Source organism: Macrotis lagotis, chromosome 2, assembly GCF_037893015.1.
Source record: "Macrotis lagotis isolate mMagLag1 chromosome 2, bilby.v1.9.chrom.fasta, whole genome shotgun sequence".
Classification (NCBI taxonomy): domain Eukaryota; kingdom Metazoa; phylum Chordata; class Mammalia; order Peramelemorphia; family Peramelidae; genus Macrotis; species Macrotis lagotis.
The window spans coordinates 202,643,510-202,715,598 of NC_133659.1; the positions used below are offsets into that span (position 1 = coordinate 202,643,510).

At 39.3% G+C, this 72,089-nt stretch overlaps 1 protein-coding gene and 1 long non-coding RNA gene across 4 annotated transcripts; one reads left to right on the top strand and one right to left on the bottom strand.

Moving 5' to 3' along the window:
• Positions 1-11,664: 11,664 nt before the first annotated feature.
• LOC141514045 (uncharacterized) lies at positions 11,665-51,354 on the bottom strand. 3 transcript variants are annotated; one of them, XR_012475934.1, is made up of 5 exons: positions 51,257-51,354; positions 18,609-18,903; positions 16,318-16,454; positions 15,156-15,221; positions 11,665-12,462 (listed from the first exon to the last, which is right to left on the bottom strand). It is a non-coding gene; the product is annotated as an uncharacterized LOC141514045 (long non-coding RNA). The 3 variants fall into 3 exon arrangements; XR_012475935.1 differs by lacking the exon at positions 51,257-51,354 and adding an exon at positions 27,970-28,149; XR_012475936.1 differs by lacking the exon at positions 51,257-51,354 and adding an exon at positions 19,940-20,204.
• On the top strand, positions 18,519-31,302 carry CYGB (cytoglobin). The gene is made up of 4 exons (XM_074224488.1): positions 18,519-18,839; positions 25,182-25,413; positions 26,377-26,540; positions 29,689-31,302. Exons 1-4 carry the CDS (start codon positions 18,691-18,693, stop codon positions 29,720-29,722), a joined length of 579 nt encoding a protein of 192 aa, XP_074080589.1. The 5' UTR covers positions 18,519-18,690; the 3' UTR covers positions 29,723-31,302.
• Positions 51,355-72,089: the final 20,735 nt, after the last annotated feature.

A 72,089-nucleotide genomic window follows, 5' to 3' on the forward strand; every position in this document is an offset into this window, starting at 1 on the left:
ACTGTGGTATATGTAAGTGATGGAACACTATTGTTCTATTAGAAACCAGGAGGGATGAGAATTCAGGGAAGCCTGGAAGGATTTGCATGAACTGATGCTGAGAGAGATGAACAGAACCAGAAGAACATTGTACACCCTAACAGCAACATAGGGGTGATGGTCAACCTTAATGGACATGCTCATTCCTTCAGTGCAGCAATCAGGGACAATCTGGGGGTATCCAAGATGGAGAATACCATTTGTATCCAGAGAAAGAATCATGGAGTTTGAACAAAGACTAAAGACTATTGCCTTTAATTAAAAAAAAAAACACATTATCTTAGTATGTAATTTTGCTATCTCTTATACGTTATTTTTTTTCCTTAAGGATATGATTTCTGTCTCATCACATTCAACTTAGATCAATGTATACCATGAAAACAATGTAAAGATTAATAGACTGTGGGGGTGGGGGAAGGGAAGCAAGATTAGGGGAAAATTGTAAAATTCAAAATAAATAATTTTTAAAAATGAAATAATAATAGCAACAATAATAGTTATTATTTATATGGCATTTTAAGGTTTACAAAGCACTTTACATTTATTATCTCATGTGATGCTCACAACAACCCAGAAGGGAGATGCTATTATCCCTATTTTACAGATGAGGGAACTGAGACTGAGAGAGGTTCACTTTCACAGGGTCACTCCGCTAGTAAATATCTAAGACAAGAGTTGAATTTAGTTCTTCCTGATCTACTACATCACCTATCAGTCTCAGGTCATTTAATTATTTAAAGTAAGGTTCAAACTGCTATTTGCTATTCAAGGCACTCAACCATTTGGTGCCACAAATTTTCTTACTTCACATTTCTTCCCTTAATGCATTCTATGCAGTCAAATAGAACATTCCCTGCCCCTTGAATTCCTAATGTTACAATTGAAAAATTAAGGTTAAACTGAGAGACAAAGACCCAAGCATGATTAATGTTAGACTGGCAATAACCAATAATTTGGTTCAGTGACTACTCTCAAAGACCAAAAACCCCAAGGTAAGACTTCTAGCCTTCAAATAGTTTTGGGAAATATAAGAGAACAAAGAACAGAACTTAGGTAGTATTGGGAGACAATTTGATTGGTTACATGGCAGACAGCTTTATGGAGGTAGAGACAACCTGATTGGTTACATCAAGGAAAATAGGCTAGTAACCATTTGGTGTTAGTAACCACCCCTCTCTATCATTAAAGAATGTTGATTATTTTATGGGACCTATCTGCATGTTGTAATCTTTGTTAAGTGATCAAAACCACCAGACTAGCTATCTTCTTGAAAGAGATTATAAACTCTCCTAATTGCATGGACAGAAGCTATTTCTTTTGTGGATGGTACCAAGTTAATTTGTGGAATTTAAAGACAATATGTCCTGGAGCTACTAGTAGAAGAGGTAACAATTTTTCTTTTAATTAAAACTTTAAACTAACCCAGAGAGAAAGATAAATTCCTAAGCTCAACTCAACAATATAGAAAGGTGACTTTAGACAGATGCAGACTAAATTATGAAAAATCAATAGAGCATAAAATCAATTTTTTCATTGTAGAATCAACACAGTAGAAACTGAAAATAATATTTTATCTTCTCACTAACTCTTATTTAAAACTCAATTCCTAGTTTGAGAACCTGAATGGAGAAGAACTTGCCTACTACCCCTTTAGCAGAGCAGGGATTAGAAACAATGTCCTATAACTCCAAATCCATCCAGCATTCTTTCCACTGCACCATATTGCTTTTTCTAGGGGTATTATACTGTGGAATTTTAGGAATGAGTTCATCTGGTATAAGAGATATTAAGGTAATGAAAACTTGCAGCATCTGAAATATCAATTAAAATGACTCTGGGTCTTATATATCCTGGACATCCTCCACACTATCTAGCATGGCACTGGGGACAGAAAGATTGTGTGAATTCTATCTAACAGAGTTACAATTCTTGAGAGATATTAGTCTTTCTCCCAAGTAGGGTTATAGCCAGTTTCATCCCATTGGATAGCAGTCTCATGGATAAGTCATGAGTGTCCATCACTTCTGGCTAGGTATATTCTCTCTGTTAAGAGTTACAATTGGGGTGGCTAGGTGGCACAGTGGATAAAGCACCGGCCCTGGAGTCAGGAGTACCTGGGTTCATATCTGGTCTCAGACACTTAATAATTACCTAGCTGTGTGGCCTTGGGCAAGCGACTTAACCCCATTTTCCTTGCAAAAACCTAAAAAAAAAAAAGAGTAACAATTCATGGGGGGAGGGGCAGAGCCAAGATGACAACAAGAACTGATCTTGTCTTAGGCACTCTCTCATAAAACTTATAAGTTAAGGACTCTAAATTTTCGAGAGACAGAACCCACAGAGGGACCCAGTGAGGTAGTTCTCCTACTCAAGGTAACCTGGAAAAGAGCAGAAAGGCTCTTCTGGGGGGGGGGGGGTCAGAGGGGCAGCTTGCCAGAGGGGTGGTCCTCCAGAGTGAAAGAACTTCAGTCTCCTGGAGGTAGTCCAAGGGCACTGGGAGCCCGTGGCTCACAGCAGCAGGGGAGTTTCCTGACCTACACCCCGAGGACCACATGGGCACAAATTGGGAGAACAGCAGAGGACCTCTGCCAGAGCGAGCACGAGCACATGAAGCCAAGCCCTCAGGGCACAGAGCAAGCCAAGGCAGTCCAGATTCAGGAAACAGAAGCAGGCGGAGCAGGTAAGCAGGAGCCCCTAGGGAGCAGAGTGAAGAGAGACTGCCAAGCTCTGTCCTCTGCCCCTGGAACAGGACTCTGGGGTTCTGACCACATTCAGATCCTGATCACAGTCTAGACCCCCCCCTAAGAATAGCAGCCCCCCCCCACCTCAGCCCCATGGCAGAGGGGGGGGGGGCGCATATGGTCATTCACAGACCAGGAGGGAGGACAGAGCCTCACACACCGAGATCCTTGCGGGAGTGTCCCAATAGCTCAGGAAGCACCCCCAAAACAGGCTAAGTCTGGGAAAATGAGCAAGCAGAGAAACAAGAGGAACACCATTGGGAAATATTTTGCCTGTGAGCCCAAGAAGGATCAAAACACTCAGTCTGAAGATGAGGAAGCACAAACTCCTACATCTAAAGACTCCAAATAAAAACAGAAATTGGGCTCAGGCTATGATAGAGCTCAAAAAAGACTTTGAAAATCAAATGAGGGAGTTAGAAGAAAAACTGGTAAAAGAAATAAGAGAGATGGAGGAAAAACATGAAAATGAAGTCAGCAGCTTAGTCAAGGAAATCCAAAAAAATGCTGAAGAAAATAACATGCTAAAAACCCACTTAGGTCAAATGGATAAAACAGTTCAAAAAGTTAATGAGGAGAATGCTTTAAAAAGCAGAATTGGCCAGATGGAAAAAGAGATAAGAAAACTCTCTGAGGAAAACAAATCCTTGAGAAAAAGAATAGAACTCAGGGAGATTGATGAATTTACGAGAAATCAGAACTCAATACTTCAAAACCAAAAGAATGAAAAATTAGAAGAAAATGTGAAACATCTCATTGAAAAAACAACTGCTATGGAAAACAGACTTGGGAAAGATAATTTAAAAATTATTGGAATACCTGAAAGTCATGATCAGGAAAAGAGCCTTGACATCATTTTCAAAGAATTACTACAGGAAAATTGCCCTGATATCCTAGAAGTAGAGGGCAAAATAGAAATAGAATCCACAGATCCCCCCGAGAAAGAGATCCCAAAAAACCAACCCCCAGGAATATTATAGCCAAATTCCAGAACTCCCAAGTCAAAGAGAAAATATTACAAGCAGCCAGAAGGACACAATTCAAATACCATGGAGCTGCAATCAGGATCTCACAGGACTTAGCAGCAACTACATTAAAAGCTTATAGGGCTTGGAATATAATATTCTGGAAGGCAAAAGAGCTTAGAATGCAACCAAGAATCAACTACCCAGCAAAACTGAATGTCGTCTTCCAGGGAAAAATATGGACTTTCAATGAACCAGGGGAATTTCAAATGTTCCTGTTGGAATGGCCAGAGCTCAACAGAAGGTTTGATCTTCAAATACAGGACTCAAGTGAAGCATGGAGATTGGAGGAGAAGGGGAAAATATGAGGAATTTAATGATGATGAACTGCATATATTCCTTTATAGAAAAATGACACCGATAATACTCATATGAACCTTCTCAATTAACAGAGCAGGTAGAAGGAGCTTTTATAGATGAAGCACAGGAGAAAGCTGAATTTGAAGATAAAATGTTGCGTAAAAATTGAGTCAATAGAAAAAAGGGAAATGTAATGGGAGAAAGAAAAAGGAGAGGAGGAATAGACTAAGATTTCATATAATAATATTTTTCTTTATTACAATGATCTATTGCAATGATATGGAAGGGGGGAAGGCAAGGGGGAATGAGGGAATCTTTGCTCTCATCAGAGGTGGCTAGGAGAGGAAACAGCATATATACTCAATGGGGTATAGACATCTGGAGTAAGAAGGAGAGAGGGGGGGACAGGGGAAGGGGTGGGGATGTGAATGAAAGAGGAGAGGATGGACCATAGGCAGAGAGTGGTCAGATATAACACATTTTCTTTTTTACTTCTTGCAAGGGGCTGGGATTGGATGGCCTGTCTGGGACCATAGCCAGGTGGATGCTGGGCCTAAGAGGTGGTATGGGGGCTTGGGGCCTCTTGACCCCAGGGCCAGGGATCTGTCTGCTGTGCCACTCAGATATCCTACAGCAGAGTCAGTGAAAGGAGAAAAAACATATAGTACAGGGTAGTGGAGAAATACAAAAGGAGGGAGTTGCGATCAGCAATGTCAACCATGGAAAAATATGGAAGTAACTTTTGTGATGGACTTATCATAAAGAATGTGATCCACCCACCTCAGAGTTGGTGGTGTTGGAACACAGACTGAAGCACAATTTTTATTATTATTATTTTGGGGGGGTACAGGGCAAATGGGGCTGGGTGGCCTGCCTGGGGCCGCATAGCAGGGTGAACATTGGATGTCTGAGGCCTGATTCGGACCTCGGTGCTCCTGGCTCAAGGGCCAGTGCTCTGTCTGCCACCCAGCCACCCCTACCATTATTACTATTTTATTTTAGGTCTTTTTTTTCTTTTTTTTTGGTTTATGCAGGGCAATGGGGTTGGGGTGGCTTGCATGTCACACAGCTGGGTGATTATTGGGTGTACGGGGCTGGATATGGGCTTGGGTGCTCCTGGCTTCAGGGCCGGTGCTCCGTCCATTGTGCCACCTGACCATATCTATAATTATTACTATTATTATTTTTTAATCTTAATTTGTTTCTCTCCCCTTTTCTTTATCACTCAAGTGAGTCTATATTTTGGGGAGGTATTTTGTTTACTCTTAAACAAGAATATTTTATTAATGTATTAAAAAACATTGTTAGTACAAAATGAGAATAAATAAATATTAAATTAAAAAAGATTATGTGATTAGATAGATAGAGAGAGAGAGATACACATATACATACTATATATGTGTCTATATAATTTAGTATAATTTTATTGAAGTCTTCCCAGAATAGAACCAACAATTTTTTCATTAGTCAGTCAAACAATTCTGGAATGTGAGCATTGAAGGGTAGTACTTTGTATATCATCTCTCCAAACTTCTCATCTCACAAAAAAAAAGGACATTATGGTTCTCATTTCAGAAATCCCACCATATAGGGCATAGTTCTGGGCAGTTGAAATTGTATGTTCTTACATCTAATATTCTCTCATATCTTTGTCCTGTCTCCCCTAATCATCTCTAAACATCACATTCACAAGGATAAGCAGGCACATCCTGCCTAATATCATTAATTGGTTCCCGGAAAACATGACTGTAGGTGAAACAAAATTATAGGGAGCAATCAGTTTCATGAGTTACGAATGAGCATTTAGTCTAGATGTTACAGGAGAGAGTTTGTAATTCATGGTGGAATTTGTCCATCATACTAATTGGATACAGCATTGAGGATATATATATATATATATATATATATATATATGTATATGTATATGTATATGTATATACATACACTGGCAACTCCTCTATAACTTATGCCTTGGAAAATTGCCTGAAGCACTTTGAGTTTGAGACTTGAATCACAGTTTATATCAAAGACAGGGTTTGACTAAATCAAGTCTTCCTGAGTTCAGAGCCAATCTTTTAACCAATCAGCAAGCTAACCTGGATTCAAAGCAGAGAGCCATATTTCCTACAACTGTTCCAATTTCAGATATTCTGTCCTGTTGTCCTAATAAATCATTGAAATGTCCCAGAAACACCAGTTCTTCAGTAATCAGTAACTGAAGAAATCAAGTCAACAAATATTATAAGAGAAGCATACATTCCAGGTTAAAAAAAAAATCAGAATTGCTTACTAAAATATGAATAAGGTTTGTCTATGGTTAGGAATAATATATTATGGATGCATATAGTATTTGGCATGGTGTGGACAACATATTTATAACCATCTGCTCTCCCTTTGCCAAATTTGGCAGCTGGACAAAGTTGATCTGGCTGCCACAGGTGTGCTAAGACAATGAATACTTTCAGGCACTAGTATAGGTAGTTATTTTGCCTGTGGTTCAAAGTTGTGTGTATTTTATTGTCATTTTATTCTAAAATTTAAAAAGTTTTCTTAGAATTACATGAACTAGGGGCGGCTAGGTGGCGTAGTGAGGGGCGGCTAGCTGGCATAGTGGATAAAGCAGTGGCCTTGGAGTCAGGAGTACCTGGATTCAAATCCAGTCTCAGACACTTAATAATTACCTAGCCATGTGGCCTTGGGCAAGTCACTTAACCCCCATTTGCCTTGCAAAAAAAAAAAAAAAGAATTACATGAATTGAGATTGAATGAAGGAAGCAATACCAAGAGAACATTGTACACATTAACAATATTGTGAGTTGATCAACTATGACAGACACAGTTCTTCTCAAAAGTTCAGAGATCAAGGACAAACCTGGGAGATCTGTTATGGACAATGCCATCCACATTCAGAGGAAAAACAAAGCAAAACAACAGAATTTGGATGCATAATATGTTCATCTTTAAAAACTTCTCTTATGTTTTTCTTTCCTATCTCATGGGTTTTCTTTCTTTTCCCTTATTCCTAATTCCTCTTACACAAAATGGCTAATCTGTAAATAGAAATGTGTACATTTTTTTTTGCAAGGCAATAGGATTAAGTGACTTGCTAAGTAATTATTAAATGTCTGAGATTGGGTTTGAACTCAGGATTTCCTGACCCTAGGGCTGGTGCTCTATCCACTGCACCACCTAGCTACTCCTACACATACAACTTTTCCCAGACCTTATGCCACCAAGGGAAAGGGGAAGGGAAGGAAGAGTGGTTGAAAAATATGTAGCTTATAAATTTGCAAATGAATGATTGTAGTAAAAGTCCCAAAGTATGGAACTGGAAAAATAAAATATCAATTTTATAAATAAAAGTTTCCCTAAATAATTTAATTTTGTACTTTGCTAAGACTTGCTATATAAATAAATCCATGAATTAAAGACTTTAGCAAATGAACTTTGTCAAACATCATATTCTAATTTGGGTCTAGGAAAATATGAATCCTTTATGAGTATATGCTGTGGTCTGTATATATGTGTAGCTGAATCTACCAGATTCTAGAATTCTAGGACTATGCCCTCAAACTTGCTTTTCCTTCTTTCCTGCCTTCCTTTCTTCCTCCCTCCTTCCCTCCTTGCTTCTTGTTCCTTCACTCTCTCCCTCCCTTCCCTTCCTTCCATCCTTTCTTTCTTTCATTCTTTCCTCCTTTCTTCTTTTTTCCTTCTTTCCTTTCTCTCTCTCTCCCTTATCTTTCTTTCTCCCTCCTTTTCTTACTCTGTCCTTACACTCCCACTAGAGGGCAGAAGTTTCCCATAGATAGAAGAGCTTAACTCATCACAACCAGTTCCAGTTTCTGTCAATAGGATACTCGGCATCCTTCCTTCTCAGCACTCCCTTCCAGGTTTATCCTCCTATAAACCCACCCTCTCCCTGCCACCTACCATCTAGTAAGACCCTTCTTTCTCTCCTTCACCTTCCTTTCATCTCCAACTGTCTGCCCCCTCCCATGTCCTCTCAGGGTCCCCTATCTGTCTTTTGGGAATAGAGGATACAGGGAAGGCTATCAATGGTTTTTTTGTTTTTACTTTATTTGGTTGGTTTCTTTAATGAGATGTCTACTGCCAGTTCTTGCTGTTTTCCAACTGAGGGAGAATGGCCAGAGATCAGAAGAGACATCTCCCAGATAGAAAGGATTCACATTCCTTCATCTGGCAAGAAGAGAGTGGCACTTTATATTTGGAATCCTCTCCATTCTTGAATAATGAATTCCTGAAAAGCAGGGAGGATAACCTTGGCTGAACACCCCTGGCAACTGGCAGGAGACATAAATCCTTGATTGGGAAGATCTTGCTTATAGAATAATTCTTGTGTTATTGTCACCTTGAAGGGGATTAGTCCAGATCTGAAGTTGCATACATTCCCTAACCCACAGAATAGAGACCCAATTTTATTCCCTGAATTACAGGCCATTAGGAATAAGCAGCTGTTTCCTCCAGACCTTTACTAAGGAAGCAATTTTCCTCATCTTCCTACTGCATCTCTTTTCATTTCAAGTCTCATCAAGAAATATCTTTCCCTCCTCCTCTGGATCTCTCCTTAGGGATTATTTCAGAGTGTCCCAGTGGTACTCCTTGCAGTATCAACATACCATCACTAAAGATCTTTTCCTATACAGATCGCATAGTCTATGAACCTGAGTGCCTACATTCTCCATATATATCATAGATACTGCAATGCCTTTCTCTTATATGTTGAAAAATTCTGTTGCTTACTTCAATGTGTATGCAGGACGGACCAGTCTAATGAATATATAACATTCCCAGCAAGGTTTCTAGGATGGCTTCCAGAGATACACACATATACACATTGATTTCTACTGAGTACCTATCTGTAAGCATGCAGATTTATGACTGCATTTACCTGAGAATGGGAAGTGGTCTCCCCAGTTATGGTATTCAAAGTGAGGCTACTGCTGCTGTGGTACAACACCTCCTGTCATCCCATCTCAGACACACACACACACACACACACACACCATTTAGCTCTCACCTAATGGCAGAAGAAATAGCAAAGCATTGCATCTCAGCAGCAGAAGCAACTGAGAACAGCACCTTCCTTGCTCCCAACTGATGCCCCCTGCTTCCATGTAGCTCAGAGCAGTCTTTTTGCTGTCACTCAGACTCCTACCAGTAGAGAGATTAGTATTCAGATGAAGGATATAAAACATATCAGGTCAGCTACCTCCTGTCTGCTTCCTGAGCTGATATGCAAAAAAAAATTCAGTGATATGAGGACAGGGCACAAAAAGGGAGGGAATTTGACTTCTTGGCTTGCAAAGGAGTAGTGATGCCCTCCTTGCCCAAGGTCCCTGGGAGGATGTGGATTAGTTTACCAGCCATAAGGACAGTGACAAAGAATAGAGTTTGTATCAGCAGAGAAGTTGGGGTGGGGGGAGAGAAGGAGATATTCATCCCAGGAAGCAGCAGATCTCATCTCCTATTTCTTTCCCCATCTTTACTATTTCACCGTCTTTATCCCTATATCTCTGACTTTACCTTCAGACTCAGCTACTTCTTGTCCTTCTGATTTGGAGTTGTAAGTTCAAGTAATTTGGTCATATTTTACATGAAGGGGTTAGGAAATGGAAAGAATCATATCACACAATAGTCAGGGGTACAATCAACCAATAGAACCTAAGAGAGGAGTTAGGGACTCAGGTGGTCCCTCCAGTTATGTCTACCTTACTTTCCTTAGTTCCCATTGAAGGAAGATCTTTTTAAAACCCTCTTCTCATTTAGACCTTTTCTTCTGTTAAGTCAAAACTTGGGCTTCCCCCTCCCGTTCCCAAGCATTTTCTTATGGGTCATATGTATAGAAGAGAGATGGGGTAGCAGATAATAGGAAAGTCAATCTCTCTCTCTCTCTCTCACACACACACACACACACACACACACACACACACACACACACACCGAGAGAGAGAGAGAGAGAGAGAGAGAGAGAGAGAGAGAGAGAGAGAGCAAGAGCTAGCCAAAGCTCTCCCAAAGTGGTTGGGGGTGGGAGTTGGAGTGAAGGAAACCTAGAGGGCCTCAGGCACAGAATTTCTGGAGAAACCCTCCTGGCTAAAGGAGACACAGCTTTCTACAGCAGGAGAGGCAAATGTGCAGATTGTGCCGAGAACCTGAGGTGGGAGAGGCCCCAGGAATAACACGCAAGCGTGGGACTGGTGTAGGGGGAAGGTGTAAACACAATCTGCTCCCCCCACAGCCATCCTGCTTGCTGGGGGAAAGCTCTCATCCTGCCCAGCACACATGTCCTCCCAGCTGCCAGGGCCTAGGCAGTCTCCTAAGCTCAGGCAATCAATCCCATCACCCTCTTCTTCTGCAGATTTCTCAGTGGTGGAGCAGGAAAGACCACTTCCCTAGAACTTGGCCTCAAATTGATGTCCCATAGGAAGCCATCCATAGCTTTGGGTCCTAACCCAGCTACATCCCAGGAGGGAATGACCAGTGGAGACTATAATGAAATGACAGGAACATGGTGAGGAAATCAAGCAAGAGAGATGAGATCACAGGACCCCGAGACCCAGCCAAGGAATGCTGTCCTCCTGCCATAATGCTGTCATTAATGAGGGAGCTGCCACCCAGGAAGATGACAGGCTGACAGACAGAGGCAAGCAGCCTTAAACAAGTCCTGAACTGAAGCTAAAATATGCTATTCTTTTCAGCACCTTCAGAACTGAGCATTTCAAGATGCTATGCTTATTCTCTTTTAGTGTGAGGAGGTTTTCCCTAAGGATCTGCTTCTTTCTACATCTCTCTAAAGCGGACTTCCTCTCCCTCTCTGCTCTGTCCTCCATCTGCTCTCCTTGTTCCTCTTGAGCTAGAAGGTTCTGCCTGGAGGAACTCTTCTGTCACTTTCTCCATTTTTATGAACCATAAGGACAGCTGCAATGGGGAAAAAAAGGTCCAAAAAGCCAAGTGCAAAGATGCAACCCAGGCAGGGGCAGGGGTAGGGGAGGGAGTGACATTGAGGGACAGGAATATATGTCGGCATTCTTTTGAAGATTAATGACCATGAGACAATCAGGAGCAGCTGCCAGGATGGCTCATGTTTGAATCTCTAAACAGAAACAGAAATATGCTTTTACCTCTGCATAGGGTCATGTAGGATTGAGTAGAGAGGAAAAATGGCAAAGCAGCTAGGGGACAGGGAGTGGGGATGGAGGAGATGCAACTGAAGTTACTGAACAGTCAGAAAGTATCCACTCTCCCTTCCCATACTAGCTATTTAATCAAACAGAAGACAGATGTATCAAAAACAAATAAGTGAATAAAACCATGACCATTTTTGTCTTCTCTCCCCAGATACAAACATAATATATATATATATATATATATATATACACAAATGCATACATATATAAATACACACACATATATATAGATCACAGCACACACACACACATAAACAGACACATATACACACACACACACACATAAACAGACACATATACACACACACACACACACACACACACATGGCATTCACACTCCTAAACAGAGTACAGTCAAAAGAGCTATTTGTTAGCTGTCCTCATTCAGTTTCAGGCAGACATGTCAAAGATGCTACTGGCATTTCTTTCTCACAGATCATCTCAACAAAACAACCAGAGTCAAAGTGAGTTATGAGGACTGGAGGGAGGAAGATGCTGTATAGGGACAATCATGTTAAATTGTAATCAACACTACTCAACAGAAAATGAGATTTATTATTGCTCTCAAGCAGACAAATTAATATTCTCAGCCAAACAAATTCCAAGCCCTCCCTCATGCAGTGGACAGTTCTCATGTTGTTCAAGATCCCAAGGATGCTTGGATGCTGTGGTATCTCATTCCCCCACCCCTCCCCACTCCAACCCTGAGTCTGACAACAGTCCAAAGGACTTTGGGTTGCTCCATCTCTAATGGTGCCTTCCCTCCAGGTCTTGTCAAATTGTTGACAGTTTTCAAGAAAAGGGGGTAGGAGAGGCAGCTAGGTGGTGCAGTAGATAGAGCACTGGCCCTGGAGTTAGGAGGACCGGAGTTCAAATTTGGTCTTAGACACTAAATAATTGCCTGGCTGCATGACCATGGGCAAGTGCCTTAAAGAAATAAAATTTAGAAAAAGAAAAGGGGGGTAGGATCTAGAAACTTGAAATTTTTCAGCAGTTCTCTCAATTCCAACATGAGCCCTCATGAAAAGCAGTCCTTCTAAGGGGAAAAACATAACAATACAAAGTATACATCCATTGGTGCTCATTTTTATGACTGATTCTTTTTCCGACATGCAGTAGTTTCCTCAAGAAGAGGGAGGACCAGGGCTTGAGCTGAAATGGAAGATCAAAATGTAAATGTTTCCAAACTTATAGCAGTACTATATTTTTGAATGCATTCCCCAAACCTGACTCTCCTCATTCTAACAAATACCACTCCCTACCCTCTCAAAGCTGTGACCACTTGTCGCAAGATCTAGAGTTATGACTGGATGCATTATTTATATTTCTAAAACAGATTTCCAACTGTCTTATTGCTTAGCCCTAGAGGGCAGAACTAGAATTAATGAGTACGGAGTTGCAGAAGATAATATTTAGGTTTCATATAGGGATAAACTTCCAAAAGTATAGGGAAGTAATAAATTCTCCCTAACTAGAGGTCTTCAAATGAAGTCTAAATGATAATAGTTGAGAATATTGAGGTATAAATTCTTGTTCAATTCTATATTGGACTAAATGGTTTCAGATTCTTTGCAATTCTGAAATTCTGGAACTTAAAAATATTTTCAAATAAACAATTGTCATCTGAAACCAAATCCTTATTCTTTTTTATATATGCTTTCCATGATAAAAACTATTTGCCTTTTTTAACATCAGAATATTTTTTCTGATAGACTTCACTAATGAATTCCATCTAGTAGCAAAGGAAAATTTGAGCAAGACCAAAAAGAAAAAGTTCTAACCATTTCTGATGACATATTAGATATTCCATAGCTATAGTTCCCTACCTCTCATTGAGAGGGGAGAGAAATATTTGCTCCTCTTTTCTCTGGGACTAAGATCAGCCATTGCAAGTGAGCCAAATTTTAGTTGGACAGAGTTTTAGTGTTGTTTTCATTTACTAATTCATTTTTTCATTTGTGTATCCTCCACCCAGCCAGTTTACATAGTTTGTTAAATCAATGAATGGTTTTGTCTTCCTTTGAACTCATAACTTTGAATGACTTTATTTCTTTTTAACCAAAAGACTAAATCATTAGAGAGGAAATGATGAAATGAGAAATAGGGAAACCAGAGGCAAAATCAGATTTCCACAGCTTGTTGTATTCATGTAGTATAATTTAGAACTGAAAGGCACCATAAATTATTGTTGTCTAACTCCTTCATTTGACAGATGAGAAAACTTATTTTCCAGTAGGCACACAGCTAGGAAGTAGCAGAGCCTGTATTGAAACCTAGATTCTCTAATTCCAAGGCAAGAACTCTCTACAGCATTTTCCCTCTTCTATTCATCAGTCTGATTCTGAGAAGAGTCCCCAAACAGGTAAAAGTAATTCTGACCAATTGTTATCTCTTTGTGACTCCATTTGAGTTTTCTTGGCTTTTTCCAAGAAGGATTTTGCCATTTCTCATTTTACAGATGAGGGATTGAGGCAAACAGAGTTAAGTGACTCAACCACAGTGACTACACACAATTAGTTTCTAAGTGTCAGAGACCAGATTTGAACTCAGAATGATGAGTCTGCCTGACTCCAGGTCCAGCACTCTAGGCATCATGGTGCCCCCCAGCAGCCCAATAAAAACAGTAACTACTACCTAAGCCCTGCTCATCATTCCAAAGGGAGAATTCTCAGAGAGGAATAGTGTCCCTAGGGACATTTGTTCCTGGAATATTGTTATGTGTTTAATAATTTCGGGATAACTAACTTTATCATTATGGAAGGGAACAGTAGTGAGCCAAAGCTTTACAAGTTCTCTCTATTGATTTGATATTAAAATCATGATGTTCTAGGCTCTTGGTTCTGCCAATTATGACCTTGGGCAAATTATTTAACCTGTCTGGGTCTGTTTCCTAATCTGCAAAATGACAAAATTGAATTAGATGACCTATAAAGATTCTTTCCAGTTTTAAACCTTTGATCCTATGTTGTGTAGCCCACTTTGGGAAGATCTTACCAATATTTACAATGCAAAGTTTGTAATGAGTGAATTAATGTAAAGGCATTTATTAAGTGCTTATTACATACAAAAGCACTTTGCTTTATGATCAGGCAATATGTATGGATTGATTAATGATATTCATCCATGGGCATAGGAGCATTTTGACAGAGAAACTATTTCATCATGCTTTAGGAGGACAAGAGTCAGATCAGGGATAGAAAGCCACCAAGTTTTCAGAAATAGTCAATCCTCAGTAGGACAAGTGGTCTCAGCCTAAGGAAGAGTTAACATCTAATGGCCACAAGAGGTAGTGTCCTACCCACAGGGGCTGCCCAGCCAATAGGACTAAGAACTGATGATGTCATACTCCTCGAGCTCCTTCTATTGGGGACATGACATCAAATCCTACTGGAGAGTTCAGGCAAGAGAGAGCTACAAGCTGCTCGGATTGGGGTTGGGGGGGGGGGGGAGGCAGGGTGGAGGATGAGGAAAGAAGGGAGCCAAAGCCTTGCTTTCAGCTATTCTACACTATCACAGAGGGCTTTGGACACAAGGGTTACTCCAAAAGGGACAAGTCAGGCATGATGGAAGATCTTTGGACAGTCTTTTTCCAAAACAGGAAGGGAGTGGAGTGAGGAGGGGCAGTAGGACAAAGGGGAAAGAAGGGGGAAAAAAAGAAAAGCTACTAGAATTCAAATCTGAGCAACCAAACAGTCAGGACAGGCATTTGGGTGTATGTGGAAAAAAAAAAAAAAGGAAATATGTAGTCTACCTCCTTTTCCACAGATAGAGAAAATTTCCTTTGCAGCCTACTTCTTGTGGAACCTTACCAAAGCCTTCCCATGTCCTCCCCATTTATATCTCACCTGCCAGAGATCCCTTGTTCCTTGTCTAAACTGCTGGCAGCTGTCTCCTCTGGTCCATCCACCTTTCTGGGGTCAGCAGAAGGAGTGGGACAAAGTCACAAGAGATATTGGGGGCAAACTGGAGGGTGGTTTCTCAAATCCCCTCTCCCACCTCCTTCCTCCCACAAACCCATCCCCAATGTATGAAATGAAATGGGATTGTGCGAACCATGGTCCAAGGCCCTTAAATTCTCCCAAAAGGATTTCTCATCACCCTGACATATGTGTGTGTGTGTGTGTGTGTGTGTGTGTGTGTGTGTGTGTGAGAGAGAGAGAGAGAGAGAGAGAGAGAGAGAGGTGAGTGAGGACCATAGTTCTTACAGGAAATGAGGGAAAAAAGTATTCTCCAAACACCTTCAATCTCCCATGTTTCTAACTAACTCCCACCTGGTTTCAACTTCCATCCCTCTCCAGTCATTAGAAGGTACCCATTGCTTACGGATGGACCTGATTGCTGAAGTGTCTCCGCCAGAGCATGACCAGAGTGCTGAGCAAAAGGAACGTGGTACACATGCCTCCGCTGCCCCCATTCCCAGCCCAGAGCAAGGGTGGGAAGGGGCCCCACAGTGATGGAGCCCGGATAGGCCGTGTTGTCTCCTGCTAGTCCAGTAATGCTCTGTCCTAGAACTACTTTGATTGTTCCCAGGGTTGGATTAGGAGGATAAGGCTGATTAAGTCTGTCAGTAAAGTCGACCTTGGTGCGGTTGATAAATCTGATTGAAGTATTTGGGGGGAGGAGTTTGGAGGAAGGAATGACAGCCCTTCAGGGGAGACAATAAATGTCAGGTTCATTAGCTGGTCTCACTTAATGGACCTAAACCTAAGACTTCCAGAGAGGCAGAAGAAATGAAAAGAGGAGGGGATGAGGAATCAACACAACTAATTTCATCGTTTTTCTTCCCAGGTCCCCTCAACAGAAGGTACTTCCCAGTACTAAAATAGAAGCAGGAGGCAAAGTAGGAGATCTATGCCCTGGACTCTGAGAGAGTAGTAATTAGAGTTCTAAGAAAAGAATCCCCCCCCCCACTTTGGTAGAGAATGGTACTTTGGAGCCCCCCATCTAGTCCAACTTTTCCTTTTTGCAAATGAGGCTCCTAAGGCTAAGGAAGATTATGTGACTTACCTAAAGTAGCGCATCCAGGATCTATACCTAGATCTTCTTGGGTCCAAGTCTGGGGTTTATTTCCACATTTCAAGTTATCTCTGTAGAAGTTCAAGTTCCACTTATTCTGTGACTCAGTTTATCTGTGTTTTCAGTGCCTTTGGGGGGAAGGGAGGAGCTTACTGGAACAAGGAACCTGTAGAAAACTGCAGTTTTCTAATACTTAAGTATTCAGAAAGCTCGTCTGGTTCCCCAGAGGAAGAGGAAGGTCAGTGAAGTAAATAGCAATAGGAAAAACAGTGGCCATGTCTTATTGAGCTTTGCATGCCTAACACAGCATTATTTATGGAGAATACTTAATAAAGGTTAGAGAGAGACAGAGATGGAGATGCAGAAAGACAACTTTTGTAATTGTCTGAAGGATGGAAAGATTTTGAAGAGGATTGGAAATAGCCAGGAAAAAGTGAGAACTTCAGCAGACATTAAATATTATTGCTACTTCTGTTTGAGAGTGATTTGAAGGAAGGTCCTGGGTTTGGAGTTTGGCCTGAGTCTCTGCCAAGTGGAGGCATGACCAGAGTCCAACTCAGGTCCAACACAGGCCCAATTTCTTCCATAACATAAACCCTTCTCCAGACAAGTAAGTTAGCAGCAGAAACAGAGGGGCTTTGCATTCAGTCAGGGAGTGGGAGAGGCTCCAACAGCTGGAAACAGATTGATGTCAGAGTTATACCTCCTCCCTCAAGGATCCTTAGAGAAAGTAGGGAGATATGAATTCTCTCCTAATTCTTATACCAGCTCCATTTGGGTTTCCCTGATCTTCCTAAAATAGACAGTCCCAAAAGTTTCACTTCTCTGCCCTCTCTACTTCTCTTGTATATTTATGGTGTTCAAGTTTAAAATAGTGTTTTTCAGTAGACTGCAAACTCTTTAAGGGCAAGGACTGACTTTTTTGTCTTTTTGTATGGTAGGTGCTTCATAAGGACAGAAACTCTATATCTTCCCCACATACAGTAAGGGTGGCAATTAATAAATACTTGTCGAATTAAATTGAATTGAATTGGGGGAAGCATTAATCTCCTGGAGGCTTCATGGGATTCTAATCTTGATCTTTGATTCACTTAGGACATTTGGCCATCTCCTACTACTCCCCAACCATGAAGACTCCCCCCCCCCCCCCCAATTCTTCTGTTGCTGCCTCTCCCAACTTCCACAGCACTTTCCCTTCCCTCCAGCTCTAGTCCCACAGCTGGGCCTACAGACAGGGCCTCATTCTTGGTGCTTTTCCACGTTTCTGCTTTTTCCTTGTTTCCTCTAAGCCAGCCTCCTAAAAGAACCCAGCAGGAGCTTATCAGAATCTCTCTGTGCATGCGTTGGCTACGGACTGCGGGGAGGTGGGAGGTTGGGGTAGAGAAGGGGAGTCGTCCTCTGCTGCTGGGAGCCGAACCTTCTGTTCGCTCCAGTTTGGTCCTAGCTTCGGCAATCCCAACCCAACTACCCCCAAGGGGCAGTGAAGAAACTGAGAAAAGCCCTGAGTCATAAAAGCTGCTCAGCTGGCCGAGGGGAAGGGGTCGGGGGAGAGGTCTGGTAGCGCGAGGGATCTTCCTGTGGGGAAGAAATTGGGAAGGAAGGAGAGGGTCCAGCCAGCCAGGCGGCCGGTTGCCGGCTCCGATGAGGATGCTGGCGCAAGAGGGGCTTCCAACCCTCCAAACCCTGGGCGGAGGCAGGAGCCGGAAAATGCCAGTGGTGAAGGTTGGACTTTAAGTCAGTTCACTCGTGGGGCGAGGGATGCGCGCACGAACGCGCGAGGGCGTGCGCGCACACGAGTACACACACACACACACACACACACACACACACACACACACACACCCTCACAGACACATATGGACACACCGAGGCACACGCGCGCTTGCACACACACATCACCCCTGACGAGCCACACAGAGTGACACCCATCCTGAGGCGGCCAGACACATCAGCGCACACCTACATAGCACACTCTGGGCAAAGGGGAGTGCTTAGAGGGCGGGAGTCGGATCTCCCACTCCCCAGGTCCAATCCCAGCCCGTTCAGTTCTCTGGTTGGTGGTGCTGGAGATTTTTTTTCTCCTCCGGCAGACCACATCCCCGCCCCCGAGGTCCCCCACCCACCCTAGTCTCTCCCGCCCCCTGCTCCATATACATATATACGCACGCAGAGAGAGGGAGGGAGGAGAGAGAGAGAGAGAGAGAGAGAGAGAGAGAGAGAGAGGAAGGGAGGAGAGGAGAGAGACAGTGACACTGTCCCTGCCACAGCCAGAACGCACGCACCGCATTTCCCGGGTGGCCCGGGGTCTCCACGTCCATCTGGCTCTCTGCAGCGGCGCCGCCGCTTTCCTCAGCCCCGCTGCTCATGGAGAAAGTGCCGGGGGAGATGGAGATTGAGCGGAGGGAGCGGAGCGGGAGCGAGGAGCTGTCCGAGACCGAGAGGAAGGCAGTTCAGGATACGTGGGCCCGGCTATATGCCAACTGCGAGGACGTAGGGGTGGCCATCCTGGTGAGGTGAGTGTCATTCCGGGCCCTTGACTCAACCCTGACAGAGCCCGGCCGCTACCTTGACTCCAACCTGGAACCCCAAGATAAAGCATTTGGTGAGGAGAGAGCAGGGGTCAGCTTCTGGCTCCGAGCAACCCAGCGCAGTTTCGGGGCCTCCGGTGGATTTCTAGGTGGAGAGAGGTGAACCACAGTCTCTAGGGCATGGAATTTCCCTGGAATGGGAGGGGGCAGCAAGGAAAGGTACGAGAATGCTGCGGAACAGCATACTATATCTGCTGTTTTAGGACTCTCTCCACTGTGACCTTAGCAAGTGAACCTCCAACGCAGAGCAGTATCTCCCCTCCCCCACCTTACCTTCTTCTTCCCCTCAACACTACTATCAATATTCGAGCAAGATTTAACAAACCCTAAATTTGCCCTACCCCACATGGGGACAAAACTGTTCCCTTCAATCTGGAAATGGGAAAATTGAAAATCATTGAGAAAGGAACCAAGAAGGAGTTTACATCTCCTACCTGGTCAGAGACCATTTGATTGAAGTGAACAAAGATTAGGAGAACAGGACAGAGGGCATGTCAAGTTCTAATTCCAGCCTAGCATCCCTGCCTAGTGACCCTGATTTTCTTCCTATATTCTCACATGCACTCTGCTCCAAAGTCTTCTCCCCCTCTTCCCCTCCCTCGGGCCTATCAATCTGAGCTCTAACATCCCTATACCAAATGAATAGAACCAAGAACTGAAAAAAATATGACCCTTTTGGGTCTGCTTTTATCCCCAAGATAAGAACCCCCAAACTTATGAAGTCCTTCCCTCCAAGGATACAGTCCCAGGTTTTCCAGAGTAGGGAAGGCACTTCAGAAGGAAATTTCCTATCTTCCGATTCCCTTCTATCCCTTCTATCCTCTTCTTCCAGAAAGAGAGAGAGAGAGAGAGAGAGAGAGAGAGAGAGAGAGAGAGAGAGAGAGAGAGAAGGAAGGAAACTACTGTCCAGAAGGGCTCCACCCTGCACCCTTTGGGATGGGGGTCTCTTATATAGCTATACATCTCACACACCTACCCAAGTGATATAGTGTTACTCTCAGACATAGAAATAGTATTGTTCTTACCTATGTAGGGTCTTCTAGACCTCCACATAAAGTGACAGACACCACCATATGCTAAGATTGCAACCCTTTCTCCAACACATTCAGGCAATTTCCTGGTACAGACTCAGCTACTAAGCAAGATGCCCTGAATACAACTTAGATATCTAGGTAAAAGGGAAAAAGAACTCTCCTGATAAAATTAGAGATCTCTGGAGGAAGGAAAAAAACTGTGGAGGGAACTCTAAACCCAGTCCAGAAACTACAGAGGAACAAATCTGGGCACAATAGACTTATTGACTTTTCCAGAAACAGTTACGCATGTGACTGGAATGATACAAATAGGCTGTCAATCTACTAGACATCATGTGGCCCTAGATTTTACATCAATAACCTTGTTCTTACCTACCTGTGAACATACTTGCACCTGAGCCCACAATTTGGCAACAGATGACTGAGGCAAGATTTTAGGGGATCTGTCCTCTCCTAAATGAAGAGATGAATCACCCCAGGAATAGGAAGAGAGAGAGCAGTGAAGAGGGAAAAGGGATGGAAGCCAAATCCTGAAAGCAGTATCATGTCTAGGCATCTTGAGACTCAAAAAACAAACAAGCTAACAAAAAATCCCAATTCTTTCCCATCTTCTCTTTAGCTCCTGTTGCTTCTGTGGTACTTAATTCCCACTTTAGGGTCAACAGTGACTGTGGTATAGATAATGCAGGCAATAATTGGGCAGGTGGGAAGGATAGTGAACAAGAACTGGGCCTGGAGTCAGGAACCCCAAGTTCAAATTTGACTTTAGATACCTGCTAACTGTGAGAGACTGGACAAGTCATTTAAGCTCTGTTGGCCTCAGTTTCCTCAACTGTAAAATAGGAATAATGAGAGTGCTCATCTCCAAGGTTGTTTTTAATAATCAAAAAAGATACTATTATTTCTAAAATTCCTAGGACAATGTCTGACATAATAATAATAATAATAATAATAATAATAAATGAATAATTCCTTCCTCCTTTCTAAGTGTTTCTTAGATAACTAAATGTGAGAAATCTGGTTGCTCTAACAGATTCAGTTCAATTGAATGGTTCTGCAATACTGGTCTGGGGACATGGGACAATGGCCTGGATTGATGCTCATAGCTCTACGTGAGAGTCCTTGATTTTATTTTGGTGTCAACCAAGTCTTTGATATGGGTCTCCATAAAAGAGATAGGTTTTTGCTCCAAGGAATTGGGGGGGGGGGGATCCAGTATAAAAGGTATCTTAAAAGGTAAGGAATGGTTGATAGTTAACACCTACAAGATGTCTTGTTATCTCATTTGAAACTCATAACCTGTTCAATAGATGCTATCATTATTCCCATTTTAAAAAATAGGGAAACTTAGAACAAGATAGAAATAATTTACTTAGGGTTACACAACTACATATGCTTCCAAGGCAGAATTTGAACTCAGGGCTTCCTGATTCTAAGACCAGAATTCCAGCTGGCTATGAATGTTAACTTCCACAGGGTAAAACTTAGGGAAGTTCAAAATTAAAAAGAGCCATGCCAAGAGGAAACCAAGCAGTTCCAGAAACAGGGAGAAATTGGATGAGCTACAAATTTCTTTGACCCAGTCTTCTGTTTCATTACCTCATTTTCCCTATTTCCAAACTAGTTATCCTGATCTTTTGTCTGAGTTGGATATGTCAAAAGTTGAATCATCTGGGACTTGAGACAAGATCTATCTTAATCTCTTAAAAGTCTCCAGTTTTTTCTTCCTTCAGAGACCTCCTCTTTCTACTTCTCTCAAGCACACCATTAAAATGTTGGGGTCATAAATGTAACTCCTTGAAACTCTTGAGAGCTACTCTCCTCAGCTAGAGAAAGTAAAAGAGACAGAAACCCATTCTGTCCTCCACACTCATCACCCTCTGATGCTTTCCCAGTTAGTGACTACTGAGTGAAAGAGGGGCATTTACTCTTCTCTGAACCTTCAGCTTTCATTTCATCTGTCATTGGGCAGGATGGGATGGGAGAAAACAGGAGTTCTCCAACTTCACACCTAAAGGGGTTTTGGGTGAAGAATCTTCTGTTGGGACTATTTTACCCAAGTCAGGGCTCTACACACTCTACAGGCAAAGCAAAGAGGGAACACCCAGTGCTATTCAGAGGCTCCCCTCTGGGTTGTAACTCTGACACCTTCCCCCTCACTCTCAGAGAAACCTATTTTGGGCTCTCTTGGTAGGCCCAGCTGTCTCAGGGAGATGACAGTTCCAGTGGACCTATTTGTATTAGCCTTTTCTCCTCATAAGAGTTGGGGGACAAGAGTGGTTGAGGAGGGAGACACTTGGGAGGGCACTGACTGGGAGCTAGACAGAAGTGTGTTTGGTTAGGCTAGTCTCCCTTAAGGACCAAAAAGTAGGGACACTGTTACCCAGGACTTTGATAAGTATGATCTAAAATTAATAAAAAATAATGATTTATAATTTTTTTTAAAAAATAAAACAACTGAGCCTTAGCTCAAATGTAGATTCTCCTGATGATTAAGACATTTTGATATCCATCTTTTACTTATCTTCATTGTGTATCTTTAATATAGAGAGTATTCCCCTTCATTTTTAATGTACAAAAAGCAATCTGAAAAGAAATTTTTGAAATGATTTGTCTAGAGTCAGCCGCAAAGATAAATTTTTCTAAATCCTAAGTCACTGTCCAAATCATGCTGCCTCCCCACAAAAGCAAAACCAAACCTGATTCTACCCTTTGGCTCAAAGCTGGTTTGGCATATTTTCTGCTTTGGTTCTAACTCATATTTGATACTCATTCTTTGCTCTCTATTCTATCATTGTTTATTATTATGAATGCAAGCTATCTCTCCAATTAAATTGTGAGTTCTTTGAGAACAAGTTCAGTGTTTGTTGATAGCATTAGAGTTATTTATGTTATATTTATTTTCTGTTTATATGTTATTCTTTTTCCTATACCTGTCTTTCCCCAGATGTAAACTCATTTCCACAAAACAGATCTTGAAGGTAATAGGAAAAGGTTTTATTCCCTACTATCAATGAGAAAGGTTAAGATATATTATCACTTAATTAACTAAAGCCTATATTAACAAAATTAGTCTTTGTATACTAGCTAGAATTTCTAGAGGTTTAATTCAATGAACACTTCAATCTCTTGTGACTCATTTATGCATTCTCCCTCTAATCATGCCATTACATAATTTTCAACAAATATGTATTAAGGGTTCATTTTAGGAATTCAGTAAGCATTTATTAATCACCTACTATGTGCTAGGCATTGCCCTAGAGATCAAAAGACCAAAACAAAATGATCCAAGCCATCCAAACAAAACTTACTTTTGATTGAAGGGAGGAATTGGGAAGGATGTAACATGTAAATAAAAAATTAAATACAAAAGATACAGAGTTGATACAAAGTAATTTCTAGTCATTGGAATTTTTAACATTATAATAAACAATTACAATTGTCCTTTGGGTAGGGCCTTGGGACTCTTACTCTCAAAGAATTTACAATCTAGGGAGAAAAGACACATGTTGAGAAATATTATAAGGTAGCAAATAATGACTACCATATAAATAGGACAGATAGAAAACTAACTACTATAGGCATCCAGGGACAGAAGATTCTTGTGGGCAGGTGCATTAGGACAAAGTTCTTGTAAAAGGGAATTGAAGGGCAAAACAAGGAGGGGGGGAGGTATTGCAGATAAAGGGAAATTCAAAGAGGTGGGCATGCTTTGTATCCAGTTTGGAGAATAATAAGCAGATCAATTTGATTTGAATGGAAAGGTTTAGGAAAGAGAGTAATGGGAGAGAAGGTTATAGGGTGAGTAGAAGCAATATTGTAGAAGGCCTTGAGTGTCAAGCTAATACATTTGTACAAAATCCCAGCAATGGAAAATCATTCAAGTGTTTTTGGTTTTGATTTTTTTATTTTATTTTCTGTTTTTAATAGCATACAAAGATAGTTTTCTGCATTCATCTTTTTGGTAAGCTTTTGAGTTCATTCAAACGTTTTTGAACTGGGTGTGTTGTACAAAAAGGGGATGTTCTAGGAAAGTTAAAAGATCTGGAATATATTAGAAAAGGCTGAGACTAGGAGTAGGAAGTTGCCTTCCCATTAGGGAATTTCCAATTTTGTGATAATATATGATAATACATTGAAAATAATGAAGATAAATCAACCAATTATGAGCTTGATATGGGTTGTTAAGAATGGATTAGATAGAAGAAGAAGAAGAAGAAGAAGAAGAAGAAAAAGGAAGAAGAAGAAAGAAGAAGAAGAAGAAAGAAGGAGGAAGAAAGAAGAAGAAGAAAGAAGAGGAAGAAGAAGAAGAAAAAAGATAAGAACTGGGGGATAGGGAGTTAGAGATTCAATTTGAAGCATAGCAGGAAGGCAGAAATGAACATGAAACTGAACTAAAGTTAAAAGTGTTTGGAAATAATTCAACAGGACACTTTGGTAGGCACTGGCTTAGATTAAAAAGTTCAGATAAGAATAAAGGTTCTTGGGGCGGCTAGGTGGCGCAGTGGATAGAGCACCGGCCTTGGAGTCAGGAGTACCTGGGTTCAAATCCGACCTCAGACACTTAATAATTACCTAGCCATGTGGCCTTGGGCAAGCCAATTAACCGCATTGCCTTGAAAAATCTTAAAAGAATAAAGGTTCTTGCCATCATGGAGTTTGCAATTTAGTTGGAAGAAAATAATATTCTTTGCATGAAATAGAAAAGATAATAGATGAACCTTAATGAAGGGGTCTTCTCTTAAAGAATTGAGATTATCTCCTTCTATAAGATAGTGAGAAGAAGGCAATCATTCATTCAATAAGTACTCTGTACTGGGTAATGTGCCAAGTGATGGGGACTGCAAATCCAAGAATGAAAGGATCCCTTTTTGTTTTTTAGGTTTTTTTGCAAGGCAATGAGGTTGAGTGACTTGCCCAAGGTCACACAGCTAATTATTAAGTGTCTGAGGCTGAATTGAACTCAGATACTCCTGACTCCAGGGCTGGTGCTCTAACCACTGGCCACCTAGCTGCCCCCAAAAGGGTCTCTTTTTACAATCAGCAGATCGGAATTATTCTCCCCTCAAAAGAAGTATCCTTTACCCTCTCCCCATCCTTGTGCCTTAGGGCAAATGGTAAGATCTCTCTCTTACTCCCACTAACTCTTGTTCTCTCTCTCTCTCTCTCTCTCTCTCTCTCTCTCTCTCTCTCTCTCTCTCTCTCTCTCCCCCCCCCTTTCTAATCTCTCCAGGTTCTTTGTGAATTTTCCCTCTGCTAAACAATATTTCAGTCAGTTCCAACACCTGGAAGAGCCACTGGAGATGGAACGAAGCCCTCAGTTGCGCAAGCATGCCCGTCGGGTCATGGGTGCCCTCAACACTGTGGTGGAAAATCTGCATGACCCTGACAAAGTGTCTTCTGTGTTGGCACTGGTGGGCAAAGCCCATGCTCTAAAACACAAGGTGGAGCCAGTCTACTTCAAGGTATGCCCTAATCTTCAGCAGATACAGCTATCTAAAGCTTCTAGTATCTCCTGGATTCAGGTTTCTGCCAACCAGAGTTGCCTAGAGTATCTCTTCACCCATAGGAAGAGTCTCTCTTCACCGAGTCTCTCTTCATCCATGGGAAGAGTCTCTGGGAGTTTGAGGGGAGAAGTTATCATCATTCTGGATTTTCCACCTCTTCTCTGTCCATATTATGCTATTCAAGGTGGCTAGGTGGCGTAGTAGATAAAGCACTGGCCCTGGAGTCATGAGTACCTGGGTTCAAATCCGGTCTCAGACACTTAATAATTATCTAGCTGTGTGGCCTTGGGCAAGCCACTTAACCCCATTTGCCTAGCAAAAAACCTAAAAAAAAAGAACATATTATGCTATTTATTCATTAAACTGTTGAGATTCTGGAACTAACTCTTGGGTAGAGACAGTTCACTGGACATTGAGAGATGGTTCAAACCAGCTCTGGACCAAGAAAAGTCACTAGGAGAAACAAAGTGTACTGGGATTGAAGGTCAGGACTTCTTTGTTCCATTCCTATGGGATGGAAGACTCACTGTCTTCCCAGAATCATGTAGTCATCATCTCCTAGAGCTAGGAAAGACCTTAGTGACCCATCTAATCTGAGTCCCTATTTTTTTAGATGGGAGAACTGAGACTTCCTTTTTTAAAGTCATATAACCAATTAGTGTTGGGAATGGAGTACAGGTCTTCTAGTTTAAAGACCATACTTTGTTATATACCACTGTATTTCCCATACTCCATAGAGTTTTCCTGAGCATGATGCCTGATTGGATCTTTTTTTCTGGAATTTAAAGAAATTCTGTTAACTTAGGTGCTTAGTGAAGTTTATCCATGGTGGGATACAAGAGATTGCTGTGTACTAAGGGGGATGAAGGGAGGTTTGTAGTAGAGAGACAGCTACTCATCCCTAACTTCCTTAATCCCCAGATCCTCTCTGGAGTCATTCTGGAGGTGATTGCTGAGGAGTTTGCTAATGACTTCCCATCTGAGACACAGAGAGCCTGGTCCAAGTTGCGTAGCCTCATCTACAGCCATGTGACTGCTGCCTACAAGGAAGTGGGCTGGGTGCAGCAGCTCCCCACCACCAACATGTGAGCAGGAGGGCAAGAATGTGGGCAGAGTAACCCCCCCCACACACACACATATACATTATTTTCTATTAACTCTGGGTGTCTTTAGGTTCCAGAAAAACTTGGAGAAAGTTAAAGAGTTATTTTCAGGGTAAGTAGGGCTAGGAATTTGATTTAGTTGGTAGGAGGAAAGTGAGACCTAGGATCTTATTTTTCCCTATCTTGTAAACCTAATTCAACTAGCCCTGTTTCCCAGGCTCTCTACCCTACACTAGGACCTCCAGTGAGGCCCCAGTACAGTATCCCTCAGAGAGACCTCCAGGCTAGAGATTCCTTTCCCTAAGGAGTATAGAATCTTACTGAGACTATGGACAGCCAAAGGACAGAGACGCCTCTTTGAATTTTAGCAGGAAAGGAGCTCATCAGAACTGGAGCCAGTTCTGATCAAGCCAGCAAAGGCTGCTTCCTCCCCAGACACAAATCACATGGGGATGTTTTTTTAATTCAGTACTCCCAATTTCTGTTTTGACATGGGTTAAAGCCAGTAAAATCATATGGAGACCACACAGGCACACACACAAGCATACATATGTATACATATGCATTTTCCCAACACACACACATACACACACACACACACACACACACACACACACACACAAATTTGTCACTATATATTAACAGGTATGTGACGGGAAAGCCACTCACTCCTGGGATTAAAGTATCTATGGTTAGAATAGGTAGTTGGCCTTCTGTGAGGTTATCTCTGTGGCAAGTTTGAGGATAGCCAGGCTCCTTTCCAGAACTGGTCACAGTGTCTCTAGTGGAGAAGGAAGAAGGGAAGGGAAGGGCAAGGCGGTGGCCAGTGGAGATGACTTAGAGACATACAGGATGAGAACAACTTGGTCATCAGAGGCTCCAGTAAGAAGGCTAGTCCCAGGAGTTGAGGGGAGAAGAGAAAAAATGAGCAGAAAAAAGTAGAGGCATAGAAAGCTAGCCTGGGGTCAGCCAACAATTCAAGAAACACATTTGGGGGAAACATTCCCAAGAGTTTCCCATGGAAAACACAGCTTCTCCTCCCCCGGCTTTCCACCATTGTGGGGAGCCTGCTAGACTCCTACTCCATAAGTTTCCTCCCTGACATTGCTCCCAGGGAGGTCCCTGGAGTCCAAATACAGAGTCCAAGCCTTCTGACCCACCCACCCCCCCACATCTCCCAGCCTTCCTGTCTCACTGAATGAGAAATTGCAGTGGATTTTTCTTTCTACTCCTTCCCTCCTCCTTCACCTCCCCCTCCCCTCACTGTTCTTTCTGACACCATTCCTGGAGTGGAATCTGCTGGAACCTGGACTCACTCATAGTGAAGAAGACTGCAGATGTGCACATCTGGCCCTTGTCCCTGTCTGTCAGCCTCTGGGGATAAATGGGAAAACAAGAAGGCTATTTTTACCTGCTTGGGGAAGAATAGGGACTGTCCTGAGGGAAGGATAGCTGCAGTGGCCTGAGGAAAAGTTTGAAGATCCCCCCGAAAAAAGGTCATCTGGAGCATTTAGGGGCTTGTCCTCCAGTTGACTCTATCCTTATGTAGGATCACCAGGCAGCAGAGTTTGTTTACAGCTCGGATATGAGAGACTTCCTGCTTCCAGAGAAAAGGCTTTTTTACAGGAGCCTGGAGAGAGCTTTTGGATACCACAGCCAGAGCTGGCTAAACAGTCTGTTGTGCAGTACCAGTGAATCAGAAACATATGGAGGACATTTTCTTAACACCCTGTGTCCTCCCTTCCCTTCACCCCAGTCATCCCAAGGGACTCCTGTTTTGCCAAACCCCAAACAATCTGAGAAATATTTTGGAGAGCTAAAATCTTCCCCCTTAGTCCCTCTATCTCCACTTCTAAACAAGAGAGAGAAAGGAAGTAGGTGAGAATTGTCCGGAGAGCCTCTTTCCCAGTTGTCCCCCATCCTAAGCCATAGCGAGGTTCCCTCTTCCCCACTCAAACTTGAATATAACAGTAATGTGAACAAAAGAATTTTGGGAAGCTAGACAGTCTCTTCATTTCTCTACCAACTTTTTCTCACTCCTAATTTCCTTAACTAGGAGGTCTAGACTGGGTGAGTCAAGGGTTAATTCCTAGGTCATAACCTCGCAGATCTGACCTGTCATGCATCCTCCAACTCTTGGCAGGAGGACAGACCAGGTCCCCAGACTCCTGGAGAGGCCTAAATATCTTAAAATATTGGGATGGAGTTCGGGAACCAGAGAACTAAAGAAAAGATATCAGAGGGTATAAAGTAGCAGGACCTGGTTTAGGACCAGTTTTTCTCAACTGGACTGCACTTGTGGTAATCAGTCTATCACTAAATATGTCTCATTGGCAATGTCCTCAAAGAAGTTACAATCTACATGCCACATGCAAGCAAATCTATCAAAATCAAGCTATATACAGGATAAATAATTAACAGAGGGAAGGCAATAGAATTAAGAGGGTTTGGGGAAGATTCTGAAGAAGGTGGGATTATAGTTAGACTTAAAAGGAAACCAAGGAGGTCAGTAGTAACAGTTGAGGAGAGAGAATATTCTAGGCATGAGGAGCAGTTTAAGAGAATGACTGGAACCAATCAATGAAGTGTCTTATTTGTACAATAGTCAATCCATATATTAGGTGTTTAACTGTGTGAGAGAAGGGCAGCTTAGCTAGGTGGTACAATGGATAGAACACTGACCCTAAAATGAGGAAGGCCTGAGTCTGCTATCAGATACTTACTAGCTGTGTGACTCTGGCAAGTCATTTAGAGCTGATTGCTAGAAAAAGGAAGTGCAGGGGGGAGTAGAGGAGGAGAAGAAGGAACAGGAGGAGAAAATTAATTCATTAATTAATTTATAGGTGGATGAGTTAAAAAATAAATATGTGGGTGACAAATATATGTACAAGCTGATATTATATGGGTATGGGATCTATAGGTGTATGATGAGTGTTCCTATAAACATAAATACATACATACACAGAGAATATATATATATATATATATATATGTAAAAGTTGAAGTAGATCTTTATAAAAGAAATGTGTCTATGTTTTTATGTATGCACAGATCTCCTCTCCTAAGTTGCAAGGCCTAGATCCCTTTGCATCTTTAACCTTACCATGTCTTTCTCTTGTCTTCTCCACAGTCCACCGGCCACACTGCCCTCTTCTAGGTCATAATATCCCACTCCCTCCTTTCCCACTCCCTGGCAGCACCTTAAGCAGAAGGCCAAGCTCCAAAGACCAACTTGTCCCTTCGTACCTGGGTGCTGAGGAAGCTGGAAGAATGGAAATCCTCTCCAGAGAGTAAGGCTACTATCACACTCTGGCTACCCTAGAGCTACTGGGAGATGGCCCTGGCCATCTGGATGCTGAATGCAGCTCTGGGGCTCACTTGGTGGAGGTTGTTGGGGAGGTTGGTAGGGGACCTCCCTACAGAGCTGAGCCCACTATTTGTAGCTTTTCTATCCTCTTAGAGAGAGACCAGGCTGAGAGACCGGCGGACAGGCAGGGCAGGGTTTGTAACTCTTTCCAAGAATAAACCAGCCACTGTTTCTATCTGCCTGACCAGCATGTAGGTCTCAACATGACATATCTATAGTATCATACACGCACATCTACCACATATAAAAATATATTATATATACAGTATATATATACATTATATATATTTATATATAACCTGTACCTGCAGCTGCAGGCCCTTGGGCCTAGGGGCACATACTAAAGCCTCTGTTTCTTTTTTTTTCTGTCCATTTATGTGTCCTAAGGGGAGAGGTTCATAGCCAGGCTCAGATGAGGAATAAAGCTATAGAGAAAGGTTCCATGGAAGCAGGAAGCACAGAAAAACATTTAGGGCTCATTACCCTTGGGAAAGTGAGATGAGTTCAAGTCCATTTCAAAGATGGAAAAAGTGAGGTAAGAAGCAGGCCCATCTTCAGAATGAGAGCCAACAGTTTATTCTGAATTTGATCCCCATCTTCTTCCTTTGCACCTTCACACATAAATAAAACTGTATAATAAGGGCTTGGCAACTCATTGACTTTCCTTTCTAGTCAAGCTGAGTCAATGGTTTGCTCATGGTAAGCTCCAAGAGGTTCAAGTCAGGTGGGTGTCAGAAATATGGGGCTACCTAGTTATTGCTAGACTGCTCTAGAGCTACAGTGAGCCCCAAGGACTTAAATATCCAAGTGCTGACAATGACATTTGGGAAAGACCTCAAATATCTATCCCAACCTACCTCCCATATCCAACAAAATGAAATCACAATGAAGATACATTTGAAGGTTAAAATCAAGTGAGTTAGTCATCAAGATAATAACTGAGACCCAGCAGCCTCTATAACTGGCTCCCATATGAAAAGAGGACATGGGAACATCCGAGATGAATGGGTTTCCTTCAATTTATAGTCTTAGAACTTTCCTTTAGATCTGACGTTCAACCAAGGAGGAGAGAGGAAGCCTAAGTGACCCCCTCCCTCTCCTTACATACCCCTTGTGATGAGGTGATTCAATGTCCCTTCCCAGTCTAAAGTTCTATGAGTCTTTCTGTCTTCCAAGGCTAACCTGGCCTTGGGATCCCTGTGTTTCCCCCTGGTAATTTGTATCTCCCATATCATCCCCAAAAGGAAACCTTGCTACTGTGGCTGTGATACCTAAGTCCCAGCCTCCTGTGATTTCTCCTGTAACTGCCTGTCCTTTTGTAGGTTTCTGATATTTGTAACCAGACCCAACTGTATCATTAAACAGAGATGTTCTTGCTGACCCTGTGCGTGTCTTGTAATCATTTTTCTCTGGTTTCTACTGATCTCTGTTTTTTCCTCTATCAGTTCCACACCCTACTTCCACTTACAAAATATTGCATCACTTTATCCAGCTCCAGACAGTCTTGGGCCCCTTTCCTCAAACCCCAGACTAAAGTCATAAATTTCACATCACACCCATACACAGCCACACACCACACACCCCAAGAATGCATGCATCCTAGAGCAAAGATTCTTAACGTTTTTTTGATGTGTATACATTGGACGTTTTGGCAATTTGACAAAGCCTATGGAACTTCCTCTCAGATTATATATTTTTAAATTTAAAATAAAATTTAAAATTTTTAAAAAATAATTGAATAATAATGTTTTCATTAGAAGTTAGTGAAAAACTGATATGTAACTTTTCTTCCCTATCCAAATACACAGATTCTATGAAATGCAACCAAGGAGACCCAAGGAATCCACAGACCCTAGATCAAAAATCCAAGCCAAAATCAAAGTTACTAGGACTGAAAAGGATGTGGGCTTTTGGAGTCTATCATATATTCAATAAGTATTTTTCAAGGGTCTACTAATGCTCAAGGCACAGTATTGTACTTAGACAAACAGTTTGCAAAGACAAAAAACATAATCCCTAAATTCAAGAGCAGATCCATTCTACTGGGGAGGATGCTAGGAAAGAATATATGATGTCCTCAGATACAGGATAATTCAAATAAAGACAGAGCACTAGCTACTGGGGTGTGGGGTAGGGTCAAGGAAGACTTCATAGGAGGGGGTATCAGAACTGAGCCTTCACAAAAGATAAGAACACGGAACATGACTTGGGCAAATGGAAAGACTAGAAACAGAAAATGAGCTTCAGAGAAGAACTAGTAATCCAGAGAGGCTGAAATGTTTGGAGTCTGAAAGAGAATGCTAATTCGAGTCATGGAAAAATAACTTCTGATCCCAGGAGTTTGCATCAATCACTTAATGTGATGTGAATAATTGGGTCTCATTTCAAAGGTGGAAGAAAGGTAGGATACCATACAACAACAAACATTTATTATATACTTACTTCCCTTGCTAGAAGCAATGTCCAGTTTCTTCCTTAAATACAGGAGTATATGGGGGAAAGCAGGAAGAAATTCTTGTTTGTAGTTGGTTCCCTGACTGCAGTTGAGAATTGGTGTTTGGGACCCTAAACCATAGTACATGGTGTGTGTCAGCAGAAGGAGAATAGAGACAAATGAAATAAATTATCCTTAGTTTCAAATCCCTTTACACTTGAACCTATGCCCTCTGCCTCTGCTTCACCAAACCCCCAATAAAGATTCCTCATGAATTGCATTTGCAACTCCAAAATGAAAAAAAGGGTCAGTTTCCAAAGTTATATGGGAATCTTTACAAATAATGCAGGCACATCAGGATACTTATTTGAGTTTTGGATAGATGTCCCCATGAACAAAAAGTTCTGAAACTTTCTAGGGTCATAGTAGGAATGGTTCTAGAAGAGTTTTTAATCTGAAGTCTACAGACCCCCCAAGGAAAAAAAAAGGAAAAAAACCTACACCTTTATTTTCACTGATCTCTAATTGAAATGAGTATGAAACACACACACACACACACACACACACAAACACACTTTAAAAATTCCTGTTTTTAGAGGGATAGTATTCACTCCCAAACCTGGAAAAACTAGACTATCTTGAAGTTTGAGCAGTGGAGTTCTGTCAAACTGGGAGCTTTTGAACTTAGAATCACTCTGAAATAGAGCAGAGGGGAAGACCAATCTGCCTGTGGGAGAGAGACAGAGTGTAGAGAAGGAAGCGGATGCATCAGCACCATGGTGATCAGGTCCCTGCAGGTATCTCGAAGAGTATGCTTTAGAACCAGGGACTAAGTGAAAAAGACTGACTTCAGAACATAGCTTTCAATCAATGAACAAAGAACTTTGATTGACTCTATTGCCACCATCACTTTAAAAATTCAAGAAAGCTCCAGAAGGTTTTATTCTCTAAGTGACCTCCATGTTCCCTGATGCCTTTTTGCTAATGGCCACTTCTGTGTGATTTTTTTCCTTACTATTTCTTTAAGCTCTTTCTTTATCTTGATTTTTTTTTAATTCTTAAAAAATTCAAAGTCGACCATGAATGCTTAATGCTGCATTTCTGTATATTCTGTTCCAGGCAAGGGGAAAATGAAGAACTACAGTAACTATCTGGGATCCACAGAACAAAAATAAGTCAATAAACCAGTACCCTATCCTAGAAGTCAAGAATCTATTCTAACCCAGGGCTCCAGAGCTAACTGCATAAAAAAATTGTGGTTATGATTTTATTAATAATTTTTGATAAACTTCTCAAAAGGTAGAATTTAAATTGAAACTGGAGATTTGCTTTTGTCTCTTGGTTTAAAAGTGAGCGGTTGTTATAACCAGGTATGGCTACTCAGAGAGTAGGAGCATTAGACAAATCTTCCAATTTCTGCCAAATTCCTAGTGTCCCGCTAAAGTTTGCTCTCTAGTGACATCTGCTGGTTACACTAGTCTTGAATGTATTGTCTACCTCTCTTTATTCTTCCTCTCAAGTTTGACTGAATTTTTTAGTCCCTGTAGTCAGTTGTGGGATTGCTTGGACTGAAAAAATATGCCAATTCTTAGTCTTTAGTTAATAGATTTGGTTTTTCAAAGTTGCAGGTATCTCAGATCTTCTGGAACTCTGGCTTCAGTCCTGAGCTCTGGCTTGAGAAAATCCTAAGCTTTACAGATATCTTGTCCAAGGCTTTCCTAATGAAACTTCTCTCTTTTCATTAGCCATGACCTCTGGAGAAACCACATCGATGTCTCTGCTCCTCCCCCAATGGCTCCATGAATTTATAAACCATTTCCGTTTCTGGTCTACTCCCACATTCTCCCACTGGATTTGATCCTGATTGCCATGCCAAGGTCATTTATTTTTTCTGAAGATGTTGGAACTATTAGCCTCTTTTGGCCCAGTATTTCTATGCAATTACCCAAAATAAAATTCACTCATACTATAGATGGGCAGTTAGGTTTCACAGTGAATAAAGCCAAGCCAGGAGTCTGGGAGACTTATCTTCCTAAATTCAAATCTGGCCTTGACGCTTACTAGCTGTGTGACCCTGAGCAAGTCATTTAACTCCTATTTGCCTCAGTTACTTGCCTGTGAAACAAGCACACACTTGAGAAGGATGTGGCAAACCACTCCAGTATCTTTGCCAAGAAAACACTATGAACGTTGCTCATGGGAATGATAAGAGTCAGATACAATTGAATAACTGAAAAACAACATAACCAGAGGAGACAATAAACTGGAGGAATCTTGAATGTTTAGGGATTATAGTTGCCAGAACCAGAGTTGGCTATGACTATTTTCCTCTCCTTGGAATAGTTAGAGAACAGAGCAGCAAGAAGTAGACTTGATAGGACATTAGAAGAATTCTGAGAACTTTTAAGAGAGGCCTCAACATAAAGGGGACTGAGGAGGAAGTTTCTGAATGGTAGGAAATAGAACTATAACTATTTGTATTTCAAAGAGTACAGGTACCTCTGAATCTGGCCCAAATCAAAGTAATTCTATATTGGATGTTGTCCTTCCTTCTTGAAGAGGAACAAAATGACATCACTTTGTTGAGGTTAAGGTTCAGTGAGTTTGACTCATCCTTTGAATGAATACCTCTTTCCCTTCTCTTTAGTGGTAGGGTTGTGAAATAATATATACTATAATACAAAAATTATAACATATATATGAAATATAAAGAAATAAGTAATTCACTCTAGCTCTGGATTTGGATTTGGAAAGAGTTGGAGATAGGCCATGTGTAGGCAAGGTGGCAGAGGTGTCAATAAATCAACAATCATTTATTAAGTTCCTTCTGTGTACCAAGTACTCTGACCCCTGTAGGCCAGACCTCTTGAGTTTTCCTTTTTAGACTGGGAGTGGGGAAACTGTTATCTGAGGCAGATCCCAGTCCCCAGAAGAGTTTGGTACCCTTTTACCCTTTAATTCCACCATAGTCTTTCTTTCTTCTAATCTTTCCCTTTCTTTTCTTCCCCCTCCATCCCCTCCCCCACTCTCCCCTCTTAAAGAAAGAATGAAGGCAAAAGTTTCCTGGGGTAGAAACCCAAGGGTATTGGCTGTCATCAAATCCCTACACATGCACCTAACACTAAAATACTGCAAAAGATGGATGGAACAGATAACAGATGTTTTGCCCAAGGAAATGCAAATTAGCTAAAAATCTTTTTTTAAGTTAATAATTTTATTTTTCTGAACTTGACAAACACCAGTAAACACAAGTATGTTGATCATATAAAGAAAATATTATTATTGTACTATACAATACAACTTGACCATTTTTCATTTAAAGTATATAATAAATTTATTATAAAAATATATGTAAAACAATATAAAAACATATTCATAACGATAAAAATATTTATAATAAGCATATAATAAATTTATGTTTACAATATAAGGATTTCTCTAATTATATAATAAATGCAGTATGTCAGTTCCCAAACCATGCCATTTATCTATTTTCCCTTTTTTTTGAGGCAAAGGGGGTAAGTGACCTACCCAGGGTCACAGAACTAGCAAGTATCTGAGGATAGATTTGAATTCTGACCCTCCTGACTATAGGGCCACTGCTCTATGCACTGAGCTCCCAAGCCGCTTCCCACTTATTTCTGTTTTCTACTGAATCTTTTTCTGTTCTCTTCTATGTCATAGAATTTCCAGTGGAAATTCAAGATACTTGAGGATGCCCATTTCTTAAAGGGGTCAAACAGGGCTACTCTGTCTCTTCTCAGAAAAGGGGAATATGTCTTTGTTCCCCTACACTTTCATAATGGATAAGCATAACTGTGTCCAGGATCTGTTGGAGAAGGATCTAAGAGTACTTGGACCAACATCGCCCTTGTCTCTGACTAGGCATCTCCCTAAGAACTAAGTGTCCTTGGGATTGAAAGTGGGGGGAGCTGATATAGGGAGGAAAAGGATGTTTCTCTTTTTAGCAGCTCCAAATGAATATCATCTTTGCAGTACAGCCTCACAGTGACCCCTGCTGGCTGATACAGGAAACCTTATCAGAGCAAGTTTCATCCATTACCTGCTTGTTCACACTTCTTGTCTTTGTTGCTGGGTGAGAGAGAAGATAGCTATAATTCCAGAAGTTGGGAAAACCTTTTAAAAGTACATATCATAGAAGATGAAGATAAAGGGAAGGCCTACAGTCTCCAAGATGGAGATCTTGTTGTTGAATCAACTGCTGCCTCTTTTTCCTTCTTTCCATTTTTTTGTGATCGTTTATTCAATGTCTCCTGAGGTTTCCTACCTGTGTGACCTCCCTGGAAATTAATTCCCTTAACTGTAAAATGAGAGGATTGGCCTATATAGTTTCTGAGGTCCCTTCAAGCTCTAAATCTATGCTACTATGATCTCTAGCAAAAGAGATAGGCAGCAAAAATGGTACATTGGCTACAGCCCTGGCCCCAGAGTCAGGAGGACCCAACTTTAAATCTAGCTCAGATATTTGACACTAGCTGTATGACCTGGACCAAGTCATTTAATACTGTTCATCTTAGAAGAAGAAAGCAACAGATTTTTATTTTTCCCTTGATGGTTGTTTTTCTATTTCTTGTCTCCAAAAGGTGATGCTCTCTGGCTTTGGGGCTACAAATATATTTTTCTCTAGACATACAATTCTTGCATATTATCACCTTTACATAATTATATCTTTTTGTTTCTAGTTCTTTTTTAAGATATTCTTTTTCCAATTACATGTAGATATAGTTAACATTCATTTTTGTAAAATTTTTTCCACCCCTCCTTTCCATCCCCACTCTCCAAGACAGCAAATAATCTGATATAGGCTAAATGTGTACAATTGTTTTATACATATTTCCATTGGGGGCAGCTAGAGGTACAGTGGATAGAACACCAACCTTGGAGTTAGGAGTACTGGAGTTTGAATCCAGTCTCAGACAATTACTAGTTGTGTGACCTTGGGCAAGTCAGTTAACCCTGATTGCATCACACCCAGACTCATCTTCAGTCATTTTGATTTATATTGGTCACTGGACCCAGATAGCTCTGGAGAAGAAAGTGAGGCTGGTGACTAGTACAACTCCCCCTACTCAAATTCAATTCATGTACTTGTCATGGCATCACCTCCCTGATGTTATGGTCTTCTTTGAAAATGAAGGACAAGGGGCAGCTAGGTGGTGCAATGGATAGAGCACCGGCCCTGGAGTCAGGAGTACCTGAGTTCAAATCCGACCTCAGACACTTAATAATTACCTAGCTGTGGGGCCTTGGGCAAGCCACTTAACCCCATTGCCTTGAAAAAAAAAACTAAAAAAAAAAGAAAATGAAGGACAAACATCATCAACATATTTCCATATTAGTCATACTATGAAAGAAGAATCAGAACAGAAGGGAAAAACTATGAGAAAGAAAAAATAAAAAACAAATTAAAAAAATTAAAATTGTATGCTTCAATCTGCATTCAGGCTCCATAGTTCTTTCTCTGATCCTGTTGGTCAGGTCTTTTAGAATTTTGTTTGATCACTGTATTGCTGAGAGAAACTAAGTTTACAATAGTTGATCATCACACAATGTGGTTATATCATACACTTGGAGCTCAAAGTAACATTAGAAATCATAGAATTCAACTCCTTCATTTTACAAATGAAGAAATAAAGGCCAAGAGATGTTAAGCAACCAGTGAATTTTTGTTGCTATTCAGTCATTTTCAGTCATCTTACTCCTTGTGACCCCATTTGGGGTTTCCTTGGCAAAGATACTGGAATGGTTTGCCATTTCCTTTTCCAGTTCATTTTGTGAAGAAACTGAGGCAAGCAGAGTTGTGACTTGCTCAGGATCACACAGCTAGTAAGTGTCTGAAGTTGGATTTGAACTCAAAAAAAATGAGTCTTCCTAATTCTAAATCCATTGGCCTATTACTGTATTACTTAGTTGCCCATTTAGAATTTAGAAATAGTCAAGTTCAAACTCATTATTCTGCTAAGGAAATTGAGACCCAACATCTTTCCCTGGCTATTTGCCTCAAATTGAACATCGCTAAATACTGAACTTATTTTCATCCCCCCAAATTGATTCCTATCCTTGGAACATCCCTCAGTCTTTTATTGAATTTCTCTAGTTTCCTATCCTTCACCTTTGTTACTCACAAATGGGTTACCATTGCTAGATTTAGCCAACAAATGGCAATGAATGAAGACAAGTATACATATTGATTATCTTAGATGGTACAGTAGATAGAATGTTCATCCTGGGGTCAGGAAAACTCATCTTCTTAATTTCAAATCCAGCCTCAGACACTTATTACTTGTGTGACCCTAGGAAAATCAACTTAACCTTGTTTGCCTTAGCTCAGTAAATGAGTTGGAGAAGGAAAAGGCAAACCACTCTGGTATCTCTTCTGGGAAAACTTCAAATGGTTTGTCCAATAAAAAATTGGACATGACTGAAAACAGATTTCAATACAATATTTACCTATCATGCAAAAATACTCAAAATGGTTTCTGTCATAAGACAGGGGGTTTATCAGGTCTAAGGAAGTCAAGGGGTACCCTGGGCTGAATGTGTGTGTGTGTGTGTGTGTGTGTGTGTGTGTGTGTGTGTGTGTGTGTGTGTAGAGAGAGAGAGACAGAGAGACAGAGACGGAGAGACAGAGACAGACAGAGACAGAGACAGAAACAGAGACAAAGACAGAGACTTTCCAAGCACTGTCACCAAAGGCAAAACTATTATGTAAACTCCAAACAAGACCTTTGGACTAGCTTACTATGTGACAGAGTTTAAAAGTCAATAGTATTTCCTAGTTCTCATGTGGCTTGAAACTTTACTTTTCTACAACCCAGAGGCTTCACTCTGAAATTCTGTTCTCTCCTTCATAATGTATACAGGCTTACAGTGGCCCAGAATTCTTGCCCATGGCCACCCAACTAGTAAGTTTAAGAGACAGTTCTTGAATTCAAATATTCTCAACCTTGTTTAGAATTCTATTTATTCACTATGCCCTATTGGTCAGTAAATTAGTCATAATAGTTTATGCTAGTCATTATGCAAAACTCTGGGAACTAAAAAGCAGTCTTTATTTTTATGAAGTTCACAGTCTAATGGGCAGACAACATGCAAACAACTCTGTATAAACAAGATTTAGACAGAGTAAATTGGAAATAACCAACAGATGGAAAGCTTTTAGGATTAAGAGGGATTGGGAAAGGCTTTCAGTGAGGGAGGGATTTTAACTGAGACTTTAGCTGAAGGAAGCCAAGAAGTAGAGATGAGGAGGGAGATATTCCAGGCATAGGGGACAGCTATTGAAAATCCCTGGAATAGGGAGATGGAGTGTCTTGCTTAAGAAACAGCAAAGAGGCTGATGCTATTGAATTGAAGACTATATGGTTGGAAGGATAGTATATGAATGTGTAAGAAGCCTGGAAAGTAGAAACCAGATTATGAAAGACTTTGAATGTCAAAGAATTTTATATTTTATGCTGGACAGGGAGCACTGGAATTTATTGAATTTGGGGGTGGATGGTAGGGTGGCATGCCTTAGGAAGATCACTTTGATAACTGATTGAAGGATGAAGTAAAATGGGGAGAGACCTGAGGCTGATGGATCAACTAGATATAGCAACTATTGCAATAGACAATGCATGAAGTCATGGGGGGTAATGAGGGTCTGGGTCAAAACAATGTCAAAGGAGAGAAGTGGGTGTATGTGAAAGATGATACAAAGGACAGGTCTTAGAAACTGATTAACTAAGGAGAGGTAAGAGAGAGTGAGGAGTAATGGATGACATCCAAAAAAACTAATCTGACTTTGGGGGAAAGCTAGTAAGTTCCATTTTGGACAGGCTGAATGTATACAGAACATTCAGTTCCAAAAGTCCAATAGGCAATTGGAGATAGAAAGTCTTAAGAATCATCAGTATAAAATATGAATATCGATTTTAGAAATTAGCAGGTCAGAGGATGGAGCCAAGATGGCAGAGAAAAGGCATGAATTCATCTGTGCTCTCTCCAAAACCCTTCCAAAAACTTTAAATAATGCCTCAAAGTGAATCCTTCATGGAAAAACCACAAAAGGATGAGATAAAAACAATTTTCCAATTCAAGACAACTTAGAAGGTTGGGAGGGAAGGTCTGTTGCACTGGGGTGAAAAATTGAAAGAATCCTCTAAAATCACCTCTGGAAAGAGATCCCAAAATGAAAACTCTAAGAAATATTATACTCGAATTCCAAAGCTTCCAGGTTAAGGAGAAATATTGCAAATAGTCAAAAAGAAATAATCCAAATATCATACAACCATACTCAAGATCATACAAAATTTAGCAGTTTCTCTATTAAAGGATTAGAGGCTTGGAATGGGATATTCTAGAGCACAAAAGAGCTGAGATTACAATCAAGAAGGGGAGGGGAAGGGGGGAGAAGAAATGTATATTCAATGAAATAAAAGACTTTCAAGCATTCCTGATGAAAATTCAGAGCTGAATAGAAAGTTTTACTTTCAAAAACAAGATGCAAGAGAAATTTAAAAAGATAAACAGGAAAAATGACACTTGCAACTTCCAAAATTTTTCTCATTAGGGCAGTTAAAGGAGTTTACATTGACAGAGGGAATGGGAATGATAAATATAATGGGATGATTATCTGAAAAAAAACAAAATTAAAAAAGTGAGAAAGAGGAATGCCTTGGGAAAAGAGAAAAGGGAGAGGAAGAATGAGGTAAATTATCTGACATAAAGGAGGTACAAAAGAGCTTTTACAGTGGAGTGGAAGATGGGAGAGGTGAGGATGTGTGGTGTGTGTGTCTGTGTGTGTGTGTGTGTGTGTGTGTCTGTGTGTGTGTATGTGAACCTTACTCTCATTGGAATTGGTTCAAAGAGGGAATAACATATATTTTCAGTTTGGTATATAGGGGAAAAGGATAAGAAAAGGTGGCAGGGAAGAAGGGAGAAAATATTGGGGAGGTGAAAGCCAAAAGCAAAGCACTTTTGAGAATGAATAGAGAAAAAGGAGACAGTAAGATAAACAGAGGGGAAATAGGACAGAGGGAACTATGAAAAAAAAATTATAGCAAGTTTCTCTGATAAAGATCTCATTTCTCAAATATATAGAGAACTGAGAGAAATTTATAGAACTATCATTCCTCAATTGAGAAATGATTAAAGGATATGAACAGGCAATTTTCAGACAAAGTAAATAAAGGAAGCCATAGTTATATGAAAAATGCTCTAAATCACTATCAATTAGAGAAAGGCAAATTAAAACAAATCTGAGCTACCACCACACACTTATCAAATTGGTTGATTTGATAGAAAAGAAAAATGACAGTGTTGGAGGGGATATGTGTGAAAATTGAGATGCTAATGCACAGTTGGTGAAGTTGCATATTGATTCAATCATTCTGTAAAACAACTAGGAATTATGTACAAAGGGTATAAATTTTTATTTATATATATTTTCTAATTTATAAATTTATTCATATAATTTTTATCTTTATATTTAGCTATAAATTTATTTATATATTACATTTTATCATTATATAGAGTAATAACATTATTATATAATATTTTATATTATATATAAAAAATAACAAATTTATTTATAAATAAAATATCTCTTGATCAAACAAAAGCATGACTAGATCTGTATTCCAAAGAAATTTAAAAAAGGAAAAAGATATATATGTACAAAATATTTATAGCAACCCTTTTTATGTGGTGGCAAAAAACTGGAAATTTATGGAATACCCAACAATTCAGGAATGACTGAACATTCTGAAGAATATGTTTGTGATGGAATACTATTGTGCTATAAGAAATAATGAGAAGAATGCTCTCAGAAAAACTGGAAAGACTTGCATGAACTGATGCAAAGTGAAATGAGTAGAATCAGGAGGACACTGCATACAGCAATACTATATAATAATGAACTGGGAATGACAGCTATTCTCAGTAATACAATAACCCAAGAAAATTCTGAAGGATTTAGATGAAAAATATAATCTCCAGAGACAGAAATGATGGCATCTGAATGCAGATCAAAGCATAATTTTTCTTTATTTTTCTTTTTTATCTATATTTTCTTTCATAACTTGACTAACATGGAAATGTATTTTGCATGACCACACATGTATAATCTATATCAAATTGTTTGCCTTCTCAATGGAGGGAGAGGAAAGGAAAGGAGGAACAGTTTGGAAAGCAAAAAATTTTAACAACAAATGTTAAGAAATGTTTTTACATGTAATTGGGGAAAAATAAAATATTAAATAAAAAAGAAATGATCGGTTCAGTACAATTATCAACATTTAAATACCAGTCCCAATAATTTCTTGCCTTCCCCAGCAAAGGACAGAGGTGTTATTCTTCCTACAACTTCCTTATTCTATGTATTCCATCTTATCAGTCACCCAGGATCTATATTTCAGAATTATCTTTGATTTCTCCTGTCCATGTAGCCAGAATGACAAATCTTTTATAATCAAATTCTACTATTTCCCCCCTTAATATTCCTATCCTCTATCCACACCATTTCTCTTTTAGCTCAATCCTTTCCCTAATCTCTGGGTTACTTAGTCTCTCTGCCTTCAGTCTTTTCCTGATTCATTCTATAAATCATTGTTCATGCCCTCTTCATCAGATACCACTTTCATCCTATCATTTTCTTGCTAAAAATTCTTCCTAATGATTCTTTATTGCCTAGATCTATCATCAAGACCCTTCATGTCCTGATCCCACTTCACTTTCTAGCCTTAGTACTCTTAGATGCTCTGGTTAAACAAGAGGGAGTTAACTCACTGTTCACTGAATACATTAGATCCTTTCTAGTTCTGCTCATGATATTCTTTTTTTTATTTGATATTCTTTTTATTGAGAATACCATCTCCTTTGTCTACTCAAATCCTGTTCATTCTTCAAGGATGTTTAAATACCACTTTCTTCAAAATAGAAATCTTTTTTTACAGATCCAGAACCAGGGTGGGCAACCAGAGTTTGTCCCAGGACCTAAAAATATAGAGAGCACTGACAGCACTATTCTAAGCAGGTAGGAAAAAATATCAATCAAGAATTAAGCACTTATTATGAGTCAGGCATTGTTCTGGGAATACAAGTAGAGAGAGTGAAACTTCAAAGTCCCTCAAAAACAGCTGACCTTCTAATGGGGGAAGAAATATATATATATATATATATGTATGTATTTATGTAAAGCATAAATATAAAATGAATAAATATTGATATATTCAAAGTTGAATACAAGGTAGTTTGGGAGGCAGGGAAGGGCAGCTAGGTAGGTTGTGTAATGGATAAAATACCATCTTTGGAGTCATGAAGACTTATCTTTCTGAGTTCAAATTCATCTTCAGAAATCTACTAACTGTATGAATCTGGGCAAGTCATTTAACCCTGTTTACCTCATTTTCCTCATCTGTAAAATGAACTAAAGAAAGAAATAGTAAACCATTCCTTTACTTTTGCCTCCCCCCCCAAAAAAAAAACAGAGTCACAAAGAGTTGGATACCACTGAACACCAAGCTGGAAGGGAAAGTACTAACAATTAGAAAAATCAGTAAGGGGCTTCATGTAGAAGATGGAGCTTAAATTGCACTTAAAGGAAGAAAGGGACTCTGCTAGGTGGAAGCAAGAGGGACTGCTCCAGGCATGAGGAGTAGCTAGCAAAAAGAGGCAAGATCAAGTGTGAAAAATAGAAAAAAAGTCAGTTAGCCTAGGACTCAGAGTGCAGGAGAGGAGTAATGTCCAGTGAGGTTGGAAATTTAAGTTAGAACCAGATTGTGCAAATAAAAGCTAAATAGAAGAATTTTCAATTAATCCTAGAGGTACTAGCTGCGTGATCTTGGGCAAGTCACTTAACCCTGACTGCCTCGCATCCAGGGCCATCTCCAATCATCCTGATTTATATTTGACCACTAGGCCCAGATGGCTCCAGAGAAGGTGAGGCTGGTAACTTAGCACAGCACCCCCTCACTCAAATCTAATTCAAGGGGGCAGCTAAGTGGCACAGTGGATAGAACACTTGCCCGGGAGTCAGGAGTACCTGAATTCAAATCCAGCCTCAGACACTTAATAATTACCTAGCTGTGTGGCTTTGGGTAAGCCACTTAATCCCATTGCCTTGCAAAAAAAAAAAACCTTAAAAAAAATCTAATTCAAATGTTTGACATGGCATCACTTCCCTGATGTCATGGTCTTCTTCAAAAATGAAGGACAAACATCATCATAAGAGGGATCATCTTCAGTTTGTTGGTAGGTAGAGGGGCTAGATAAATCAAGGGATTTGTTAGAGGGTTAGCTTTCTCCTTGGATCTGCAGTTTCAGAGAGGTCTCTGATTCACCATCCAATCAAGAATCATATCTCTCTACCTAAGTCACAGGCAGTGTCATGGGCTTCTTCAGAGAAATATTTCCAGTCCACCTGAATGGGGGTAGAGCTACATTTGTAAGACAGCTAGCTAGAGGTGGCAGCTAGGTGGTGCAATGGATAGAGCACCAACCCTGGAGTCAGGAGTACCTGAGTTCAAATCCAGCCTCAGACACTTAATAATTGCCTAGCTGTGTGACCTTGGGCAAGTCACTTAACCCCAATGCCTTGCAAAAAAAAAACTAACCCTCCCCAAAATGAGGAATAGAATTGATCAGGTTCTCTTATTAATTTTAATTCTTTTATTGGCAGCAAATGCTTTTCCAAAAAAAATAGTTACGTGTCTATATCTTTACAAAAGAGAGGAAACACATACACACACAACTTAATCCTTAAGAAATGTAGTAAAGAATATTCTTATACTTGACTGGAGAGAAGAGTGTGATTTTATGGGTCTCCAAATCTAAATTCAGAGTGAGACAATTGTGGTAGTTCTCCAGACTGAAGTTCTGTGGCAGTTCCAAAAAGGACTGCCCCACTTAATTCTTTTTTCTATAAAAAAAGTTCCATACCTGACAAGTGTTAAAGATGTTTACCCCTCCCACTCACTTAGAGGTTTTCAGGAGGATGACTAGTGGGGATCAAAGTCTTAACTCCTACCTCCACTTCTATATTTACTCTTTGGGATCTTGTGTGTGTGTGTGGGGGGGGATTACTTAAGGAATTTGGAACTGGAATATTTCCTGACTTATTCAAGATTAACTAAGAAGAAGAATGTGAAGGGTCCTATCTATGATTACAGTGCTAAGATGTTATCTGGGTCTACATGAATGCTGTCCTTGAGATGTTAGAAATTGTCCTAAACCTAGAAGACCCAAAGAAAGATAAAAGACAGCCCTTTCTTGGATGATTTCAGAAAAACCTGATATACTTACATGAACTAATACAGAATAAAATGAACAGAACTGGGAGAATATTATACACAGTAACAGCAATATTGTGCAATGAACAACTGTGAATGACTTAATTATCCAAAGCAATCCCAAAGGGCTCCTGAGGAAAATTCTATCTACCTTCAAAACATACTATTTTTCACTTTCTTCCTTCCTGCCCCAGTTCCTTTTTCCCTATTTATTTACTTTCTTGTTTGTTTGTCTGTTTATTTATTTATTAGTTTTTACAAGGCAATGGGGTTAAGTGGCTTGCCCAAGGCCACACAGCTAGGTAATTATTAAGTGTCTGAGGCCAGATTTGAACTCAGGTACTCCTGACTCCAGGGCCGTTGCTCCATCCACTGCACCACCTAGCCGCCCCTTTATTTTCTTTCTTCCTTCTTTCCTTCTTTGGTTTGTTTTCTTCCATAAAATGACTAATATGAGGGGCAGCTAGGTGGCATAGTGGATAAAGCACCAGCCCTGGAGTCAGGAGTACCTGGGTTCAAATGCAGTCTCAGACACTTAATAATTACCTAGCTGTGTGACCTTGGGCAAGTCACTTAACCCCATTGCCTTGCCAAAAAAAACCCCAAAACAAAACATAATTGCACACATATAACCTTTATCAGACTGCTTACCATCTCAGGAAGAGAGAAGGGAAGGGGGGTAGAGAATTTGAAATGCAAAACGTAAAAAAAAGAATGCTAATTGTTTTTATCTATAATTGGGGAAAAGATAAAATGTTATTTTTTAAAAAGACCATCCCTGTTCTCAAGGAGACTAGAGTCTACCAAGAAGAACTCACTATCAAATTATACAATTAGCATTTACAGGATATATTCCCATTGTCTGACAAGTTCTAGGAGGCTGGCCTTGAGTTGTTCTTTCAAAGTCAGAATCAAAAACTTTATAAAGATTTTTATGGATTTTTCTCTTGAGAGTCTACATATGAAATGCTAACTCAGATTCCATAAGAAAAGGGAGAATACATGTCCCAGATACAAGTATCCCAAGAAGAATGTAAAGAACTTACTTATTATAATAGCTGTATATAAACAGGTATACATGTTTAGCAATAGTGGAATTATTTGTATATACTATCCATCCTTCAAAACTCAAGTTAGATTCCATCAATTCCATGAATTTATGCACTGACTATTCTAAATCAAAGTGATTTTTTTCCTCTCTACTAACCTTATATACTATTGTACCACTCATAGTGTATATATCATATGCTTCCTTCTATCTAAAATTCCATGGACAATATTGACATTGGCATGGTTCTCAGAATCATGGGGAGTTGGACACAACTGAACAACTGTACAGTAACAACCACAATTCAGTAGAATTGTTCAGATTGCATTCAGGAAAAAGTAAATAATAAGAACGAGGAAGCCTTCAGTATAGACAAATTTCTTTGAGATGTTTAGTGTTAACAGGCAAGAGAGAAAGAGATATGAAGTTAGCAAAAGGGGTAGAAGAGTCAGTGGAAGACTTTTGCAAGACTGGGGAGACCTGAATTGACCTGTAGTCAGATAATAAGTCCCTGGAGGAAGAAAGGCTGACTGAAGAAAAATAAAACATTTATTGAGTGTTTACTATGCTTAAAGCACTATGCTAAGTGCTAAGGACATAAAGAAAAAAGCAACACAGTTCCTGCTGTTAAGGAGTTCACAATCCAATGCGGGAGATAACACATATAGGAGGTTTCAGCTGCAAGTCAGATTAAAAAGCCCAGTGATCCTTAGGGTACAGCAGTAAAGCAGATGGTTAATGTATCTTTTTAATGTCTCTTCTCTCAATAAAACCACATCCATTTTGGATGCCAAACCATTTGACTTTGCCAAAGACCTTGGTGTTAACTTTATTTTCCTGATTTTTCAGTAGTGTAGTTTCTGAGGAGGAGGAGATCACAATGCCACAAGGTTTGCTCCTCTGATTGATGTCACAGTGGCCAATCTGAAGGCAGAATTAGTGGCCTAGGATACACTAATATTCCCGGGGTTCTTGGAGTCAGGGTCCTAGGCTGTCTCCAACAGGGTCTGTGGAGAGGTGGTAGTGATAGAGGTTTAAGCAGTGTAAGAACAAAAAGGATAATTACAAGATCCTGGAGGAGGTGGGAGGGGATTAAAAATATAGAAAGATTAGCTTAATAAAGTAGGCTAAGAGGAGGAGATAATGAATGATGATGTTGAATGTTTTGTGGAGAAGGTAAGGGAAGTATAGGGACCTCAAGACAGTTTCAATCTTCTCACAGAAGGAATAGAATTAAGACCTGGGGAATTCCTGGATGAAGAAATTCTGACCTATGCAAGTCTGCTTCTTCTCTGAAATATATAGTCTTGGAGAGTTTCCTAGAACTCCAAGAAGTAAGTGACTTGTTTAGGGTCAAATAGTCAGAATGTATCAGAGTTAAAATTTAAACTCAACTCTACGCATTTTACTGCATCTTCCTCTCTTTTTTAAGTATGTGACTAAACCACCAGCAATTATTAGTAGGATGGGTAGGGTAGAATTGGCACTTGAAGATAGAAGAGGTGTGAAATAGTCACTGGAGAGAATAAAATCAATAAATAATAAGGGTAAGGAGTAGGATTGGAAAAGAGCAGTAAGGGTCTAGCTGATTATTGCCCATTAATTTATAATGGTTGAGATCAGTTTAATTTTTGACTTTTTTTCATTTGTGCTCAGTATTAAGTAGAGGAAAAACTTGGACAATGAGTGGGATAAGGATTCAAGGGTTGGGAAATGGGAGGGGGTAGAAAATTAAATGGGTAAAGAATTCCAGGGTAAAAGCTAGTGAGATTTTAAAGTGATAGTGCCTGGATTAAGACTGGGGATGGAAATAAAAGAAATAAAGTTGGGGGGTAATCAGCAAAATAGGGATTATGGATCAAGGGACCAGAAATAAGCCTGATGCCTATAGTTCATGTCTGATTGTAGTAGGAAACTTTAGTGCTCTGAATGTTAGGTTTCAAGTCTGCAAAAAATATTTTATTAATATATTTATGTTTGTGTGGTATACACAAATACCTTTAAAAGCATTGCTCCTTAAATAGAAATTCAAATGTTAGAGTTTCTACTGAGTAGAAATTCTCCCTTCCTAGGTAAAGTCTTCATATATTTTTCTAGTATTCAGAAACAAGGACAAAATTCCAGTAGTTAAGATCAGAGTTTAAGTAACAGGTTCTGATTTTTTTTTCTATTCAAGGCAAATGTCTATACTCCCTGAAGAATCATTTCTTTAATGAGTCAAGGTCTGGGGGGAAAAGAGGATGGTTTGTAAATGAATTAGTCAAAAGGACTTTCAATCTTATCCAGTCACTACCATCTTAACTCTACTATAAGGGAGATTCAAGTCCTTCCATGAACTTGAATTTAATTTCCTTTTTAGAACCTGGTATGTCCTTGGATAAAGATGAATAGCATCTCCATTCAGGTTAGGATACCATCTCCTTGGTATCTAAATAAGCACTGATGAGATTTATTTCTTAGAGATGAATCCAAAGATTTCACATTTAGGCTCCTGAAAAGGAACTTCTTAATATTTATAAAAGAGGGATGGGAAGGAGAGGAATGCTAATATAACAATATAAATGAGAGAAGAGAAAATGTGGAAGAAAAAGATGTTGTAGTAATTGGAGAGTGAATTTTCAAATCATAATCTTGAAAACTGCACAGTCCCAAAAAGTGATGAACTATAGACAGAGATATACCAATAAAGTGGGGAAAGGGAGTGGATGTTCAACACATTTTTACATTTAACTTGCATTACTAACATATTCTCCATCATTTTCATAAGTCTAGGCCATAAACAAAACAATAAATCAATCTCTGATTTGTAGTGTTTGCTTATTTTGAGGTAGAAATGTCACACTTGAAAATGTATCAATTAGCTTTGTGCTGGCTCCAGTAACACATTTGGATCTAAATAAGGTGTGACCATGGCTGTGTGACTGAACTAGTGTAGAGAAGAAAATAATGTACCCAAAAGAGTATTAGAATGCAACCTGAGGGCATGGTCATGAATCTTGAGTTATCGACTGACTACTGATGTGTCATTGGGGAAATCACATCACATCTCTGGATCTGTTTCCTCAACTATAAAATGGCAAGATCACTTTCTGCTCTAAATCCTCAGATCCCATGTTAGTTAGGAAATGTAGGAATTGTGTGGTCAGAATGTTAGAGGATGAATATTGAGATCTCTGGGGATGATGTTAAAAGTGATAAGATGTACGGCCATCAATCAGGATCTAAAGTTTTTTGAGAAAATCAAAGTCAGCTGGAGTTCAGCATAAGGAATAAAAATTGAAGGGATCATGTTAAAAACTAGATTGCTTACACTTCAAAAGAGTAAAATTAGGGGGTGGCTAGGTGGCGGAGTGAATAGAGCACTGGCCCTGGAGTCAGGAGGACCTGAGTTCAAAAGAGTAAAATTACTTGAAGTATGGTATTAAAGTAGTATCATTGAAGTAACTGAGGTGGGGTGTGGAGGAAAAAGGACTTTGGTAAGCTCTCCTCTCAGCATGTCAGATTTTTGCAAACCCAATATATATCTATATCTATATATGTATATATAGATATATATGTGTGTGTGTGTGTGTGTGTGCGTGCATACAAATTTGTAGAATTTATGCATTGTGAAATTATACAAAAATCTTATTTTAATATTATTTTATTTTTCCAATTACAAAGATAGTTTACAACATTCATATTTTTTTTTTAATTTTGAGTTTCACATTTTTCTACCTCTATTCTTTCCCTCTCTCCTCCCTATAACATCTAGAATCCTGATATAGGTTATACATATACAATCATGTTTAACATATTTCCATATTAGTCATGTTGTGAAAGAAGAATAAGAACCAAAGGGAAAAAATATCATGTGAGAAAAAAACATAAAACAAGTTTTAAAACTTTAAAATAGTATATATTCTATATAGTCTATATTCAGACTCCACAACTTTTTCTCTGGATATGGATGGTAATTTCTTCCCAGGTCTTTTAGAATTGTCCTTGATCATTGAATACTGAGAAGAGCTAAGTCCATCATAGTTGATCATCACACAGTGTTGCTGAAAAATGAACATTTTTAAAAGGATAAGAAAAAAATGAAAAAATTCGATCCTAAAGGAAAAACCCATAGTCCTTGGCACATTAGGAAAAAGGCTTTGGCAGAAGAATCTTAGGAGGAAGGAAAGATCTGAGTCTGACGGTTCAATTAGAAGACTATTGTAATAGTTCAAGAGAGATGTAATGAAGGCCTGATAAGTCTAATGGCAATGTGAATAGAGAGAAGGGGACAGATATGAGAGATGTTGTTGAAGTAGAAACAAGATTTGGCAACTGCTTAGATACATGGGATGAGAAAGAGGTGCCCAAGATGACATCAAAATAGTAAACAAAGGTGACTGAAATGATGGTGATGGCCTCAGTTGTAACAGGGAAATATGGAAGAGGGATGAGTTTAGGGGAAAAGATAATATAATGATATCTAAGATGGAGATGACAACTTATTCATGCGTGCTTATTTTGTGAGAATTACTCTGTCTCTCCCAAAATGGAAAGGGGAAGGACAGTGGTTCTTACCCATCAGTTATTGTACCAGAACAGAGAGCCCAACTCTTCATAGAGTGTCTTCTATAGACAATTGTCAATCTAGAGGACAGGGAGTGGAATGCTGAAGAAGAGGGAAGAAGTTTTCCAGGTTCTAGAGTAGCTACTGCTGTAGGGAGCAACTAGGTCATAATGAGAAATGTATGAGGTATTCAAGGAGGACCAGCAGCTCTGGCCTGAGGGTTTGCTGAGTCCTTTTCAGGGCTGCTCATTCACCATTGATGTCTATCTGGCACAGTGGATAGAACATTGGTCTTGGAGTCAGAAAGACAGGAGTTAGAATCCAGCCTCAAACATTTGACTCTTGCTAGCTATGTGACTTTAGGCAAGTCACTTCTTCCTGAATGCCTCACAGCCAGGACCACCTCCAGTCAATCCTGACCCATATCTGCTCACTAGTTTTGGAGAAGAAAGTGAAGCTAGTGATTTAGCACAGCACCCCCTCACTCAATTCCAATTCATGTGCTTCTCATGGCACCACCTCCCTGATGTGGTCTTCTTCAGAAATGATGGACAAAACATTATTTAACTATCTGGCACTCAACTCTTACCTGTGGTTCCTAGAAGATATAGCATGTGCAGCAGCCTTACTGTGATAAACCATCTATCTTGGCAGACAAACCTAAGCCAACTTGAAGGTAACCAGTAAGTTGATGAGTTGGGGTGACTGTCCATTTTAAGTACATGTAGAGTTCCCCTGGTAGTATGGGCAGATGAGAATAATTTGTCTTAACAGTCATGAAAGCAACTAAAGCAGGCATAGTAGTGTGCTTGGAGCTTGGTCAGACATTGAAGACTCCAAGATCATTCAATGAATCCGTACTATTGCCAGTCATCTTGACTTATGTCTTGCCACTAGACTTTGATGATTGTGGAAGAGAAAGTGAGGCTGATGACTTTGTACAACTCTTCTTAACTTATACCCTATTCACTGGTAAATCTCTTAAGACATCAGCCCATGATATCACTGTCCTTTTCAAAAATGAAAGATCAACAAGAAAAGATTATAATTTATCTGGGAAACCTATACCTAACTCAGAAAAGGAAGATCTGATCTTGCACAGCAAAGAGTTGAGATGGGAAATGTTGACAGATTAGGTTAGATGTAGTTGTGTTGGAGTTAAGCTGAATAATTAGCTAGTGCTGGGAGGGATATCTATTTTCTCACACTCTAATTGGTTTAGCATACATCTTCCCTTAGGACCAGATCAGGGTCTTCAGAAGGCCTCCACTATTATATGGAACTAACAGTGTGGGATTTACCTCTAACTGATATAGAGAACTTGTCTATGATTTAATCTTAGAGAGCTGCCTGAGAGCACTAAGAGGGTAAATGTCTTGCTCATGATATCATAGCTAGCAGAAGAACTTGAACCCAGGGCTTCTGATTTTTCAAGGTTAGCTCAATTCTACATCACCCTACCTACTAATGAGTTCCTACTCATTTTTTTATAACCAGCAGGTGACACTGTGGAGTGAGATTTGGTTCTTTTTGATATTCTCTCTTTCCATCAAGGGAACAAATTTTTTTCTAGCTTATGCCTTTCTTCTTTCACTGGGTGGTTCAGGAGCTTGACTTTTCCTTTGTTTCCTTCATTCATTTAGAGCCGGGGGATTTGCCTGAGGTGACCAAAGTCCAAGACATCTAGTTCTAACTATAAAAATAGCTAGCTTTATAGCCTAGGACATTTGGTTCTTGTCATGTGGAGTTCTCTCTGTTCTTTAGAAGCTTGTAAATTATGATTACTAATAAAATAATAACCATGAAGTATTTGTCTTACCTTCTGCTCATGGAATCCTTAGCAAGGACAGAGATTATATCTCTAACTTGGCCACATTTTGGGTGTTTTCATCAAATTACTGACATCCTCCATTTTGCCCTCTCCCTGTCCCACATTGTACCATCCCCTTGCATGGAACTGACATAAAGACACTCATCACAAAGGAGTTAGGTTCGATCAATAGATTTTATGGCAAGAAAAAAATACTCCCAAAAACAATTAAATCAGAAATTATGAACAAATTTAAAGAACAGTAAAATGTTTAATTAAATGTCTGCCATTTGCAGGAAGAAATAAATAAAAACATAAAAGGGAAATTTGAAGCATACAACATAATACATGCTATATCCATAAGGCTCACTTGCTTTTTCCATCTGAGTTCTCCTTCAAAACTTTCTCCAAAATTGATGTTAAATGAATGAACATTTGGAGACAAAATTATTAATTTGTAATTGAAATTTTGGGAGAGTTCTCAGAGATTATCCTGACAACCATCATCAATAACAGAGTTCACTGGAGTCAGTAGAAATGGTCAGCATTAGAGGAAATGCTTATTGATAAAGACAGAGGAAGGAAAATCACTCAGCTTCAAAGATTTGAGAAAGTAAAATATCAAATATGAACTCGGTAAAGGAGTCTAGTATAGAGCCAAGGAGAACATCATGAGAACTACACAGAGGGATAAAAGGACTCCTGATCCAAGGATTTGGGAGGTCCTGCTTGGTTTCTACACATGTGCCTTTTCCCCATTATATTTAAGTCCATTCTACCCAGGGATATTGCATGAGCAAGAGGAGAATATGTCCCTGTGTGGGTGGAGGGTTTAATATTTTTAATCTATTTATTTATTTAAGGCAATGGGGTTAAGTGACTTGCCCAAGGTCACCCAGCTAAACACTCTTTATATGTCTGAATCTGGATTTGAACTCGGGTCCTCCCAACTCCAGGGCTTGTGCTCCATCCACTGTCCCACCTAGCTAGCCCTCTTTATTTTTTTAACATTCATTTTCATATTTTCAGTTCAAATTCTCTTCCTCCTTCAAGTCCCTCCACATCTATAATATGACACCCATTATACATGTGAAGTCATGAAAAATATATTTCAATATTAGTCATGTTACAAAAAAGAAAGGAAAATAAAGTTTTTTTTAAATATGCTTCAGGGACAGCTAGGTGGTACAGTGGATAGAGCACCAGCCCTAGAGTCAGGAGGACCTAAAAATTTGACCTCAGTCACTTAATTACCTAGCTGTGTGACCTTAGGCAAGTCACTTAACCCCATTGCCTTAAATTAAAAAAAGTATGCTTCATAGAGTGGTGGATCAGTGGAATAGAGTGGGTGCAAAAGAGAAAGCAGGAAATGATTATAGTAATTTGCTGTTTGATTAAACCCAAAGAGTCCAGCTTCTGGGATAAAAACTCTCTCTTCAATAAAAACTGTTGGGAAAATTGGAAGTTAGCATGTCAGAAACTTGGATTCTACCAATATCTCACACCCTATACCAAGATGAGATCAAAAAGGGTACAGGATTTTAGACATAAATGACAATATTATAAAAACAAACTAGGAGATCAAGAGATCATTTACCTGTCAGATCTATGGAAAGGGAAGCAGTTTATGACCAAGGAAGAGATGGAGAGCATCACTAAAAACAAACTAGATAATTTTGATTACATTAAATTAAAAGGCTTTTGTACAAACAAAACCACTATAACAAGATCAAAAGAAATGTAGTAAATTGGGGAATAATTTTTAAACTAGTATTTCTGACAAAGGTCTCATTTCTAAAATATATAGAGAGAACTGAGTCAAATTTATAAAAAACAAGCCATTCCCCAAAAGACAAATGGTCAAAGGATATGCAGAGGCAATTTACAGATGAGGAAATCAAAGTGATCCATAGTCATATGAAAAATTGCTCTAAATCACTACTTATTAGAGAAATACAAATTAAAGCACCTCTGAGGTACCACCTCACACCTTTCAGACTGGTCAATATGACCAGAAAAGGCAATGATCAATGTTGGAAGGTTGTGGGAAATTTGGGACACTAATACAGTGTAGGTGGAGCTGTGAACTCATCCAACCTTTCTGGAGAGCAATTTGGAATCACACCCAAAGGACAATAAAAATGTGCATACCCTTTGACCCAGCAATACCACGACTAGGTCTATACCCTGAAGAGATCATGAAAAGGGGTTAAAAACATCATAGCAGCCCTGTTTGTGGTGGTAAAGAATTGGAAATTGAGTGAATGTCCATCAATTGGGAAATGGCTTAACAAACTGTGGTATATGTATGTCATGGAACACTATTGTTCTATTAGAAACCAAGAAGGATGGAAATTCAGAGAAGCCTGGAGGGATTTGCATAAACTGATGCTGAGCAAGATGAGCAGATCCAGTAGAACATTGTACACCCTAACAGTAACATGGGGGTGATGATCAATCTCAATGGATTTGCTCATTTCTTCAGTGCAACCATCAGGGACAATTTTAGGATATCTGCAATGGAGAATACCACCTGTACCCAAAGAAAGAATTGTGGAGTTTAAACAAAGACCAAAGACTATTACCTTTCATTTAAAAAAGAAAAGGGTATCTTATTACGTAATTTTGCTGTCTGTTATATTTTATTTTTTTCCTTAAGGATATGATTTCTCTTCAACACATTCAATTTTGGTCAATGTATAGTATGGAAACAATGTAAAGACTATAGACTGCCTTCTGTGGGGGATGGGGGAAGGAAGCAAGATTGGGGGGGAAATTGTAAAATTCAAAAAACAATAAAAAAATATGCTTCAATCTTCCCTAGAATTCAAGAGCTATCTCTTTGGAGGTGGATAGTGTTTTTCATTATGAGTTCTTTGGAATTGTCATGAAAAATATTGATCAGAGCAGCTAAGTCTTGCACAGTTGATTATCATTATAGTATTGAAGTTACTGTGTACTATGTTCACCTGGTTTGGCTCATTTCACTTTATATCAGTTCATATAAGTCTTCTCAGGCTTTTGCTGAAACCATCAGCTTTGGCATTTCTTGCAGCATTATAGTATTCCAAACAATCATAAACCACAACTTGTTTACTCAGTGGGAATTCCCCTCAGTTTCTACCACAAAAAGAGCTACTATAAATATTTTTTTACATATGTCCCTTTCCTTTTCCTTTGCTCTTTCGGGATATAGACCTAGTAGGTATTGCTGAGTCAAAGGGTTAACAGAATTTTATAACCCTTTAGGCATAGTTCCAAATTGTTCGCCAGAGTAGCTAGACTAGGGGCAGCTCTATCTCCCCAATTCTCCCTCCACCAAAAAACTACTCTCCAAAAATAAAACCGTCTTTTTTTACATGAATTTATTTAATCTTACTATGCTGTAAGAAATAATGTATGGGGGCAGCTAGGTGGCTCAGTGGATAAAGCACCGGCCCTGGAGTCAGGAGTACCTGGGTTCAAATCAGACACTTAATAATTACCTAGCTGTGTGGCCTTGGGCAAGTCACTTAACCCCATTTGCCTTGCAAAAATCCTAAAAAAAAAAAAAAGAGTAGTTAGACCAGTTCATAACTACCAATAGTGCATTACCATACCAATCTTTCCACATCCTCCAACCTTTGTCACTTTCCTTTTCTTTTGTTTTAACCAATCTGATAGGTCTAATGTGATAATTCAGTTGTTTTAATTTGTATTTCTCTAATCAATAGTGATAGAATATTTTTATAAGACTATTGATAGCTTTGATTTTTTTTCTTCTGAAAACTACCTGTTCATATCCTTTGGGATTCCCCATATCAATTGGGTTTTTATATTTTTGATTTTATTAATCTCTCCTTTAATTTTTAAGAGTTCTGAAAATTTGTCATTTAACTGAGGATTTTAATTTTATGTAGAGAACATTGTGAAACTAGTGTTATTGTTATTCCTTCTTCATAAATATCCTTTTTTAAAATCCAGTAAAAATTCTATTGGTTTACTAATATTGAGGAATACACTGGGTTCATTCTTGACAGAAGTCACAACCTCTTGGTTTTACTATCTCTAGAGCCCTGAAGGGGAGAACTGGTATTTTCTCCTCTGAGAGAATATAAAATATAAGCTGTCAGATCAATGAGAATTGAGTAAATAAAACTTGAGAGAGTTTTATGTTATAGAAGAGGGAAGTCAGCTGTACCAGAGATAAAAAGAGATTCACAGAGATTTAAACAAAGATCAAAGTCCTGAGACTGGTCCCTCTCAAGACCTTTGATTATTTATTTATTTATTTTAGGGTTTTGCAAGGCAAATAGGGTTAAGTAGCTTGCCCAAGGCCACACAGCTAGGTAATTATTAAGTGTCTGAGGTCACGTTTGAACTCAGATACTCATAACTCCAGGGCTGGTGCTCTATCCACTGCACCACCTAGCTGCCCCAGACCTATTGTATTAGATATATCTGAGTCTCTGATCTTACATGTTTATGTACATGTCTTTCTGTCATGTTAAATTGTAAGATTATCAAGAGCAGGTGATGCATCATATCTGTCTTTATAGTTCATCTATTGCCTACCACAATACCAAGTAGCTGCTTAATAAACAATGGTTTGATGATTATTGTGGTAATGTTTTTTCATGACTATATAGTTCTAATATATATCAAATAACTTGCTTTCTAAATGAGGGGAATTGAGACGGGAAGGAAGGGAGAGAATTTGGAACTCAAGGTTTTAAAAGTGAATGTTGAAACTTGTTTTTGCATGTAACCAGAAATAAAATAAAATAAGGCAAAATTTAAATTTTTTTAAAAAATAAATGGTGATTTGATTTGAATTAAATTGTAATGAAATCTCATAGGCCAATGAAATCACAGGCCTGGTCCAAAAATTAAAAAATAAAAGCCAACCCTTTTAGACTGTTTGTTTCATGAGGACAACTATTGTGTCTTATCGAAATTTTTAATTTCATCCAGTTTCTGGTACACAGAGCCTTACAGGTTTCACATTTGTTGAGTTGAATTGCAGGGACAGCTAACCTTGTTTCCATTTAGGTGTGAAACCATAGTGACCACTAGGTGGAAACTTCGCACCATTTTTAATCAAGCTGACAGGGCCTGCATTCCTAGTCCATTTCTGAGAAGATCTTCGCTTCAGTTTTCGCTCTGTTATCTCAACACATTTTTTGCATATACTCTGGTGATGCCAAGGATGGAGGGCAAGGACCCCTATTTACAAGAATGTTTATAGCAGTACTGTTTGTTATAGTGAAGAACTGAAAACACAATAGATGCCCATTAATTGGAGAATGGCTAACCAAACTGAGGTGTATCATAGGATCACATTGACACAGAGCTATAAATCTAGTGTTGGAAGGAACTTTAGAAGTCATCTAGTCTAATCCCCTCATTTTACAGATAAAGAAATTAAGGTCCAGATAGGCTAATGGATTTGCCCAAGGTCACACAGGGAGGAGTTGAACTTATTGACTTAAGGCAGTTAGATTGTACAGTGGACAGAGTGCTGAATCTGAAGTCAGGAAGATTCTTCTTAATGATTCAAATTCAGGTTCTGTCACCCAGGACAACTCACCTAATCCTGTTTACCTGAATGTCCTCATCTGTAAAATAAGCTAGAGAAGGAAATGACAAACCACTCCAATATCTTTGCCAAGAAAACCCCAAAAGAGGTCATGAAAAATGTTTGAATGAGAACTGATAAAACAACTAAAATAATAATAATAATAATAATAATAATAATAATACCTCATGAATTTATAAATATAGTCCCAATGTCTCCCCTGAAAACACAAATTGGACATTTCAAATTGGATGTCCCTGAGACATCTCAAATTCAACAGAACTCATTATCTTTCCTCAAAACCCATCCCTCTTCAAAACATTCTTATATTTTTTCAAAGGCACCACCATTCTTCTAGTCTCCTATATTCATTATCTCAGTATTATGTGCTATTCCTTAATCACCTTCTCCCACATAGCCAATCAGTTACCAGGACTTGTCCTTCCTACTTTTACATCATTCACATTCAGCTGCTTCTCTTTATTCATATAGGTACCATCTTAGTTTAGACCCTCATCATCTTACCTAGATGACTGCAATGGCCTCCCAATTTATCTCCCTGTCTCATTCTGTTCTCTCAATCTAATCCATTGTACAAACTGTTATCAACTTGATATACTTGAGTACATGTGGAACCCCTCTGGGGTCACTTCCCCAACATTCAGTCAATAAACATTTATTGTTTTTAATCTTTTTGTTTTATTTTATTTTTTAATTCTCATTTTGTACAGATTTTTTTTTACATCAATAAAATATTCTTGTTTAAAGAGTAAACAAAATACCCCCTTCCCCCCATGAATATAGACTTGCTTGGGCGATAAAGTAAAGAGGAGAGAAAAAAATTAAAATAAAAAAATAATAGTAATAATTGTAGGTATGGCCAGGTGGCACAATGGACGAAGCACCAGCCCTGGAGCCACAAGCACCCGAGCCCACATCCAGCCCAGTAGACCCAACAATCTACCCAGCCTTGTGACATGCAAGCCACCCTATCCCCACTGCCCTGCAAAAACCAAAAAGAAGAAAAAAAAAAGACCCAAAATAAAATAAAATAGTAATAATAGTAGGGATGGCTGGGTGGCAGACAGAGCATTGGCCCTTGAGTCAGGAGCACCTGGGTCCAAATCCGGCCTCAGACACCCAAAGATCACCCTGCTATGTGGCCCCAGGCAGGCCACCCAGCCCCATATGCCCTGCACCCTCCCCCAAATAATAATAATAATAATAATAATAATAATAAATGTGCTTCAGTCTTTGTTCCAACACCAACAACTCTGTCATGGGTGGATCGCATTCTTTATGGTAAGTCCATCACAAAAGTTACTTCCATATTTTTCTACCATTGCCATTGTGGATCATAACTCCCTCCTTTCATATTTCTCCACTACCATGTACTATATTTTCTCTCTCCTTTCACTCTGACTCTGCTATAGGGTCGCTGAGTGGTGTAGCAGACAGATCCCTGGTCCTGGGGCCAAGAAGCCCTGAGCCCCCATACCACCCCTTAGGCCCAGAATCCACCTGGCCCTATGGTCCTGGGCAGGCCTTCCAATCCCAGCCCCTTGCAAGAAGTAAAAAAGAAAACGTGTTATATCTGACCACTCTCCCCCCATGGTCCATCCTCTCCTTCTTTATTCACATCACCACCCCTCCCCCCTGCTCCCCCCTCCTTCTTACTCCAGATGTCTATACCCCATTGAGTATATATGCTGTTTCCTCTCCTAACCACCTCTGATGAGAGCAAAGGCTCCCTCATTCCCCTTTGCTTTCCCCCTTCCATATCATTGTAATAAAGAAAAATCTTATCATATGAAATATCTTGGCCCATTCCCCCTCTCCTTTTTCTTTCTCCCATTACATTTCCCTTTTTTTCTATTGACTCCATGTTTACACCATATTTTATGTTCGAATTCATCTTTCTCCTGTGCTTCAACTATAAAAACACCCTCTACCTGCTCTATTAACTGAGAAGGTTCATATGAGTATTATTAGTGTCATTTTTCTATACAGGAATACATGCAGTTCATCATCATTAATCCTTCTATTTTCCTCTTCTCCTCCAATCTCTCTGCTTCACCTGAGTCCTGTATATGAAGATCAAACCTTGTGTTCAGCTCTGACCATTCCAAAAGGAACATTTGAAATTCCCCTGGTTCATTGAAAGTCCATCTTTTTCCCTGGAAGAGGACATTCAGCCTTGCTGGGTAATTCATTCTTGGCTGCATTCTAAGCTCTTTTGCCTTCCGGTATATTATATTCCAAGCCCTACAAGCTTCCAATGTAGTTGCTGCTAAGTCCTGTGTGATCCTGACTGCAGCTCCATGATATTTGAACTGTGTCCTTCTGGCTGCTTGTAATATTTTCTCTTTGACTTGGGAGTTCTGGAACTTGGCTATAATATTCCTAGGGGTTGGTTTTTTGGGATCTCTTTCTCGGGGTGATCCGTGGATTCTCTCCATTTCTATTTTGCCCTCTGCTTCTAGAATATCAGGGCAATTTTCCTGTAGTAGTTCTTTGAAAATGATGTCAAGGCTCTTTTCCTGATCATGACTTTCAGGTATTCCAATAATTTTTAAATTATCTTTTCTAAGTCTGTTTTCCATATCAGTTGTTTTTTCAATGAGATATTTCACATTTTCTTCTAATTTTTCATTTTTTTGGTTTTGAAGTATTGATTCCTGATTTCTGGTAAATTCATCAATCTCCCTGAATTCTATTCTTTGTCTGAAGGATTTGTTTTCCTCAGAGAGTTTTCTTATCTCTTTTTCCATCTGGCCAATTTTTCTTTTTAAGGCATTCTTCTCCTCAATAACTTTTTGAACTGTTTTATCCATTTGACTTAAGCTGGTTTTTAGCATACTATTTTCTTCAGCATTTTTTTGAATTTCCTTGACTAAGCTACTGACTTCATTTTCATATTTTTCCTGCATCTCTCTCTCCTTTCTTTTCCCAGTTTTTCTTCCAACTCCCTCATCTGATTTTCCAAGTCTTTTTTGAGCTCTGTCATAGCCTGAGCCCAATTTCTGTTTTTCTTGGAGTCTTTAGATGCAGGAGGTTGTGCTTCCTCATCTTCAGACTGAGTGTTTTGATCCTTCTTGGGATCATAGATAATGTATTTCTCAATGGTGTTCCTCTTGTTTCTCTGCTTGCTCATTTTCCCAGCCTAAGCCTGGTTTTGGGGTGCTTCCTGAGCTTTTGGAACACCCCCACAAGGATCTCAGTGTGTGAGGCTCTGTCCTCCCTCCTGGTCTGTGAATGACCATAAGCGCCCCCCTCTGCCATGGGGCTGAGGTGGGGGGGGCCTGCTGTTCTATTGTGGGGGGCCTAGACTGCGATCAGGATCTGAATGTGGTCAGAGCCCCATAGTCCTGTTCCAGAGGCAGAGGACAGAGCTCTGCAGTCTCTCTCTCTTCACTCCCCTCCCTCAGCTCAATGGGCTCATGCCCTGGAGGCTCCTGCTTACTGGCTCCTCCTGCTTCTGTTTCTGTATCTGGGCTGCAGAAAGACCAAGCTGCTAGCTGTGTGCTCTGAGGGCTGGGCTCCACGTGCTCGCTCTGGCAGAGGTCCCCAGCTGTTCCCCCATTTTGTGCCCAGTGCTCCCCGGCGTGCAGCTCAGGAGACTCCCCCGCTGCTATGAGCCCTGTCTCCCAGCGCCCTGGGGCTGCCTCTGGGAGGCTGAAGTTCTTTAGCTCTGGTGGGTCACCCCTCTGGCGGGCAGCCCCTCCGACCCCGGGGAGCAGAGCCTTTCTGCTCTTTTCCAGGTTACCTTGAATAGGAGAACTACTTCGCTGGGTCCCTTTGTGGGTTCTGTCTCTTGAAAGTTTAGTTAGAGTCCTTAGTTTCAAGTTTTATCAGAGAGCTCCTAAGACTCGATCCCTTCTTGTCCCCATCTTGGCTCTGCCCCTCAATAAATATTTATTAAACACCTACTGTGTACCTGACATTATACTAAGCAGTGAGCAAATGATAGTTCCTGCTTTCTAAGAGTACACATTCTAAAGGGAGAGACAACAAGCAAACAACTCTAGATAAATTAAATATAGGATAAATAGGAAAAAAACAGAGGGAAAGATGTCATGCCTCCTCCAAGGCCATTCTAGGCCACTGTAAGGATCCAGTTATCACCCTCATCTGGTAGAGTGGGTCAGAAAACTTTCGTTTCTCCAAATTTCTTACACACACACACACACACACACACACACACACACACACAAACAAACAAAGAGAGAGAGACACAAGCAGAACTTCTCTTCAGAACAACAGAAATAAAGAGTAAAGCAGTTGTCCTCCTAAAACCATTTGAGAAGACCCCAGGAAATCCTACTCTGAGGCAGAGATTCCATCTTAAGGAAGTGCAACTATCTCCAGGTGTTTTCAGAATCAATGAACAATAAGCCTTGGGGGCAGCTAGGTAGAGAGGCAACCACAACCTTAAAAGACAAAGTATGAGTAGTATGGGTAAGGGTGGGAGTGTGGACAGTGGGATAGAAAGTTCTAATGGCTGAGTAGGTGATTGAAGAATCTTCCACTGTTAAGGGAAACCAAGCACAGTGATGTTGATCAGCAAAGTGGTAGCCTGTAATTTAAGGGAAAAGGAGGTAGCACATACCTGCTGAGTACAGTAGCAGAGGGGCCAGGATCCTGTTGGCTGTGGGCATTTGCAGGAAAGTAGAGCCCTGGTTTTAGTTCTAAGGAAGAGAAAACAGTTGACTTTTACAGCCGCCTGAAGGATGACAGGGAGCGGGGGACAGTGTGGCTGGGGGACCTAGCTGTGCCTTAGGAGTGGAAAGGAGAACCCAAGTTTGGGCCCCTAGACAGACTTTGGAAAATAACAGTAAAAAGAACCTGAGACTTGGGGGTATCATTCCCCATACTTTGAGATTACAACAATTAATCTAATAGTTGCCAAAAAATAAACTTAAACAAAAAATAAATAAAAATGAGTAAACGGAGGGAAAAGAATTCTTTCATAGACAGTTACTATGGGGATAGAGAAGATCTGGGTTCATATTCAGAGGAAGAATATTGGAGTTCAAAAAAAAAGGTCCCTCCTTTTTCAATGAGAAAAATCAAAATGATCCCAAGCACAAAAAGAGATCTTAGAAAAACTTTGAAAGAACTTTACAAATCAGATAAAAAAGACTAAACAAAAATTAGGGGGAAAAGAGCAACCAAGAAAATCGAGAAAATTATGAAAAGAAAGTCAGCCCATTTGAGATAGCGAATCAAAAACTTAAGGAAGAAAATAATTCCTTGAAAACTAGATTTGGACAAGGGGAGTTAATGATGTTCTAAGACACAAAGAATCATAAAACAAAAGCAAAAGAATGAAAAAATGAGGAGAAAGTGAAACATCTCATCAGAAAAACAATTGATCTGGAGAATAGATGGAGGAAAAATAATATAAGAATAATCAGACTACCTGAAAATTACAATGTAAAAAAAATAATCTTGAGATATTATTATAAGAAATCATTAAGGAAACTTGCCCTGAAGTTCTAGAAGCAGAAGGTAAAGCAGAAATAGAAAAAAAAATTTAATCATCATCACCTGAAAGAAATTCAAGTAGGAAAACTTTACAGGAACATCATAGCTAAATTTTAAATTTCCCAGGTTAAGGAGAAAATACTGGAAGCAACAAGAAAAAAACAATTTAAATATCATGGATTACACAAAACCTAGCAGCTACTACAATAAAAGATCAAAGGTCTTAGAATACCATAAAGTAAAAGAGCTGGGATTACAGCCAAGGGTAATTTACCCAGAAAAATTAAGCATAATCCCAAATAAAAAAAAAAGCACTTAATGAACTGAAAGATTATCAGATTTTTGTGACAAACCCCCAGAACTTAAGGAAAAATTTGACATAAAAATAAAATAAAGGGTAGGACTAGAATTTTGTAAAAAAAAAAAAAAAAACAAAAACAGGGATAGCAATCATGATCCTAGACAAAGTTAAAATCAATTTAATCAAGAGAATGATAGAGAAATTATATGTCAGTAATATTCAAAATTACTTTAGACTATTTAAAATACCTTGAAAATATAAAATACCCAAGTGTATATAACTACCAAAACAGGCACAAGAACTACATAAATATAAACACTAAACATTTTTATACAAATAAATCTAAATAATTGAAGTAATAATTATTCTTCATGGGTATATGTAAGGAATGTAGTGTGTTTGACTTCCACAGAATATAAGAGGAAATTGTTAGTTTATATTACAAAGAATGAGATCTGCCTGTGGTTGTGCCTAGTGCAACTATGTGAGTGTAAGACAAAATAATTGACCCCAACCTGATCAGCCCTGTGATTAGATCAGGCCTGCTTCCTCTGGTCCCAAGTTTGAACTAGGGTCCTTAGCCTTTACAATCCTCTATGCTCATTAGTATAACCAGGGCAAGCAGAACATATTATTAGAGAATGGCATTGATTAGATTGTAATCCTGACCAATGATTGGCATAAAGGGAAGGAACAAGCCTTTCAAACTGCAGATAATATTGGACATTGTTGTAATTCATGGCCTTTCTCACTAGTAGAAATGGTCCTTCTCTATAGAGAAGTTTATTAATAAAAGCTACTCAAATCATTCTGGACTAGATATAGATATAGATATAGATATAGATATAGATATAGATATAGATATAGATATAGATGTAGATATAGATGTAGATGTAGATATGGATATAGATAGGTATATAAAATTACAAGCCATTTATAACAATTTGGGGGGCTCTCCCAGGATTATGATGCAAAATCCTTTTATTTTCCTGGAAGAACTTGAGAAAAAAGAGTGCTTGGATCTGCTTGAATTCAAGTAAATTCTCAGCTTTCTTTTCCACAAAAAAATCTCAGGAAAGACTGGTCTGGACTAGGCAGAGTGATTGAAATGCTTAAGGGTAAAAACCATGGAAAGGGACAATCTATTAAGGTGGTGGGATGGCCAAAACTACCTTTAAAGGTCTGATTGTGAATTTATGATGGTCTGGGGCCCCAGGAGGGGAAACTGTCCCCAGTGAGAGATTAGAGGATTTGAAGGAGAGGGTACCGGAAATAAGGAGGAGGGGTTGGGATTCTCCCTCCAGGAATTTTTCCAAAAGAAAAAGATCACCATGGGGGGAAGTTGCTAGCAGACAGGAGAGGCCAGTGAGCCTCAGGACTAGAAGTATCAGAAGGAAGATCAATCCAATCTGGGTATGGAGAGAGAGAGAGAGAGAGAGAGAGAGAGAGAGAGAGAGAGAGAGAGAGAGAGAGTGTGTTTGTGTGTGTGTGTGTGTGTGTGTGTGTGTGTGTGTGTGTGTGTGCTTTTTTTGGGGGGGGGTCTGGGGATCCCGTTTACTATTAAATGATTTAAGTTTTAATCTGAGGGTCTAGGAGGTAAGTCAGAGGAATTTCTGGGGCTGGGGGAGAAATAAGACCTGAAACTTTCTCTGTCTCCCTCATGGAACTCAAACCCCTCCCTCACTGAGCTGGTGGCATTAATGGTTGAGGTTTTCATAGGGAAATTGTAATTGTGATGATTTGAGAAAAAGCTGTGGAGTTAAGAGAATTTTAAGAGAATTGAGAAGAGAATGAATTTTAAAGGTTAGGAGAGAGAAATTATGGAAGAGTTCTTATTCTCAGGGCTGTCTGGGGAATGCCCCATGTCTTCTCAGTCCGAATTGGGGTGGGGGGGTAACTTTAATTGTTTAGCTGTAAGGGGGAAAGAAAGACCCATGTGAAGTGTGTGGTAGGAAATAATAAGAGGTCAGCTGGATGGCTCAATGCTTAGAGCACCAACCTGGAGTCAGGAGGCTCTGAGTTCAAATGTGACCTCAGGTTCTTGATACTTAGTTGCTGTATGACCTTGGGCAAGTCACTTACCCCCATTGCCTTGCAAAAATCAAAAGAAAAAATGTTAACTTGAAATTTAAACTGATTTCTGTGAGACCACTTTTTAAATTCAGCATTTGGGAGGAGTTTGAGTTAAAGTTTATATATATATATATATATATATTTGTGAATTTAGTAATGAGTTATTGAGTAAGATTTTGAAAGGAAATATGTTAAATTGATCTCTCTGCTCTGACCAAGTGGCCTAAAGCACTATATGCTCTGACCTCCCCCCCATTCCATTTTTAAAGTTAACTAATTTATGAACTGGACTTTTTGGGAATCACTCTGAGGATTTTACAAGGGTATTAAATTCTGACAAAAATCTTTGTGCAGAATGAGAATAATTAAGCAATTTTCATTGTTAAAATGACTGTATATAAGAGAATGCTTATGGAAGTTTTGTGGTAATTGGGATTTATTGCATGTGAAACAAATTTGGGAATCTATATATGTTACTGAAGAAGGAAAAAATATATTATGTTATCAGGAATATTTGCTGATTTCTTTTGGGAAAGAGGAAAACATTCAGAAGAGAAAACATTGTAAAAGGCATTTATGTAGTGGGTTTAATAAATTCTTGTCTGTGAGCTAATTTGTTTTATTTAATGAGATTCTGGGACCTTGAATATTATCTTGGATGAAGATTTGGAATTTGAGTGGTTTGTTATAGTGTCTGTATTCTCTGTACAAGGTAATCTAAAGCTTTTATATAAGGACAGATTCAAACTAAATATTTGGGAATTTAAAATTGTATTGTTGATAGCAAACAGAATGAATGAAATGAGGTTTCATCTAGTGATTTAGTCCTTTGCCATTAGATTGTAAAGATTTGCCATATGAATTATAGAAAGCAAGAGAAAAACATTGTCAACAATTTCACAAGATCTCTTTGGTCCAGAAAGTGTATGAAAAATTTTGTTTTCCACCATGTGTTTATAAAAGTGAAAAATGTATCTTTGAAATTTTTTGTTAATTGGCCTGAGTGAATTATTGTTTTATCTCTTTGTAATGGTAAAGTGCCTGGCATAAGTGTTAGTTTCTATCACACTTGTTTCAAGTAATATTAATTTTCTTGATTCCTGGCTAGTCCTTAATTATCACAATTGTAAAGCTTTGCTATGTGAACCATGGTAGGATTACATTACATAGGGTTTTTAAAGTATCATATGTATAAGATTGAATTCTTGGAGAATCTCTTTTTTTTTTTTGAAAATGGAAGTGTTTTGGGGGTAAGAGGTAAATATGCTTGGGAAACAAAATTGTAAAGGATATTAAGATATTAAGTTATAAGGTTAATCTTAATTAAAGAAACCTTATGTTTTGGGGTCTTTTTTTTAGATTTTTCAAGACAATGGGGTTAAGTGGCTTGCCCAAGGCCACACAGCTAGGTAATTATTAAGTATCTGAGACAGGATTTGAACCCAGGTACTCCTGACTCCAGGGCCAGTGCTTTTATCTACTGCGCCACCTAGGAAACCTTATGTTTAATGTAGGTTAGTAATTATATGTTCAACCCTTATGGTAATGGCAAACTCAGAGAGAGAGAGAGAGAGAGAGAGAGAGAGAGAGAGAGGACTGGACCAATTTATCTTTTTCATCTTGCATCTGTGTGTACAGGTTGTTTGGTCAGGGGATCTGCCCCTTTTGATTTCTGTAATTTTCCCTTGATTCTGTAGGTGTGTTAGTGAATAGGTTAGTGAATAGGAAACTGAAAGCATGTCTTGACTTTGGGAAGTTTTCTACTGCTGTGTGGGATGGGGGTGGGTGGGGGTGGGGCTATAGAATGATTGGATGATTAAAATCGTGTAACTCCCTGTAAGGTAACTTATTGATGGGTAAGATGTTGAGAAGTCTTTATCAGTTATGTGATTTACCTTTATAACTAATCTGTTGTGAAAATAGAAGTCATCTGGAGCTATTGTAATGGTGTTGAAGCCTGGAGTTAAGGTCAGAAAATAACCTTATTTAGTGTGTCTTGATTAAAAAAAAAAAGAAACTGGAGATCAAAGGCCTTGAACAAGAGGTAGGAGATAAGGGATGTAGGGCCAGTCATAGTTAGAATTCCTGGTTTTAACAAGGACTCAGGAAGGACACTCAGAGAAGATCTGAGTTTTGGGGAGTGGGTTCATTAATTGGGACCCCATTGAGATTATAATTGGTATTTAGTTTTTATAAATTGGACTCACTTAAAGTTCTAATTAGATAAAATTACTATTTCAGATCATGGGACTTTTAATTGACTTTCTGTTCTATGTCTGATACCAGGAATAGTCAGCAAAAGGTGAGGCAATGTTTTTCTGGAGCCAAGAAGCCCAATGGGGGCATGAAGACTGTGACAGGTGTATTAGGATGAGTAGCTGAAGGGGCAGCTTTTCACTGTGGTCCGAGGCTGAACCCTTTCTGACTGTGACATTTAGATAATGTCTCACCTAGTAGGTTAAATCAGGCTTAAGACATTTGACCATCCACATGACCTCTGCCTGGACACTGATATTCAAAATTATATCTATAAAGGAATTTGCCTTTGATGTCTTGAATCTTTATAGTAAGCCATTATAAGCAAATCAGACATAGAAGTTTTAGATCAATTGGATTTAATAGCCAGAGAGATTAAATGTAGTTCTGGCACCTGCTATTAACTATGTGTTTTGATAAGAATTAAGATTCCTTAACTTTTATGTTAAGGGGATATTTAGGTAAGAAGATTTTAGGCTATAAAGATATAAATTCATGTAATTGCAGTTTCAAGTATTAGTTTAAGGAAAAGAAAGTAAGTCAATTAAGTACATCAGGAGAAAGATAACCTATGGTATACTTAGAAATATTTGGGGGAGAGAATTCATTACATTTAAAGATGTTTGAGTCATTATTGTAATGAAAACAAAAGGTTAAAAGATTTTTATTTGTAAGTTACTTGCTGGATAAGATGATTGTCAAATGTATATGTTACAAACTCAAGCTAACTTGGCAATTTTCAATGAAGTCACTTATGTAGTGAAATAATTACTGAAGTTTATTGTGTTAAAATGAAGTATGAATGTCAACATGACAATGAATAAGGCAAAATGTAAATTAAGAAACTCCAAAATTTTATTGTCTTGTGATGAAAACATATGTTTTGGTCTGAGTAAAATGTTATGTTAAGAAGTTCCTTTGCCAGAAAAGGAGATTGCTACAAGTCACCTAAACTGGAGAGGACTTTTTTGGAACAGATTCAGAAGATGCAGAGGGATATAGGGATGTCTCAGGGTAGGGAGGAGAGAAAGCGAGAGAAAGAGAGAGAGAGAAAGAGACTGGACCAATTTATTTTTTCATCTTGCATCTATGTGTATAGGTTGTTTGGTCAGGGGATCTGCCCCTTTTGATTTCTGTAACTTTCCCTTGATTCTATAGGTATGTTGCCCCTACTTATGCCCCCTCTTTATAGATAAATCTCATGTCTGTTGCCTGCCTATTGCTAAGAAGTAGAGTTGGGACTATCAAACTCAATTTATACTCCCAACAGACTCACAAGAGTACAGGAAATGATAAAGATCGTCAGCAACCAGGAGATGATGGTTTTGATAGAAGGTGACAAGGATTGTGATTTAAGAAAGAAATAAGGTTTGGAACACAAATTCTTATTAAAAGAAAATTGGGATGGTAGCTAGGTGGCAGAGTGGATGGAGCACCAGCCCTGGAGTCAGGAGAACCTGAGTTCAAGTTTGGACTCAGACACTTAATAATTACCTATCTGTGTGAATTAACCCCATTGCCTTGCCCCCCCCCCCCCAATCAACAAAAAGAAAATGGGGAAATTGTGAGGAATGTAGGGTATTTGACTTCCACAGAATGTAAGAGGAGATTGTTAGTTAGTTCATTTAGTTCATACATATATATATATATATATACATATATATATATATATATATATATATATATGCATTACAAAGACTGAGGTCTACCTGTGGTTGTCCATATGTAAAAGTAAGACAAAAGAATTGATCCTACCCGATCAGGCCTGCTCCATCTGGTCCCAAGTTTGACCTAGGATTCTTGTCCTTTACAAGAGACATATTACTATACACTCCCCTGTGCTCATTAGAATAATGAACAGGAAACAATTAGCAATTTTAGAAAAGTTGCAGGATATAAAATAAACCCTCATAAATCCTCAACTTTTCTATATATGACTAGCAAGATACAGCAGGAAGAACTAGAAAGAGAAATCCCATTCAAAGTAACCTCAGACAATATAAAAATACCTGGGAGTCTATTTGCCAAGGCAGACTCAGAAACTTTTTGAAAACAATTATAAAACACTTCTCACACAAATAAAATCAGATTTAAATAACTGGGCAAATATCAACTGCTCATGGATAGGTAGAGCTAATATAATAAAAATGATAATTCTATCAAAACTAAACTACCTGTTTAGTGCCCTGTCAATCAAAATTCCAAAAAATTACTTTAATGAGTTAGAAAAAGTTGTAAGTAAATTCATATGGAGAAAGAAAAAGTCAAGAATTTCCAGGGATTTCATGAAAAAAGTGCAAAAGAAGGGGGGCTTAGCCCTACCTTATCTAAAATTATATTATAAAGCATCAGTCATCAAAACTGTTTGGCATTGGCTAAGGAAATAGAGTGGTGGACCAGTGGAACAGACTAGGTGCAATAGCAGGAAACAATTATAGTAATCTGCTGTTTGATAAGCCCAGAGTCCAGCTATTGGGATAAAAACTCTCTCTTTGATAAAAACTGCTGGGAAAATTGGAAGTTAGTTTGGAAGAAACTTAGATTAGACCAACACCTCACACCCTTTACCAAGATAGGATCCAAATGGTTAAAGGATTTAGACATAAAAAACAATACTATAAGCAAATGAGAAGATCAAGGACTAGTTTACCTGTCAGATCTATGGAAAGGGGAGTAGTTTATGACTAAGGAAGAGATGGAGAACATCACCAAAAACCAACTAGATGATTTCGATTACATTAAATTAAAAAGCTTTTTTTTTTTAGGGTTTTTTTTTTTGCAAGGCAAATGGGGTTAAGTGGCTTGCCCAAAGCCACACAGCTAGGGAATTATTAAGTGTCTGAGACCGGATTTGAACCCAAGTACTCCTGACTCCAAGGCCAGTGCTTTATCCCCTACACCACCTAGGCTCCCCAATTAAAAAAGCTTTTGCACAGATAAAACCACTGTAACCAAGATCAAAAGAAATGTAGTAAATTGGGAAAGAATCTTTACAACTAATGATTCTGACAAAGGATTCATTTCTAAAATATACAAAGAACTGAGTCATATTTTAAAAAAAGCCATTCCCCAGTTGACAAATGGTCAAAGGATATGCAAAGGCAATTTACAGATGAGGAGATCAAAGCAATCCATAGCCATATGAAAAATTGCTCTAAATCATTAATGATTAGAGAAATGCAAATTAAAGCTTCTCTGAGGTACCACCTCACGCCTCTCAGATGGCCAATATGACCAGAAAGGGTAATGATCATTGTTAGAAGGGATGTGGGAAATCTAGGACACTATTATACTGTTGGTGGAACTGTGAACTCATCCAACCTTTCTGATGAGAAATCTGGAACTATGTCCAAAGGGCAA

What these genes read in the sequence shown, in the direction of transcription:
- CYGB (XM_074224488.1), top strand. Translation starts at nt 18,691, where the DNA reads ATGGAGAAAGTGCCGGGGGAGATGGAGATTGAGCGGAGGGAGCGGAGC. An exon ending in GGGGTGGCCATCCTGGTGAG is followed by an intron (nt 18,840 to 25,181) that starts GTGAGTGTCATT and finishes TAATCTCTCCAG; the next exon opens with GTTCTTTGTGAATTTTCCCT. An exon ending in CAGCTCCCCACCACCAACAT is followed by an intron (nt 26,541 to 29,688) that starts GTGAGCAGGAGG and finishes TCTTCTCCACAG; the next exon opens with TCCACCGGCCACACTGCCCT.